The 71,305-nt window shown below is 38.0% G+C and overlaps 7 protein-coding genes across 8 annotated transcripts in view; 4 read left to right on the top strand and 3 right to left on the bottom strand.

Moving 5' to 3' along the window:
- The window catches only part of LOC148912869 (uncharacterized), a 2,154-nt gene extending 492 nt beyond the window's left edge, over positions 1-1,662 (top strand). The window contains exons 1-5 of the mRNA XM_089026328.1: positions 1-106; positions 468-541; positions 645-736; positions 1,087-1,196; positions 1,282-1,662. The exon at positions 1-106 is cut by the window's left edge and continues 492 nt beyond it. Of these exons, the coding sequence (XP_088882454.1) occupies positions 1-106; positions 468-541; positions 645-736; positions 1,087-1,196; positions 1,282-1,662 (763 nt within the window). The remainder of the gene's footprint in view (positions 107-467; positions 542-644; positions 737-1,086; positions 1,197-1,281) is intronic.
- Positions 1,663-9,442: 7,780 nt separating this feature from the next.
- Positions 9,443-11,321, bottom strand: LOC116291011 (uncharacterized). Its single transcript, XM_031698134.2, has one exon. It carries the CDS (start codon positions 11,122-11,124, stop codon positions 10,327-10,329), a length of 798 nt encoding a protein of 265 aa, XP_031553994.1. The 5' UTR covers positions 11,125-11,321; the 3' UTR covers positions 9,443-10,326.
- Positions 11,322-19,578: 8,257 nt separating this feature from the next.
- LOC148912868 (uncharacterized) lies at positions 19,579-21,492 on the top strand. Its single transcript, XM_089026663.1, has one exon. The coding sequence runs from the start codon at positions 20,127-20,129 to the stop codon at positions 21,288-21,290; it is 1,164 nt and encodes a 387-aa protein (XP_088882789.1). The 5' UTR covers positions 19,579-20,126; the 3' UTR covers positions 21,291-21,492.
- Positions 21,493-38,261: 16,769 nt separating this feature from the next.
- On the top strand, positions 38,262-39,397 carry LOC116297650 (uncharacterized). Its single transcript, XM_089026327.1, has 2 exons — positions 38,262-38,952; positions 39,217-39,397. Exons 1-2 carry the CDS (start codon positions 38,429-38,431, stop codon positions 39,395-39,397), a joined length of 705 nt encoding a protein of 234 aa, XP_088882453.1. The 5' UTR covers positions 38,262-38,428.
- Positions 39,398-44,632: 5,235 nt separating this feature from the next.
- LOC148912867 (cytolysin tenebrosin-B-like) lies at positions 44,633-49,707 on the top strand. Its single transcript, XM_089026695.1, has 3 exons — positions 44,633-44,759; positions 48,095-48,206; positions 49,006-49,707. The coding sequence occupies exons 2-3, from the start codon at positions 48,113-48,115 to the stop codon at positions 49,554-49,556; spliced, it is 645 nt and encodes a 214-aa protein (XP_088882821.1). The 5' UTR covers positions 44,633-44,759; positions 48,095-48,112; the 3' UTR covers positions 49,557-49,707.
- A 2,511-nt stretch (positions 49,708-52,218) lies between these two features.
- On the bottom strand, positions 52,219-68,874 carry LOC116288221 (uncharacterized). The gene is made up of 12 exons (XM_089026636.1): positions 68,772-68,874; positions 66,602-66,712; positions 64,721-64,932; positions 64,166-64,283; positions 63,190-63,372; positions 62,285-62,559; positions 60,386-60,637; positions 59,567-59,768; positions 58,727-58,906; positions 57,777-57,962; positions 56,325-56,855; positions 52,219-55,208 (listed from the first exon to the last, which is right to left on the bottom strand). The coding sequence occupies exons 2-12, from the start codon at positions 66,678-66,680 to the stop codon at positions 55,087-55,089; spliced, it is 2,340 nt and encodes a 779-aa protein (XP_088882762.1). The 5' UTR covers positions 66,681-66,712; positions 68,772-68,874; the 3' UTR covers positions 52,219-55,086.
- An 867-nt stretch (positions 68,875-69,741) lies between these two features.
- On the bottom strand, positions 69,742-71,038 carry LOC116288220 (uncharacterized). Of its 2 annotated transcripts, none has more exons than XM_031694987.2 (3): positions 70,888-71,038; positions 70,309-70,450; positions 69,742-70,099 (listed from the first exon to the last, which is right to left on the bottom strand). In XM_031694987.2, the coding sequence occupies exons 1-3, from the start codon at positions 70,948-70,950 to the stop codon at positions 69,879-69,881; spliced, it is 426 nt and encodes a 141-aa protein (XP_031550847.1). In that variant the 5' UTR covers positions 70,951-71,038; the 3' UTR covers positions 69,742-69,878. The 2 variants fall into 2 exon arrangements, with proteins under 2 accessions (XP_031550847.1, XP_031550846.1); XM_031694986.2 differs by having other exon boundaries at positions 70,309-70,453; positions 70,888-71,028.
- Between the last annotated feature and the right edge of the window lie 267 nt (positions 71,039-71,305).

Genomic DNA, 71,305 nt, shown 5'->3' with positions numbered 1-71,305 from the left:
TAAAGAACTGCAAGCACAAAACCGCCAAATACTAGCCGCCTTAAAAGAAAGCCAGCAGAACAAGGACAACAGCAAGACCAAGATTACTGTCTCAAAGGCTGTTGCAGTAAGTAAAGTGGCAATATTTAAAAAAGCAAGCTATTTTTATTGATAATTTTACTGGGAATTCTTGGCGCGAAGAGTAGTTGGTATAATTATGCAGCGGTATAATTTATGCAATGCTAAAATTGGCGGGAAACCCGCCATGGTAGTGGTTAATGCTACCAAACTTTACTATTGATTTCCAATAACAAGACACTGAATGATAATGATAATTTCCTTTTTTGTAAAGGAATTGATTTGATTTCGATTTTTTTCCCAATATTATACAATCACAGCCATACAAATAATGAAAACATTATTACTATGTCTAAGAATAACTTAAGGTACATCTTATGATTTTAATGAATTATATTATGTTATTACAGTCTGAAGTACGCTTGGTAGCAAAGAAATTACGGGACAGGGAAGAAAACCCTCTTATATGGGATTTTACTAAAGCGTAAGTATGAAAATTTAATAAAAATGATCTTGTCTGAATCATCCATAGTTTCTTTCCATATTAAGTTTCCACTTACCACTCAAATATGGCATTTCCTAATTAGTTTCAGAGATGACGTCAACGAACATATTAATAACGCAATAAGGGATAGAGTTCTGAATGTTCATAAGGATGTCTCTGCCGTCGAGTTAGAAGGTATTTATGTATTTTATATTACGAAGTGCGAAAGGCCTTATGCACCTATCAAAGTTAACCCGGGGGGGAGGGGTGAGGACAAAGGGTGGTGGTGGTCGGGGGGGGGGGGGGGGAGGGGGTAACGAAATCCTTTTAGAAATATTCAAATGCCGAAGGGAGGGGAAGCAGTTTGAAATAAAATAACATGGAAAAAAAAAAAGAAAAAAGAAAAAAGAAAAGAAAAAAAACGAAACAAAACAAAACAAAGCAAAAACAAATGGATGCTAAAGGAGTAATTGTCGGCCAAATGCCAAAATTTCTAACAAATTTTGTCTCAAGTTTTAATATATGGGTACTTGATATAATTTCAGCTGCCCTTAAAAGTCACTTTCTGACGAGAAGAAAGAGAAACAAAAGAGAGCGTTCAGGGGCCCTTGGAAGGCATCAAAAGATGCAGCGGAAAACACAAAGAAAACAAAATGTGAGTAAACTGAATTTGCAACGATTATGACTTTGTTTAATAAGAAACTTTGACTGACGGTGGTTTTTTTTCTTTTTTCTTTTAGCTCCTAAAATCCAGATCCAAGGCAGCGGACTTGTCAACCTCGCTATCACCAGGGGACAAAGAGAAAGTCAAGGCAATTATGAAACTGGAGTATATGTCATCAGAGGAGTCGATGTCAGAGGCGGATGACCAGGCTGATGACGATACAGCGGACAGTGGCTCTAATAACGAAGGGGGCCCTACTAAGCAGAGTAAAGTTTTAATAAAACACCCTCTGCCATGGAGAAGCCCCCTAGCTAATCAGTTCATGGAAAGCATGGACCGAAAGGCAAGAAGGAGGCTGTCAGAGCGCAGTCTCACCATGCTTTTGAAGCGGAAAATCGGGGAGCCGTCAAGACGCCCAAGGCCATCTGGAGGTCCCGAATGGGCATTGAGAGCCTAAAGGTTTTTATCAAATCAAGGGCACTGGGACACCGAACGTGGTTGGGGTTTCTACGAGTTTTATGAATTAAATCTTGTGTCACTGTTCCTCCGTTCCTTTGGCCTGATTTCTAGGGTTTTCGTTCTTCTTTCGATTACTTGAACGTTATACTCGTTTACTTGAAGAAATCCAAAGGTCAAACGGTATAGCAGCGGCTATTTAAGCCTATTGACCTTTGGATTTCTTCAAGTAAACAAGTATAATGTTCAAATAATCGAAAGAAGAACGAAAACCCTAGAAATCAGGCCAAAGGAACGGAGGAACAGTGACACAAGATTTAATTCATAAAACTCGTAGAAACCCAACCACGTTCGGTGTCCTTAATTAAGTTTTTGCAGTTATAAATGAAGTGTACTACTACAGAATATCTAAAAAGAATCGTACATAAGCCACAGATCGATTGACAACTAAATATATTATGATCTCCTTTCACAAATTCTGTCACAAGATGAAACAAACACCTGTAATTAATTTACAGAACTAGCATTTTCAATTAGTTGTAGTTAACAAATTGTTCATAGTTAATCAGTCGTCAAGAAAAGGAAATTCACAATAAAAATGTTTCAGTATGATTTATGTCTTTTTTCCTGCTTCTTAGTATAGGTTAGCTATGTTTAAAGTATGAGGTGGTTGTCACGACATATATCGTTTCTATTTTTTTTGGCCTGCCATAAGTGACAATAGCTGAAGACTGATAATATAGTTAAATTTAGCAAATATGATGAGCATAATTCAACTGAGCAAATATGGCTAAGACGCGCTGGTACATCTGAGGCATTAAGGGGGCATTAATCACATATACGGTCAGAGCATATCGCATGGTATATGTAAGGCATAAATCACATATACGGCCTGGAAAAATACAGGGTATATGTAAGGCATTAATCACATATACGGCCTGGAAAAATACAGGGTATATGTAAGGCATTAATCACATATACGACCTGGGCAAAGACAGGGTATACGTAAGGCATTAATCACATATACGGCCTGGGCAAACACAGGTTATATGTAAGGCATAAATCACATATACGGCCTGGGAAAACACAGGGTATATGTAAGGCATAAATCACATATACGGCCTGGGCAAACACAGGTTATATGTAAGGCATAAATCACATATACGGCCTGGGCAAAGACAGGGTATATGTAAGGCATAAATCACATATACGGCCTGGGAAAATACAGGGTATATGTAAGGCATTAATCACATATACGGCCTGGGCAAAGACAGGGTAAATGTAAGACATTAATCACATATACGGCCTGGGAAAATACAGGGTATATGTAAGGCATGAATCACATATACGGCCTGGGGAAACACAGGGTATACGTAAGACATAAAACACATATACGGGCTGGGCAAATACGTGCACATATCAAATGAGCATTCACATTTACTACCGGGTAAATGTATGGATGATATGATATCTGCTATATATTTGCCGTTTGGAATTTTACTGGGCCATACGGACTTTGCCATCTGTGCCCATGGGATAAATGTGTAGGTACATATCATATACAGTCATTGGGCAAATATTGTTTACTATTAGTCAAATATGATATTTGCCCATATATTTGTCTATATGTTTGCCTACATGACAAATCCATTTTTTCGTCGAGTGGGGGGGGGGGGGGGGGGGGGGGGCAAACAAGCGGTTGACTGGGGGGCAACTAGCGGATGCTAAGTCAAAACATATCAAAATAAGTCCTCAAACTATTGTATTTGACTATTTTCACGACATCAAACCAGAAAACAAGAGATCAAAACAACCTCCAGGATTCTACAAGCCATCAAAAAAAGAGCTATTACCGGAAGTGACGTCTATTGATAGCAACCTATCAGTATAGAGTATAGAGCGTTTTCACGTGACGTCACAGCGGCCATTATAGGGTACCAAAACAATACATTTTCTATCCTCCGGGAATTGAACTCTATTTTTATGCAAATACTGAGCAGAAGGTTTTTTATTGTTTATGGCTGCCTTCTCACGTGAGTGAAAACGCTCTTTTAGATACTGATCCCCCGCAGCCGAACTGACAAAATCGTAAAACGATGTAAAAAAATAATAATTAGGAAAAAATAAGATAATAAAAGAATAAAAATTTTTTTTTTAAATTTAAAAAATAGGACTGTAAAACACTGATATGCTTCCGTGAGCGAATTGATATGAATATTCAATCAAACAAATAAATCAATAAGCTGCTGAATTGCACTAATAGTTAATAATAAGAGCATGACATCAAAGTTATTCAACCAAGTGTGTCCTACTTAGGGCTTTAAATAATTCATTAGCGTTACTTATATTGGACTACAAAAAAAAAAAAAAAAAAAAAAAAAAAAAAAAAAAAAAAAAAAAAAAAAAATCAAAAAAAAAAAAAAAAAAAAAAAAAAAAAAAAAAAAAAAAAAAAAAAAAAAAAACCTCCACTAAAAATTGATTTAAGATAATAATAATCGACTATATTAAAAGAGGGTGACATGGAGTTTCCCAATTTAGTGAGTAGGGACAATCATTCTAAGTGGTCTTTCGCGCCCCACTGGCAAAGATCTCATCATTTGCGAATATTTTTATTACGAAGGCAGCACCTTCTCTTAAGTTATCTTAAGACCATGAAACAAATTGTAAATTTAAAACTGAATTTAAAAACTTCAAATTCAAGCTGCCAAAAATAAATTGATACAGTAATTTGACGATAATTGAGTTTTTTAGGCTAATAAGTATAAATAATAATACGCTGCTCGCATTAGTTCAGCTAGATTTCATCAGGTATTTTTAAGTTAGGAAGAAGCACTTCAAATCCAGTAAAGTTTGAAAGAAATAAGCTCAAAACTCACAAAGATATACAATTGTGAACCCGTGAATTTTGTAAGACAAGCTATACTGTAGGCTGTAGATGATCAAAGGCGAGGTCTCAGTTTGAGGCCTCACATTGATATATTATGAGCTAAGACTATACTTCTTAAAAATATCCAGAAATTGTTTTGCGCTTTAAAAAATTAGTTTCAAATTAAAAAGAAAAGTATCTTGAAAGAAAAGATTGTAGATTTTATGAAAAAAAAAAAAGAAAAAAAAAACAGAAGTGACGTACTTTATATGTCAACGATGCGCAGTAGGTACGGCTAACTCACAGATCAAACCCTGAAACAAGCTCTTGGCTTATGTAAGTCAGGGCATGGCTAGCTCACAGATAGAACCCTGAAACAAGCTCTGGGCTGATCTAAGTCAGGGCATGGTTAACTCACAGATTGAACCCTGAAACAAGCTCTGGGCTTATGTAAGTCAGGGCATGACTAACTCACAGATCAAACCCTGAAACAACTTCTGGGCTGATCTAAGTAGGGGCATGGTTAGCTCACAGATTGAACCCTGAAACAACCTCTAGGGTGATGTAAGTCAAGGCACGGCTTATCCACAAATCTTATGGAACGATCTTATTCATAAAATCAATTCAATTTTATATTTTAAAGGATAAAATATCTAGCAAACTATTCAACTTCAAAAGAATGAAATAAGAAGCAAACTTACTGGAAATATCTTCACAAGCTTCTAATGTTTAGAACTCGAAGACCAAAGCTCAATAACGCACCCTTACAAAGGAATGGATTTTTAAACACTCGAACTTTTTGTTATTCAAATAATTTAAAAGCCGAACGAATTATGATTTTTTAAATGTACCGTGTTATTGTATTTGTTAAAAGACCATAAAAAATGGGTTTTTAATTTGTTTCTGCGCATGCGTAGTTTGAAGATCATAAAGGGTGGACACAGATGACTTAGGATATTTTATTTGAATGCATGAGTGTGTTTTTTATTTCACGCACGCAAAGTTAGCACACAAAGCCTAGTAAAATAAATAAACACAGGTAAATAGACTCCTTGCATGTGACTTCATCAAAGCATCTCAATTTGGACAGCAAAACTAAAAAATTCAATCTTCTGAGAATTGCTTACTTTCAATCACGTGACTTTTTTGGAGCTGTGACTGGAAGGCAAACAAGCGGTGTTGACTGAGGGGCAACTAGCGGGTATTTAGTCAAAACATGTCAAAATAAGTCCTCAAACTATTGTATTTGACTATTGCTACGACATGAAACCAGAAACCAAGAGTACGAAACAACCTCCAAGATTCTACAAGGCATTAAAACGCAGCTATTACCGGAAGTGACGTCTATTGATAACAGCTTTAGTGATGTACTCCTCCTAATTGAGTAACATTCCAACGAGCTGCGTGGGGTTTATACACGTAATTACAAGTTAATTGCAAAAAGAAAAAGAAAAAATTTTGACGTCTCAAAATTGCTACAAATTGGGGCCAGTACTAAGGGTTCTGAATGCCCTGAAGTCAAGATCAGACTGCAATTTCTAATCGATTTCCCCCCCCATAAGTTTGTTGCTAAGTAAACTATATAATACATTGCAAACCATACATTCGTGAAATAGGACTAACTGATAGAGTGCAAACAATTAATCCGTGAAACACTAATCACTAAATAGACAGTACAAAATAGTGCTAAATAAACAATAGAAAACAATGGAATTTGCATGAAATTGTGCTATTTAGTATTACTAAAGTTTCACGGTTATATTGCTTGCACTCTACAAAATAGCACCAATGAAACAACTTCATATAATCTTAAAAATAGCGGCTGCGTTATGCCAGCAATTAATAATAATAGATTTTAAAATAGTTTTTTCTAATAGATTAACTTTTAGAGTTTTTTAGTGTAGAGTGACCACAGTAAATCCGTGAAACACTATTTACTAAATAGTACAAAATAGTGCTAGTTAAACAATAAAAACCCATGGAATTTGCATGAAGTTGTGCTATTTAGTATTACTAAAGTTTCACAGATTTACTGTGGTCGCTCTATTGATAGTTTCATAGTAGTTTTAGTATTTAGAATTCATTTATCTATTTTTATTGTGTATTTTTGAATGGTAATTAATCAATTGAATAAAGGGTTATTATTATTATGAAAACAGAAGAAATAGATGTTTTTAGTGCTATTTAGTTTTTGTGCAATTTCACGGATATATGTTTTGCACTCTACTCCAGTTTTGAATTCTCTGTTGTTTTTGGTTAGACCCAATTTTTTACGGAATTATTTTGAAGATTTATGTATTCAGTGATGTAGGTCCTTGAAATTTCAAAGTGTTAATATTGCATTGTTTTGTTTTTTAAAATTTATATCAGGGAAAAATATTCCCAATATCACTTATATGTGAACAGTGTAATAGTATGGTTGCAGTATTTTTGTATGTGGTCTTCTCTTCTTCTCTTTTCAGAAATATAAACATTTGAAATATCAATGTGCAAATGAGATGACGTAAATTCAAGAACGCGTTACATTTTGAAGTATGATTTACGACAAGTGTTCTGAGGTGACATAACCTAAAAGCGTACGAAACCATATATTTCAGTTATAAGGATGATTTGTAAATGAAAAACAGCAGTACTTTCCACAACAACATTTTTGTATAATGAATTAGTCTTGAATTTACGCCATCTTATCATCTTGCATTTTGACGATATTCAAGTGTTGAAATACACTTTCAGGAATGAATTGACGCTGAAGTGTCCTTTCATTATTCCTTAAAATAGTGTTAGATTTGCTGCTTTTTAGACCTGATTGTATTGTTCAAATTGTGCAATATCGTCTTTACTGTTGGTATTTGTGAATATTTGGATACTGAAATGAGGGTAAGCCTGAGTAAATGACTCTGTAATCAAGCGGTATTTGACTAAATCGACTAAAGGGTCTATTAGTTTTCTAAAATTAGTATTATCTCAAGCGTTAAGTGAGCTATAAAAATAGTTTTTCTTACGGATCTCGCGAAGACTACGTTTCAATTTTAGTCGTTGTTACGTCTTATATTTTCGAATTGAAAAACTGAGGATTGTTTAGATTTGTAATATTTGCTAGAAAGCGTACGTTGAAACTAGTGAGGGACAGAAAATATAGCAAACACGCAATGAAAGCCTATCATGCATAGATAATTCAATTATTGGTGTTTTGCTTTTCACTCTTAATTTTCACATGCAATAAATAACAAATAGCCAACCAGTACAATAGTAGAGTGCAAACAATTAATCCGTGAAACACTAATTACTAAATAGTACAAAATAGCGCTAGTTAAACAATAGAAAACAATGGAATTTGCGTGAAATTGTGCTATTTAGTATTACTAAAGTTTCACGGTTAGAGCGAAGGCATTTAACCCGTGAAATAAAAAATACTAGTCAACGTGTAATAGTCAAAAAGACACAAAAGAAAACAATGGAATTGGGGTCTACTAATGTGTGTTAGTCTAATTTCACGGGTTTAATGACTTCACTCTATATTGTTTGAACACTATGTTCATCCCAATAAAATTTGGCGCCAGTAATTAGCTATTCAATTAATTTGTATTTAATAGAGTGCATAGAGCACATGCAGTAAAACCATGAAATAAAAAGTTATTACTGACAATTATCATATGACCCGTACGGCCCTGCTCGCGCGCTCTAATAAAACCATTGGAAAAAGTCACGTGATGGGGGCCGGACGGGTTGACGTAAGCGGGCCGGAAAAACCCGTCCGGCCCTGCTCGAATCCGCGCGCTTTCTTTTTCTTATTTATTTTTATTTTCGTGAGGGTCATATGATAAAATGCTTATTGACTGAGTTAGGTCGGGCCGTACGGGAAAATATTTGGCTCTCGGTCATTTGTACGGACCTCGCTGCGCTCGGTCCGTACGACATGACCTCGAGCCAAATATTTTCCCGTACGGCCCGACCTAACTCAGTCAATAAGTACATAGTAGCACGTATTTAGTGACTAAATAGTCGCTATCGCTCAACCAGAACATTCGCTACGCAAAAGATCGACAAATACACAAGAGACCATTTGTGTCTTTTGAGTAAAGATGTTCTGGTTGAGTAATATGAACTATCAGTCACGAAAAGACGTGATTTTGAGGAGGAGCGAGGAGAGAGAGCGGGAGAGCGGGGGAGAGAGGGAGCGAGGGAGAGAGGGAGAGAGGGAGAGCGGGAAGAGAGGGAAAGAGGGAAGAGGGAAGAGGGAAAGAGGGAAGAGGGAGAGAGGAGAGAGGGAGAGGGAGGGGGAGAGAGGGAGGAGAGGAGGGGAGAGAGGGAGAGAGGGAGAGAGGGAGGAGGGAGAGAGGGAGAGAGCGGAGCGAGAGAGGGGGGAGAGAGGGAGAGAGGGAGAGAGGGAGAGAGAGAGGGAGAGGGAGAGGGAGAGGGAGAGAGGGAGAGAGAGGAGGGGCGAGAGGGAGAGAGGGAGAGAGGGAGAGAGGAGAGAGGGAGAGAGGGAGAGAGGGGAGAGAGGAGGAGGAGGGAGAGAGAGGAGAGAGGGGGGGCGGGAGAGAGGCGGGAGAGGAGAGAGGGAGTCGGGAGGGAGAGGGAGAGAGGAGATAGGGAGTAAGGATTGCGCGCGGGATCGGGACGATGGGCGTTCGGGCTGCGTGAGAGCGATCTTACTCTCGGTTCTTCTTCGTCGCTTTTCTTGTGCTCTCTGTATCTCTTCTTGCGATCTCTAGTTTATCTTATCTTTTCCTTCTCTCTTTCTCTCTTTCGCTCTTTCTCTCTTTCTCTCTTTCTCTCTCTTTCTTTCTTTCTTTCTCTCTTTGGTTCTTTCTTCTGGCTTCCTTCTAAGCCCCCCCCCCCTCCAAAAAAAGCATCAATTTTTAAAAGTTTTTATTCATTGAATACAATGCAGCGGTGCAAATCAACAAGACCTTTAGAATATAGCTTTAATTTCTAGACAGGAAATGTAGGTTTTTAAAAACCTAACATGTTAAAAAACGCGTTTGCATGAGACTGGCTATTGGGCTTGAAATTTCTCCTAGTTCAGTATTTATTAAAGATGAAATAAAATAAATAACTCTATTCAAGTGTCAATGTATTTAGTTTAGGCAACTAATTGGGGACACTGAAATTAAGAAATAATCAAAGATACATAAAAAGAAACATATTGTCATCCTAATTTGCAAATCTCGCAGTTCTACCAGTTATATAATTAAATGATAGCTTTGAGATCTGGGGAAGACATTTACCCATTCTTAGGCTTATATGCTTATGCTTAGTGACACTATAGTGTACCAGACCTAACTTACAAAAGCGTATGTTCATGACTCTAGCTAATCAGTTCATTATTTTGTCCTTGTCCTTCAGTGTTTATCGTCGTTTCAATCTGTGAATCTTGCAGTTCTACCGGTCTAAATAGCTCAGTGGCGGATCCAGGGGGGGGGGGGGGGGGGTCGAAGGGGTCCACGGAACCCCCCTTGAAGGTTTGATCTTTTAGGTAATAGAAATATGTTTTATATAAATTTTGCTTAAAAGTATCCACAAAGATATTGTTGAACACGAAATGATAGATATTTGCTGTTATAATGTTTAATTTACCTTTAAGTTCCATTACTAGATGGTAAATTAGGTGATTAGAGCCAATTGTTTTGTCAAACATCAACTAAACAAAAGAGAATTATACACAGTTTAAGAAATGGAACCCCCCTTTGAAAAATCCTGGATCCGTCACTGTAGCGGCTGTGAGGTCCCCTTGTTTATCTGCGTCGTTCTAATATGTGATTCTTATAGCTCGCCGTTATTTTTAAGATTGTCGCTCAAGCATGGCTCCCTTTGTCATTACCAATTTCTCCAACTGTGGTCTTTCCACTTGCTGAAACTTCATATGAAGGAGGAGGATAAGTTGTCTGTTGGTTCGCCTCTTGGTCAGTTGTTCCATTACCGCTCTGTTGTGGTGGTGGATGGTTAACTCCTCTTTGTGATAATGGAACTGAAGGAAACTCACGGTAGTTGATCACTCCACCAAAGTGCCTTCTTCTGAGAATTACTACGATGACGACAACTATGATAATAGTCGCAATCAAACCAAGTGAACCAAGTACTATAGGGGTGATTAAAGCAGAATCCAAGCAATTGGATCCCTTTACAACACACTTGCTATTACAACATGACTCTGAGTTAGAGCAATCTGAATTGATGAAGCAGGATTGACCGAGGCAATTGTAACCACTGAAACATTTGTCGTTGCAACACGATTCTGATGCAGAACATTGTGAGTCGCTAAAGCACGATCTTCCCGGACAATTGGATCCCTTGATAACACACTTGTGGCCACAACAAAATCCTGATAACGAGCAATCGGTGTCACTGGAACAGAATTGGCCGAGACAATCAGATCCCTTGGTACATTTGCCTGTACAACACGATTCAGATGATGAGCAATGTGAGTCGATGGAACACGATCGGCCAAGACAATTGGGGGCATCAACACATGTGTTTTTACAACAAGACTGTGACCATGAGCAGCTGCCCAAGGCTCTAACGCAAAAGGAGTCAAGGGAATTGGAACCACGAATGTAGCAAAGAACAGCAAAGAACAGCAGTTTCAGCGCCATTACGAGTAGCTATTTTTCCGCTATCACAGCCAGTTACAAAATGACACTTACTCAGTAGACAGTAATATTATAATTCGCCTTTACGGAACTTGTAGTATGCTTATTTCCTTACCAACGTCATCACATGACAATGTTATTAAGTAGCTCTTAGAGTTTCATATCTAGAGCCAATGGCATAAAGGGGTTGGTTCAGATACACAACAAATCGTAAAAGATATGGGAAAAGCTGCATATGGAACATCAATCGTTCGAAATGGTAGGCTCCTACGCAGACGCTTTCATGGTCGTCACGCAACGCGGCTTCTTGAGTTCTCGGGAGTTCTCTTCAACCGCCATAAATTAATTCAAAAACAGAACAAATTTTCATTTTTGTGGCATTTTCGCGAATGATTTCAGACCAAGCTACACATCCACTCAGTTCTATTACCATCATTAATCACTAATGCATTAATATTGATCGTGACATTGTTGTCAAAAAGAAGCTTTTGTGGAGAAAGATGAATAACAGGATGCAGTAAAAATCTACCGCCACTTTCCGCATTTCAGTTTCACACCCTTTCTCAGCTCCCTTGTCTTGACCAGTGAGTGTTCACCATGTTTTTACATTGGATTTAAAAATTTGAGTAATTTTAAAGTATAGCTGAAAAGCAAATCACTCAACTCGACCAAAAAAAGTAAAAAAGATAGTAGACCTAAAATATATCACAATAAAGAATTCATGAAAGAATCTGAAAGGATTTCTTTCTTTCTTTCTAAGTTATAAGCCTCCCTCCCCTATCCCTTCACAACATACTTGCTATTACAACATGACTCTGAATTAGAGCAATCTGAATTGATGTCACATGGCTGACCGAGACAATTGGAACCACTGAAAGAATGGTCGCTATAACACACCATTTTCTCAGACAATTGGATCCATTGATACACTTGCCATTACAACATGACTTGGAGTTAGAGCAATCTAAATACTTATCAGACTCTCTACCTCATAATAAATCTTTCCCTTAGTCCTTATTGCACTAATGGCGATATTAGTTTTCTGTTGATAAACTGTTTGGCACGATATAGAAACATTTGTCTCTTAAAGTTTCCTATTTGCCATTTTGAAAAATGCAAATCGAGGAAAGTGATTGAGCCAATAAGAATACAGGGCTTAAAACATAATGATTGACGTTAGTATCTTGATGACGTATTAAGCTCCTCCCATAGTGATTCGGAAGTTCTTGCCATGTACCTCTTTTTAAAGGGAGTATATTATGAATAATTTCCAACTGAAACATCGAGAGTTTATCTTTTTTCTTTGTTCCCCTTTTTTTGGTCGAGTTTAAAGACTTTCTTTTTTGCAATACTTCGAAATTCCTCGAATGTATAAATTCAATGTATTGTCAATGTAAATATTAGGGACTTTAAGATTTGCAAAATCTGCGACGGCGACGTCAACCGGAAGTGTAAATAACTTCACTTTTGGGTTTCGCGTCTTCAAAGTCTGTCTTCCCTGTGGATGAGTTGACTTTAACGACAATGTTTGAAATGAAATCTCCGATGAACAGAACCCAAGAGAGAAATTATTTACACTTTCGGTTGGCGTCGCCGTCGTAGATTTTGCAAATCTTAAAGTCCCTATCGACTGCTCGAGCCAGACGGGCAAGGGAACAGAGAAAGGGTGTGAAATGAAGAATGCGGAAAATGGCGCCGGTAGATTTTAGCTACATCCTGTTATTCATATTCCTCCATGTCACAAGCTTTCTTGAACTGAACAGTGCCATTTCTCTACCTTAACTTTATTTCTCAAGGAAACCTCTTTTATATTTTAGTCTTTTAGTTTCCAGAGCCTTCCTTGCTATATTGCATTTTTTTTCCCGGTCCGGTATCCTAAAAAACCGCGCGTTCTGATTGGCTGAGCGGGCAGTATTTTGTAAGTATCTGCCCGCGCTCGCGGTCCGGTATCCTTTGCCGCTAAACAAAAAAACAAAACGATTACAAAAACAAATAAAAAAATAGTACGGAATAAAAATAAATACAGTGGAACCCCGCTCTAAGGACACCCGCTTAATAAGGACACCTCGTTACTAAGGACACGTTTCAAAGTCCCAACGAAAACTCCATACTTTTTCTGTTAAAATAACCCGCTTTATTAGGAAACCCGTTAATAAGTACAAAGGACACATTTCTAGGACCTGAATGACACTTGCCATACATAAACAACCCCGCATTAAGGACACTTGAAATTTGAAGACGTCTTTACTGTATTTGTTTATTGATATAATGAGCTGAATACGGATCATATTGTCAGTGATCACTGATCATTGCAGTATAGTTTGCTATTACATCATAATGAAATAGACAACGCTCGATTTTAGCAGGATTTTAAGCGATGTTCAATTAATTTGGTTCAATCCCAGTATTTTGAACTCTGTTCAGGAAAACACTCACAGATTTCTTTAAATGAAATTATACAGCACAGTACAGTATAGTACAAAAATGATGTCGTGCTTGTAAAGTAATGTACTTTTGGTTTCAGTTTACGCTGTTGTATTGAACATTGTAGCTGCAAGTGTGCAGTACAGTAAAAAGAAAACAGTCAACAAACAAATCTCACAGACGTCTTTAAATTAAATTGTACAATACAATGCAGTAAATGCAAATGAAGTTCTTATACAGTAATGCATTTTTTGTTCCAGGCTGTTATATCGACTATTGTAGTTCAAGGTTTACAGTACAGTAAAAATAAATGGTTAAAAATGTGTTTTCAGCTGTTTTTCTGACACCTCGGTTAATAGGGACACCCCGTTAATAAGGACAGTTTTGTCCGTCCCAACGGTGTCCTTATTAACGGGGTTCCACTGTAAGGTATTTATTTACCGTCCTCGGATAGGGAAAGACTGTGCCATCGGTCTTGAAAACGTATACAGTCAATTCAAAAAACGTTGTCGTCGACTAACACTCAAGCCTACGTGACTGGACCGAAAGGTATGGCGCGCCGTTTGTTTCAAAATTATTTAGTCCTTCCACATAACAAAAAACATCTTGATATACTTCTACTGCTTTGGTAGACAGTTTCGTGACCACAAATGCTTATCTTTTTTATTCTTTTCTGACGTCTTTCCTGTTCTTGACAGCTGTCATCAGATTCTTTAAAAAACAACTCACTGCCGTGATATACACTTTTGCCGTGATATACACTTTTGCCGTGATATACACTTTTGCCGTGAGATACACTTTTGCCGTGAGATACACTTTTGCCGTGATATACACTTTTGCCGTGATATACACTTTTGCCGTGATATACACTTTTGCCGTGATATACACTTTTGCCGTGAGATACACTTTTGCCGTGAGATACACTTTTGCCGTGATATACACTTTTGCCGTGATATACACTTTTGCCGTGATATACACTTTTGCCGTGATATGCACTTTTGCCGTGATATACACTTTTGCCGTGATATGCACTTTTGCCGTGAGATACACTTTTGCCGTGATATACACTTTTGCCGCGATATGCACTTTTGCCGCGATATGCACTTTTGCCGCGATATGCACTTTTGCCGCGATATGCACTTTTGCCGCGATATGCACTTTTGCCGAGATATACACTTTTGCCGTGATATACACTTTTGCCGTGATATGCACTTTTGCCGTGATATACACTTTTGCCGTGAGATACACTTTTGCCGTGATATCCACTTTTGCCGTGATATACACTTTTGCCGTGATATACACTTTTGCCGTGAGATACACTTTTGCCGTGATATACACTTTTGCCGTGATATACACTTTTGCCGCGATATACACTTTTGCCGTGATATACACTTTTGCCGTGAGATACGTTTTTGCCGCGATATACACTTTTGCCGTGATATACACTTTTGCCGTGATATACACTTTTGCCGTGATATACACTTTTGCCGTGATATGCACTTTTGCCGCGATATACACTTTTGCCGTGATATACACTTTTGCTGTGATATGCACTTTTGCCGTGAGATACACTTTTGCCGTGATATACACTTTTGCCGTGATATACACTTTTGCCGTGATATACACTTTTGCCGTGATATACACTTTTGCCGCGATATACACTTTTGCCGTGAGATACACTTTTGCCGTGAGATACACTTTTGCCGTGATATGCACTTTTGCCGTGATATACACTTTTGCCGTGATATACACTTTTGCCGTGATATACACTTTTGCCGTGAGATACACTTTTGCCGTGAGATACACTTTTGCCGTGATATACACTTTTGCCGTGATATACACTTTTGCCGTGATATGCACTTTTGCCGTGATATTCACTTTTGCCGTGATATGCACTTTTGCCGTGATATCCACTTTTGCCGCGATATGCACTTTTGCCGCGATATGCACTTTTGCCGCGATATGCACTTTTGCCGCGATATGCACTTTTGCCGCGATATGCACTTTTGCCGCGATATGCACTTTTGCCGCGATATGCACTTTTGCCGCGATATACACTTTTGCCGTGAGATACACTTTTGCCGTGATATGCACTTTTGCCGTGATATACACTTTTGCCGTGAGATACACTTTTGCCGTGATATGCACTTTTGCCGTGAGATACTCTTTTGCCGTGAGATACTCTTTTGCCGTGATATACACTTTTGCCGTGATATACACTTTTCCGTGATATACACTTTTGCCGTGATATACACTTTTGCCGTGATATACACTTTTGCCGTGAGATACGTTTTTGCCGCGATATACACTTTTGCCGTGATATACACTTTTGCCGTGATATACACTTTTGCCGTGATATACACTTTTGCCGTGATATACACTTTTGCCGCGATATACACTTTTGCCGTGATATACACTTTTGCTGTGATATGCACTTTTGCCGTGAGATACACTTTTGCCGTGATATACACTTTTGCCGTGATATACACTTTTGCCGTGATATACACTTTTGCCGTGATATGCACTTTTGCCGTGATATACACTTTTGCCGTGAGATACACTTTTGCCGTGATATGCACTTTTGCCGTGAGATACACTTTTGCCGCGATATACACTTTTGCCGTGAGATACACTTTTGCCGTGATATACACTTTTGCCGTGATATGCACTTTTGCCGTGATATGCACTTTTGCCGTGATATACACTTTTGCCGTGATATGCACTTTTGCCGTGATATACACTTTTGCCGTGATATGCACTTTTGCTGTGATTTGCACTTTTGCCGTGATATGCACTTTTGCCGTGATATACACTTTTGCCGTGATATACACTTTTAGTGTTCCTCAAGTGTGCTACAAACAATAGAGCTGACACAGTCCTTTCGAGTTTCTTGGAGGGTACTAAAAGATATGGGATACCTTCCCGTTTTCGCACAGATTACGGAGGAGAAAACGTGGAGGTTGGTAGATATATGGAATCAGTAAGGAGACCCGGGAGAGGGTCGCACATTGCCGGATCCTCAGTTTACAACCAGCGCATAGAACGACTACACAGAGATACCACTCGCTGTTGCCTGTCGACGTTTTATTCAATTTTTTTTTTTTTGGAAGACGAAGGCCTATTAGATCGTGAAAATGACACCGACTTGTTTTGTCTTCATTATGTGTATGCTCCGCGCATTAACAGGGCCCTTGAGGAATTCAGATTAGGTTGGAATCATCACGCCCTCAGCACTGAAAAGAATGAAACTCCTTACCAGCGCTGGGTTTCTGGGGTTATAGGAGGTGTCTTTTCTGGCTATACTGCAGTGGAAGACATTCTTAATCCCGAGTTAACAACCTATGGATCAGATTTTAACATTTCCCAAATAAGTGACCCTGAAAGTGACGAAAACACAGTAGTGGTAGAGGAGCCTGTAAACCCTTTCATAGAAGAACAAAAGAATGTTCTTTCGCAGCTGGTCAACCCACTTTCAAACAGTGTGGATTTCGGAGTAGACATTTATCGAAAAACTGTCGATTTTGTAGCTCAAAGTTTGAGAAACAAATAGAATGTTATTTCTCTAAGAACTTTGGCAAAATGCCGCTCACTGGGATGCAGTACCCAAACTTTATTAATGCTTCATACAAGCATACGTGCCGTAGTACTTAGATCATGAACTTCTGATTTCCACGCAGTCACCGCACAATTTACTTTCAAGTGATATCATAAATTTCGTTAGGAAGTGTGTACGTAATACCACCTGTGCCTTACTTTAAAAAATTAGCAAAGTGATAATTAGCTAGTCAGCACGGCAGGCAGAGAAAAGGAATGCAGGCACGTTCACCTATCGTGTAATAGGCCATTATTTTTTGTTCCCTTGTCTTCTTATTGTCTTCTTGGATTCCGACGGGCCACGATCTTGGTCTAATTACATTTGTAAATAATAGTATTGTGAGCTGAAGTAATGTTTTTGTAAATATTTATTAAAGTTTAAAGGCCGTGGAGGATCGCTTTATCACTTAGGCCGGGGTTGCACCAGGCTAAGGGCTGCTTACCTACTTTTGCATGAACGTATAATTTGCGATTTCATCTTTTGACAGTTCTAATTTTTAGCGACTTCGCTTAAAGTTAAAAATGAATTCCCTAATTTGACGTACATCAGTACTTAAGAGGTATCCAGAATTCTTAATCCGACTTCGGATTATGATTATGCAGGCGCCGAACGTTTCAACATTGCTAATTTCCTCAAGTATGCACTTTGACCTCACAGTAAAAAACCGTGCAATTATAAAAAACCGTGCAAGTATAAAAAAAAAAAACCGTGCAAGTGCAAAAAACCGTGCAAGTACAAAAAACCGTACAGGTATAAAAAACCGTACAGGTATAAAAAACCGTACAGGTATAAAAAACCGTACAGGTATAAAAAACCGTGCAGGTATAAAAAACCGTGCAAGTACAAAAAACCGTACAGGTATAAAAAACCGTGCAGGTATAAAAAACCGTGCAAGTACAAAAAACCGTACAGGTATAAAAAACCGTACAGGTATAAAAAACCGTGCAGGTATAAAACCCCGAGGAATTATGAAATTGAGTTGAATTATAAATAGCGTGCAAATATGGTAATAGCGTGCAGTGCTGCTGTTTACATAAGAACACAGATATGATCCATTATTGTTCACTCTTCAAAGGTCAAGTGATGCACTCTAAAGCCAAAGTGAATGACACTTTTTAAGCCTAAAATAAAATACTAAAACAATAGGTCTGTTTGCTTTACACTGTCCTAATTAGGGTGTTTTCCGCAAAAATCTCTTCATTAATTTGCCAATCAAGTATCAAAACTTGACCATATAAATGTTGGTTGGCTACTCTCCATCACTGTATGCCACGTGCATTCAATTCATGATCTACATTGCTCAAATAGGAACATTGCCACTTTTAAGACAATTTCTTCTGCATTATGAATTCGGACGCAGCAAATATTGTAGAACAGCTTAAAAAGATCGTCCAGGCGCTTCTTCGACCTCGAGTTTGCAGCAGTCTAGTCCCTCAGCTTCTAGCATCGTCGGATCGTTGAGGAACGATGATTTGCTTGCTCGAAATGCCGGACGCTTATTTGGTAGTTCTGATAATTCTGGTGTGCCGGCTTCAGGCGCAAATGCACGACCTCCTTTACCTTCGTTTCACCAGCGTTCATCTGGCCGGTATATGCCATATAATAGAAGGAAAAAAGGAGACAATTCAAAATCATACCACATGAAGTTAGTGGTCGTCGATTTCATTTATGAGGTAAAGGAATTCGGACAAACCAACGATTTTAAGGGCGATTCCTCGATTGAACCTCCATTTCGCGTACAAGAACGCGAACAAGATGGTGTAATACGCCCAAGGATATTGAATATTGTCAAGTCGAAGTACAAAGATTACGATGTAAGCTATTTTTATGTAATGAGAAGTGGACGGAGAAACAATTTAACTCTGAGTGCAAGCCAGGAAATTGACGGAAAATTAGTATATACTATAAAATCCAAATCGACCAACACCCTATATGTGATGTTGTCAAAGCCAGCGTCCGATGTGATAGAGGAGGAGGAGGAGGAGGAGGAGGAGGATGAAAGACAAGAAGAACAAGAAGAATGAATTGTAAGGATAAATGCATAATTATGATTTTCTTTCTTGATTTCTTGACTTTGACAAAACAGAGAAGTTATCTTTCTTTCGTCGTACTCGACTCAAAGCTTTTTTTCATGCTGATAATTCTTCGACAAATACTTCTGATCGTGATATTTTCAACTCCTCAACGCGCGTAAATCTAATTGGATCCCCCCTGAGGGCCAATTTGCTTCTTTAGATTTATTCATTAACAAATGTCGTCACGATCTTTCTACTCTCAACTTTAAACGTAAACTTAATTTTTCCAACCTTTCCACTGATGAATGGACGGCACTTCGTAATCTTCGCTCTCGTACTGATATCACCATCAAGCCCGCTGATAAAGGTGGTGCTGTTGTCGTTTGGCGCACCGATGTGTACAAAGAGGAAGCTTTACGCCAACTCTCGGACACCAATTTTTACCTTGAAATCAACAAAGACCTCACACCTACCTACCAGCAAACTGTCAAAGACACTATTAACTCTTTTATTTCTGACGGCAGTCTTCCAGCTACTGCCAACAATCTTATCATTAACACTCCCCGCACCTCTCATGTTTACTTTTTACCTAAAATTCACAAACCTAATAATCCTGGCCGTCCTATTGTATCAGCTTGTAGTTGTCCCACCGAACTTATTTCTAGCTTTCTTGACTCTCTTATGTCACCTATCGTTCAGACTCTACCCACCTACATTAAAGACACTAATCACGCCCTCAGGATTTTTAATGACTTTCATTTTCAAAATTCTCAATCCAAGTTTTTATTTACCATGGATGTTAAATCTTTATATACCGTCATTCCTAATGATGAAGGTCTCAATGCTCTCAAACATTTTTTTGATCTTCGCACCGTTTTAGAACCTAGCACTCCTACTTTATTGCGTTTAGCTGAACTTGTTCTCACCCTTAATTGTTTTTCCTTTGGCGACCGCTTTTTAACGGTGTAGCTATGGGCACCAAAATGGGACCTAGCTATGCTAATTTATTTGTTGGCTACATCGAGCAACAGATTTTTGATCTCTATCCAGGCATTAAACCTGAGCTTTTTGGTCGCTACATTGACGATTGTATTGGTGCTACTTCTTGTTCAAAACAAGACCTAGATTCTTTTATTCTCTATGTCAATTCTTTTCACCCAGCTCTTGAATTCACTTGGGACATTAGTGAAACTTCTGTCACATTTCTTGACATTTCTGTGAGTATTTCTGCTAATCATCTCAATACCACTATTCATTATAAGCCCACAGACTCTCATTCATATTTACTTTATTCCTCCTCACACCCTAAACACACTCTCAATTCTATTCCTTTTTCGCAATTCTTACGTTTGCGCCGTCTTTGCAGTGACGACACTGATTTTTCTCACAAATGTCAAGAAATGCGTTCCTTTTTTCTTAATCGTGGTTACCCTATTACCATCATCGACCGTGCTATGCTTAAAGCTTCTTCCATAGATCGTAACACTGCTCTCACCCCTAAATCACGCAATTCTAACCTTAACCTCATTCCATTCACTATCACTTACCATCCTATTAACAACTCTATCAAACCTGTCATTAATCGTAACTTCAATTTACTCAACTCTGATCCCACCACGTCCAACATTTTCAAAGAACGCCCTCTCTTTTCGTTCAAAAGGAACCGTAATTTACGCTCTTTCTTAGTTAAAGGTGTACTTCCTTCTAATAAAGAACCCGGTACTTTTCGCTGTTCTCGCAAACGTTGCTACACTTGCCCCTTTGTTGCTTCACATACTTCTATTAAAGGTCCCAAATCCACCTTTAATATTACAGATCATTTTGATTGTACTTCTTCTAACGTCATCTACTGCATTCAGTGTTCACGCTGTAACATGCTCTATGTTGGAGAAACTGGCCGCCGATTAGGTGATCGTTTTAGAGACCACCTTTACGTCATTCGCAAGAAAGATTTATCTAAACCAGTTGCTCGGCACTTTAACTCTGCTAATCACTCTGAGCTTAATGCTATTGTTTTTGGTCTGTGTTTAACCCACTGCAGCAACAATCATCGTAAAACAAAAGAAATGCGCTTAATTCATTCACTTGGCACCGTTAATCCCCACGGGATGAACGAACGCTTCGCTTATAATTAAGTTATTTCCCACCTATTGTTGTTTTCGATCCTTTTGTTTTCCTTTGTTAAATGGCTTGCTTTTTTCTTATTGGTTTGTTTTCTCTCTCCTCTACTATATAAACATCTCTCTTACTCTTACTTTCTATTGACTCCGACGAAGGACTAACGTCCGAAACGTCAGTTACTATTTTCACTACGGTGTATAACTTATCATTCTACGATAACTGTTTTATTAGAAACACCGACGCAGTCCACGCTAGTGTTTACTAGCCATCATCTTATATTGCAAAGAGAGATCAAGCTTGGTTTTTATTTTTACTATTATTTTCATTAATTCTTTTTTCCCCTTATTATTGTTTTTGTTGTTGTTATTTGTGTGCGGTTTTATTTTTCGTTTTTCGGCTTATTTTGGGGGTTGTTGTTGTTATTTATTATTTGGTCATCCATTCCGTCAGTCGTTGAAAATAATCGTTTGATTGGTTCTTTCGGCGGCAATCATGTAACCTACCATGTAAGCCTTTTTTTCTTTGATCCATGCTCGTGTTCCAGGCTGAAGGGGAAGCAAGTCGAGAAGCATTCCCAAACAGTAGTACTCCATTTCAAAAGCGCCAGCAAAGATCCCGCTCGAGACAACTCAGCGATCCTGGCTTTCACGTAAGTACGATATGTAACACATCTGATTTCAGAAAGGCTATGTAGTAAACTTAACCACTTATTATCGGCCTGCAGAAAAAGGATCCAAAATAAAATTTAAGCTTTTTACTCAGGCAATATTCCATTACATACTCATTGTCAGTTCTTATCTACAGTTTGGAAACGTTCATGTATCAGATAAAGACCACCCAACCGAGACCAGTGGATCTGAAAAGGCACACCCACAAGTACGTTTACGCCAACATGTGTCTCACTGACTGGGCGTGTATATCTAGATGGTATAATTATACATTTTTTTTTTGATTTTTGATTGATCGATTGATTGATTTTTATTTTATTTTTGTTGCGCTCCATACAGCTTTTCTGCGGTTACCCACAAAGTTGCAAGTTATCACATTCTCCGCATTCAAATACAGGTAAATTTGAGATTGCTGTGCATTCTGAGCTATATCAAAATTATAATGGAAAATACTTTCACGACTTGCTTCCAACGCAGGATTTGTAAACCCAAACGGGAAAAAATGTAGTTTGTCCTCTGTCCTCGCCATGCTCCAATGGTTACGTCCATTCATGACAGTTGTTAACAATGAAAGTACCAGCACCACCAGTGAAATAAACAAGGTAAATTAAGCTAAAGATAAATAGTTGAATCAACATTCTTTTTATTTTTTTAATTCATCCATCCATCGATCCATCCATCCACCCACCCACCCATCCATCCATCCATCCATCCATCCATCCATCCATCCATCCATCCATCCATCCATCCACCCACCCACCCACCCACCCACCCATCCATCCATCCATCCATTCATCCATCCATCCACCAACCCACCCACCCACCCATCCATCCATCCATCCATCCATCCATCCATCCATCCATCCATCCATCCATCCATCCATCCATCCATTATTATTATTATTATTATTGTTTTTATGGACAGTGCTACGCTATTCGTGGAACAAGAGATGCACGCGTCGCTTCTGTTCAGGAATCCTTATTAACATCGCTCGGCCTCCAAGGGAATGAAAACCTCGACCCTAACGAAGTGCTGGAGAAGGTTCTGGAAAATGCGTTAAAGCACTCTCGGGTAATTCAAAAAGTTGTCAGCTAGAACTAATGTGTATACTAAACCTTTTAGAACTTAATCAACTATTACGATTTTTTGTAGGATACTGATTGCAAAGCGTTTTGTGGAAAAACAGTAATTGTGACCTCGCTAGATAGCTCGGAGTCAGGAGAAATTATATTTGACCTTAAGGAGGACGAAACTTTAACCTGTATCCTTAAAAACAAAAAAACAAAAAACATGAATCTGGTATTTTAAAATGATCACCGTAAAAGTATTTTAAAAATTTAGTCTTAACTCGCTATAGCCAAATTCATGATTAATGTAGCCGCTAGCACGAGAGCGAGGGATCGTATTTCTATTCGAGACCTCGTGAACGAAAGGCTGAAGGAGTCTGATCCGGTGGAGTTCGAAGACTGGGACGATGCGTGGAAGTCAAAATACTCTGAAGCATCCCAAGGTAAGACGATGGACAAAAGTGATGAATAATTACGAATAATAGTTACGAATAATGTCCAATACCAAGTAGTATATTTCTAACGCAAATGTGTTATGTCTCATTGTTGCGGATACAAAGTCCCTGATGTACATGCTCGGCAAAAACAAAATAATAGTATAGCTCTTAATCACATAAATCTCCAAAAACACAATGTTGCACCTTTGGAACGAACCTTAAAAGTGGCATCCAACGACGTATAATTGTTCGGTGCTCTATCTATTTCTTTATTTTTTTTATTCTACAGACGGCAGCAATCAGGCCCCAGTGCAAAGACTTACCATAAATGGTCAGAATCGCCTGATGTTCTCATCATAGCTTTGCAGAGAAATAGTGAAGATCAAGGGGTTAAGGTGGGGTTAAAATCAGTTAATTACTGTTTATAATAGTTGTGTTATTTGTTCTTAAAAAAGCTTTTTTTATCTCATTATTTATTTTCTCGCGGCATACAAAATATAGTGTACTAGATTGCAAAAGTAATTAACTGCAAATACCTCGTATGACGGTAGTGATCGGGAAAGGTTGGAGAAAACATTCATCTATCATTATTTTTTACTGTTTTTTTTTTCTTCTAATACACTGTCAGCCTTCAAACCTCATTCAGCTTAACTTATTGGTTACTGAATATTTAGTTATTTCACTTTTTTCGTTACAGAACAATAAAGTGGTAGACATCCCTAAAACCATCCCTGAAGCCGATCTTTTGCGTCCAGAGAATGAAACCTTACATGGCATAGAGGATTACCAAATAAGCTATTTCTTGTTTGGCATTATCATTCATTCTGAACAAAGAGACCACGTATATTCGATTGTGAAGAACATCCAAACGGAAAACAAATGGTATATATGACAAGAAATGAAGTCTGTTCAATACTCTACTCATGCATGATCAGTCGTTACCTGTAAATCATGAAACAAATCGGTGTGCTAAGTATCTGTGTTTCATAACATGGTTTAGGACTGTCTACGATGGACTGGTGGTGAAAAGCTTTGAAATGACCGATAGCCTTTTGGAAAGCCTTTCTGGAGGTGGAAGAAACGACTCTTTTGGTATCCTTTTCAGATATTTCTGTACGAATTAGCGTTTTTTTTAATTTGGCCATGACCAATGGCCATGTTTGAACCAATATAAATCTTGGAAACGCTATTGTTAATAAAGAAAATATAAAGATTTTAAAGTTCAATTAATACTATCTGGCGGTTTTCGATATATGCATGCACTCACTCAGTCCAAAAACAGGGATGTTAGTTAAAGAAATTGATTTTAAAAACCAATAGAAGGAGAAACTCTTTTAAACTTCCAGGCTAACAAATATGAAAACAACAGAACTCACTGGGCGAAATGCCTTATAAAGTTTGACTTCTGATGACCTTTTTTCTTTAATATGACGCTAGTAACCCTGGTATACATAAAAAGCTGGGATGTAATTCAGGAGCCAACCAGTCCCGATGCTAACGGACGAAAGAATATACTGGAAAGGTAAATATGAATACCAAAATATTTTGCTATTATTAGTTAGCATATACCAACTTGTGAACTTCCTAAGAACGCGCGTCCTCATTGGTTAATTGGAGGTGAATATTGTACGATATTCACCTCTGAATCTCGGAATATTGAGTCGGCAACAAAATGGCACTTGCTGGCAATCGTTTTGCTACGATTTCCGATGAGGAAATTGAAAAAATGAGAGTAAATGCCATTCCTATTAGTGCTGAAAAGGCAACGAAGTATGGCCTAAACGTTTTTCAAGGTCCTTTTAAAAATTATGTAAAATAAGAAAACAAAGGTGATAAGATTTTCGTTTCTTCGTTCGTTTTTATTGAATTATTGCATATAAAAAATAAGTTACTCTGTACACAAGTTGGAATATGCTAAAACAATTATTCGCCTCAGGCTCAGTGGATATGGTAAATACTTACCTCGCCTTGAAATATTCACCGATATTCACTTCGCCTTCGGCAAATAATTGTTAATTATTGTTGATATTGTCTACCCACTTTCTTCGGCAGCCAAATGCTGGAGTAGAACGTTTTTTTCTAACAATTTAATTGAATTTTTTCCAAAACCATCGGTGGATTAGTGTTGGGTCAGATAACGACTGTGTAATTATCGAAGAAAGAGGTAAACACATTACGATCCTCCGTTTCAGCTGAATCTAATAGTGATATATTGATAGAGACTTTTGCAAATGCATTGCTATTGTAGTACGTCACGAGGAAATCCTCCACAACATGGAAAAAGCCATGTCAGAGTTCGTTGGTCTGACCAACCTGAAAGAACAGTTCATGCGGTTCACCAAGACCCAGCTGCAGAATGACAGAAGGCGCATGCTGGGCCACAACGTTGTAGAAAACACGCCCTTACATTTGGTATTTGCTGGAAACCCAGGCACAGGCAAAACCACTTTCGCAAGACGTAAAAATCGAGAAATATCCCGCAAAAGAACAGGCTAATACAGGGGGATCCAGAAATTCGCAAGGGGGGTGTCCAAAATGACGGCAACAATAATCCTAATTTTAGTGACTTATTTTGTACCTACATTTTTGGGGGTGTCCGGTGCGCCTATGCACACCACCTGGATCCCCCCTCAAACATTTCTTTACTAGATTAACTATACATCTTGGTTTTACCTAATTAAAAATTAAAGGGGAAAAAAAAGAAGAAGAAAAAAAAAAAAAAAAAAAAAAAAAAAAAAAAGAAAGAAAGAAAGAAAGAAAGAAAAAACGAACGAACGACGAACAAATAAGCAGATAACACAATCCTGCCGGGCCTACACAGGGGTAACACGATCTCCCTCGGCCCTCACTCGGACCCGAACGCTAGTAATTCGAACCCTAAGACGTGACTACAGGACACTAGAGATTTATGTAACATCGATCAACGACAACACGCTACTACCACACACACTAAAATTCCCACTCTCATGCGACAATTTTTACTCAAAGAAACTTCCTCCTTTTGTATCATCAACTACAATAAAGGAAATTTTTTTAGGATATTTCGTAATGGCAATCTAATCTTTATTTGTTTACTTACTTGTACACGTCCAGTCAACGTGAGCGTGACCTAAAATGACCTACTGGTCGATATTGATATTTTTGAACTTTAACTTTCTGACCGTTGAGGTAGAAAAGTTACATTTCATTTCGTAAACAGAACCCTGGGTTCAAGATATGCTTTTCTCTAATTGGACTCTAATATTCTAAAGAGAGTTAGTAACTTTCTTTGCAATTGAAGCGAAAATGTTACTCATGCCGAAAATACTACTAATGCCGAGGGAGATCGTGTTACCCCTGTGTAGGCTCGGCAGTGGCTCGTACACTAGCGTTGGTGCTGCATCTGTCATCGCTGTGTAAACACACTGCCACCCCACCTTTCAAAATAATAGGATTAAGCGAGTAGACGAGAGAACAATGGCAAGCAGGCTAGTAGCCTACCCCGGCACAGGGAACCCGGCTATATATTTTTTTCTTCTTTTAGAAAATTAACTTTGCTCTTTGTGGGTTTCCTGTGTCGTGATCAGTTTCCTTTTACATAAGCTGTAATCAGATCTGCGCTATGATCAGATCGGCGCTGTAAACTGATAGCCCATTAAATTCAAATCAATAACCGTTGGTAACGCACTCTCTAGTAAACTCTTTTGAGTGTTTACTAGAAAGTGCGTTACACACCACAGGCAACCCATAAGAAACAAAACACCAACGGGCTGTCAGTTTACAGCGCCGATCTGATTACAGCACGCAGATCTGATTACAGCTTATGTAAAAGGAAACTGATCACAACAAACAAAAAACCTATAGAAATCGAACCACATTCGGTGTCCTAGCGCCCTTGGTCCAGTCGCGTAGGCTTGAGCCGGTCGACGACAACGTTTTTTGAATTGAATGTATATTAAGTATCCGCCTCAATCAACCAATTGTTCCCTAAACCGGCGACACGGTCGAAGAACACAGAACCTTCGATTAAACTCCAAACGATATCCTACTGCTTCTACAAGATACGAGCCGGTTTACAATAGAGAGTCAGAGATAAGGTTTGTGATAGTATGCGGCGTCTTTCATTTTTATGCTATTTGACGGCTGAACAGCTCAGCTTTTAAAAAGTATTTTCTTGAAGTTGCTATCTAGTGCTGTTTGGAGTTCGCTGAACTCGGTATTCAGTTGAAATTCATTTTACTTGAATCTTTCGGGCCGGGCACGAAGTATTGAACTGGGGTGAGGTACCAACTAGTGTTGTTTGAAGATAGCTGAACTCGGTATTCATTTAAAGAGATACTGAACAGCGTTTGCATGAGGCTACTTATTTTTAACGTTGTTAAGATAATAAGTTTGTGCTTGCAATAAAGCATTAACTCATGCGTCGTTTCTTTCTGTCTAGTCACGTATCCTTCAGTTCTTCGATTGCACGTTAAGTCATCGCAGCCTCTCGGAGGGGCGTTGATGCCATTTACACCTTTTGCTGTTCATTAACGGCAAAGGAATATTCATCGAAGCGAGGAAGCATTGTCATTAGAGCGAACAGGCATACAATAAGGCGAACGGACTCTCAAGAGTGCGATGGAACTTTCATTAAGAAATTTAGCATTGAATTTGACAATCATTAATATGTTTGCGTGGATTCATTAACGTTTTCAAACTTTCATTAGCGTTTTGGTGCAGACAATAAACCACAACACACATTCAATACAGTGTTTTGGACATTTATTTACGCAATACAATATAAGTACACCTTTTGCCGTTCATTAACAGAAAATGTACATTCATTTGTGCCAATAGTTGTATCAATAACGTGTAATGTACTTTCATCAACACCACAAGTAACATCATTAGCGCGGATCAACTTTCAATAACGATAATTGAATATGCGTGTACATTCATAGGCATCAATGGACAATCAATAACGCGTTTGGACATTCATATGCGCGGAATGTATTTTCTTGTGCGCGAAATTCAACTTCAATAACACCAAATGACAAACAATTGCATTTATGGACAATCATTTACCCAAAAGTGAAAATTCATTAGTGCTATTAGCATAATCATTGACAATCTATAACGCGTTTGGACAATCATGAGGGTCAACGTTATATTCTATAGCGTGGTTCGACAAACATTTGCAAGATTCGAATGAACAATAAGAGAAATAAAACAATCATTAGCGATTTTTTTAAAAACTATTTTAGCCTTCGATTTCTTCGCCATTTATGCATCGTTGCCACATTTCTCTGGAACCCTTCCCTTCCACAAACATTTGCATGATTCGAATGAACAATAAGAGAAATAAAACAATCATTAGCGATTTTTTTATCACTTTAAAACATATAAAAAACTCAGGAAACTGCCTCCATAATAGCGGCTGCGTAGGAGAATAGCAATTAGCTCACTTAAAGCAGCAATTAAAGCCGACATCAGCCGTCCAGAGATCCAACAACATACGAACTATTGGGTCTCTACAGAAAGCAGTTGCTAATGGAAGGGTTCCAGAGAAATGTGGCAACCATCACTATCGCTAAATGTGATCTGTGGTTCAGATATATGCAAACGTATTTGCCACGATGTATAAATGGCAAAGAAATTGAAGGCTAAAATAGTTTTTTTTTAAATCGCTAATGATTGTTTTATTTTTCTTATTGTTTATTCGAATCATGCAAATGTTTGTCAAACCACGCTATAGAATATAACGTTGACCCTCATGATTGTCCAAACGTGTTATAGATTGTCAATGATTATGCTAATAGCACTAATGAATTTTCACTTTTGGGTAAATGATTGTCCATAAATGCAACTGTCTGTCAATTGGTGTTATTGAAGTTGAATTTCGCGCACAAGAAAATACATTCCGCGCATATGAATGTACTAACGCGCTATTGATTGTCCATTGATGCCTATGAATGTACACGCATATTCAATTATCGTTATTGAAAGTTGATCCGCGCTAATGATGTTACTTGTGGTGTTGAAGAAAGTACATTACACGTTATTGATACCACTATTGGCACAAATGAATGTACATTTTCTGTTAATGAACGGCAAAAGGTGTATATTGTGCTTTTACGATTGTAGGTTTTCAAAGACAAGAAAGTGAACTTATCCTTGAATGTGTTCTCTATTTAAACATCTTGGACGATATGTTTGCATGTGGTTGTACCATTGTATGCATTTCTGTGGATCTTCATAGGCCCTCACAAGACGCTATCTGACTTTATTTGGAATTTGGTTTCTTTGTTGAGCCAATGCAATATCCAAAAAAAAAAGGGATTAAAAAACTCAGAACTGATTTGATATTTATATCTAACGGCGCTTTGCTTGTACGAAGTCATATTCACGGCTTGTAAAAAATGGAAAGACAGTTAAAATCCTACAATTCCTAGTGGATATACTTATATTGTATTGCGTAAATAAATGTCCAAAACACTGTATTGAATGTGTGTTGTGGCTTATTGTCTGCACCAAAACGCTAATGAAAGTTTGAAAACGTTAATGAACCCACGCAAATATATTAATGATTGTCAAATTCAATGCTAAATTTCTTAATGAAAGTTCCATCGCACTCTTGAGAGTCCGTTCGCCTTATTGTATGCCTGTTCGCTCTAATGACAATGCTTCTTCGCTTCAATGAATATTCCTTTGCCGTTAATGAACAGCAAAAGGTGTAAAAGAAAAAAGATTTCATATTTCTTTTTATTTCTTGTCTTTTAACTCTCTTGGGGTTACTTGCAACCCATCAATAGACCGTTTTAGCTCGGACTAAAAGAAATATTCCACAAATCCAACGTTTTACACTCAAATTAGCTTGAAAATAGATATAAATAATAATAATAATAATAATAATAATAATAATAATAATAATAATAATAACGATTTATTGAAGCATATCTACAGAGTAGCTCTACATCTTCAACAAATAAAATAATAAATGAATATATAGTGAAGTAATTAAATAGAAAGAAAGACTTAGGTAAAGCTAATATACATATATATACATATTGAATAAAAGAATATATACTATATTCTATGTAATGTTTAATAAACGAGCAGGAGTGTTTTATCGGGTATAAAACACGAGGCGCAGCCGAGTGGTTTTAGACCCGATAAACCACGATCTGCGAGATTATTGAACGGCTTAGAAAACTTATGATGTTTGTTCTCATTGTGTACCGATTTTTGTACGAAATGAACCAAGTTTGATAGAGAAAATCCAAGTTAAAGTTTATGCAAATGAAGACGAATCTTTATCAGATATAAAATCACCTTCATGGTCATGATTTCTATTGTGTTTTCTTCATGAATTATTAATGAGTTTTCTAAATATACTTAAAACACTCATTAATAATTCATAAGCTTATGGTCCAATTGGAGCCACCATACACGTCACGTGCATGAATCTTTATACCCGATAAAGTCCTCTTCATTAGTATTCAAGTGATTTTATATAAAGATACATGTGTCTTTATATAAAGACACATGTGATCTTTATATAAAGACCAGTCGAATACTATGAGGATGACTTTATCAGGGATGAAGTATGCATCCAAGTTTAGATGAAGACATAGAGCTCCATCAAGGTCATACTCAACCCTAATGATCTTTGACTAACGTGCCTGTCTTTGCCTTGGCACGCAATATCCAACGTGTGGGAGCTTCTATTGAATCTGGTTGCGCATGCCCGTGACGTCAAATCTCTATCGAAGTATAAAAATCCATGTTCGTGACGTGTATGGTGGCTCCAGTTGAACCAAAATCTTATAAATTGTTCATGAGTGTTTTAAGCAGTTCAAAAAACTCGTAGATCGTGTTTTATCAGGCATAAAAGCACTCGGCTACGCCTCGTGCTTTTATACCTGATAAAACACTCCTTCTCGTTTTTTAAACAGTACAAAACACATACACACATACACACATACACACATACACACATACACACATACACACATACACACATACACACATACACACATACACACATACACACATACACACATACACAACACACATACACACATACACACATACACACATACACACATACACACATACACACATACACACATACACACATACACACATACACACATACACACATACACACATACACACATACACACATACACACATACACACACATAATTATTATAGAATATTAACAGAATATATTATATATACATACGTATGTACACATATACATACATATACATACATATACATACATCCACAGATAACATTTTTATTACCATAATAAATATAAATTTACTAGTTCAAAGCGTCCGTTTTCCACCTCTTTAATTAATATCATTCATTTTTATCATTTTCTTAGTTAAGCTGTAAAGAATGGACTTTGTAGAAATTAATAGTCTTCACGCGCGAACCGAAGTTGGTTTTAGCCCACACGAAATTGGGAAACTCCAAGAACTCATCATTACCATTCAACTACAGACTTCCAGGAAGGCTGGTAACACTGATTGCGTTAAGGATGTCATCAATTTAAAAACAGTGACTAAAGAAGTACTCTTCCACGTGGAAAATAAGAAGTATAATCTGATTGAAACTGTTGCCGCAGACGTTGCACGTATTTGTGTTGTACGACATGGCGTTCAGTGGGTCAAAGTCAACGTTAAGAAGCCAAACGCGTTGCGCTTCTCTGATTATTCATCAGTGACTATCGAACGCTGTCTCAATGATTTTGAATGGAATGTCGTCCATGTATCTGTTGGTTCAAATATCAATCCACTTCAGAATATACCAAAGGCATTGGACTTGTTGAAGGAGAAGGCAGAGATAACGGAAGTGTCTAAGGCGTTTTGGACAACACCTATGGGCTTGAAGGAGCAAGATTCTTTTGTGAACATGGCTATTGTGTTGAGAACCAAACTTGATCCTGAAGGGTAAGATAGATTCTCAAACTCGTTAATAATTCATAAGCTTAGCAACCAATGGATGGGCCCTTTTCGGATCACGTGGATGGGTTTTTAAAACCCAATGAAAAACCATTTTCATCACTAGTGTTTGAAATATTTTCATCTACATATTTGTCGTGGGTGTCTCAAAACAGCTAGAAGAGTTTCTCATCCACTTTCTACACATTTCTCTATCTCTCTCCTCTCCATTGCTTACTTTTTGTACTTCTATCTACTTACGTAATTACATTTTTCATAATGAACGAAACAGGAGAAATGGTATTAGATATAGAATCGAATGTTTTGTAAAGATTTGTATGGGAAAATGCACTGAATGGCAAAAGCTTACCAGCCAACATCTTTCTCATACAAATCCTTGTAAAATATATTATCAAACTCATGAATAATGCATGAGGAAAACAAAACAGAAATCACGACCGGGAAGAGTGTTGTAAATCTGATACAAAACTGTGTTCATTTGCATAAACTTTAAGTTGGATTTTCTTGGCCAAATTCACTTTAATTTTGAAAATTTTAGTCAAACACAAAGGAACTAGCCTAGACGTTTGATAAGTCATATACAGTATTCGTGTCCGTGTTGTAACAGATATACAATCACTCGGCTACGCCTCGTGGTCGTATATCTGATACAACACGGCCACTCATACTGTATATATTACTAATTTTATATTTAACGCCATTTCTTCAATAGTCAATATTTCGAGCTGAAACCTGACCATCTCATTAACTTTGAGGTGCTCTTTTCATTTCTGGAGTTCATTTTGACTCATTTATTCGTTTTAAGGGGGTTGAGGTCACGTGACCTGTTAGTGCAAGTCGCCTATTGTGCGAAAACTTGAATAGAGCACATTAAAACTGGAAAGAATATGAAACAACTTGGCAAACTTTTACCAAGAATCTCCAGAAAATGCGCTTTGTTCTTCAAGCACATGCATATACCTTATTAGTCTGACCTCGTATCCTCTTTTATTTATATTCAATTTAATATCATTTTTTGATTTTCGACAGGTTGAAGATATTTTTGACCGACATTGAACAACGGTTAGGAAGACTCCGCGATGCGAGCAACAAAAACGCTCCCAGGACTATAGACCTTGATATTTCCTTCTGGAATGATTCTCTACTTCAGTACAAGATGCTGAGAGATTCTAAGATCCAAGCCTGGTCTATCCCAGACCCTGATACCTTGAAGCATGCCCACGTGATCATACCACTTGCTGACGTCACGCCAGATTTTATCCACCCATTACGGAAACAGCCTCTTAGGATGATAGCTGCAGACGTCTGTGGAACGAAAGATTTCCCTTCTTTCTTCTCAGTTGTCAACTTAAATGAATCTGTAAAGAATAAAGATGTTAGGAGTCCCAGCTTTGTTAAACAAAATGGATCTGTAGATCAAGCTTCAGTCATCAATGGTGACGTTCAAATATCGCTTAAAACTGAAGCCCCCGTGGCTCTTATCACTGGTGCAGCAAAAAGACTCGGCGCCACCATAGCTAGACAACTACATGCAGCAGGCTACAACATCATGATCCACTACAACACTTCAAAAGTTCAAGCAACTGCTCTTTTGGATGAACTGAACGGGTATAGACCCCTTGCATTAAATTCCTAGAGGAATTGTTCTGGGGGACAAAACAATAGGGCGTCTTTTCTTATGAAAAAAAATCCATTGTTTTGTCCCCCAGAACAATTCCTCTAGCGACTCAGTGCAACGGTTAATATACTACAGCTCTTTACATTATAGGCGTAGTATTTTTCCATATCAGACCTTGTGTCATTCCCTAGAGTAACATTTCTTTGTTTAATGGTTGCGCATGAGAAGACACATGAACAGCTCAAACAAAGAATCTAATTCTCAAGACCATGTGTTATTCCCTAGAGTATCATTTCTTTGTTTAACGGTTGCACATGAGAAGACACATGAATATGGATACAACTCAAACAAAGAATCTTATTCTCAAGACCACGTGTCATTCCCTAGAGTATCATTTCTTTGTTTAACAGTTGCACATGAGAAGACACATGAATATGGATACAACTCAAACAAAGAATCTTATTCTCAAGACCACGTGTCATTCCCTAGAGTATCATTTCTTTGTTTAACAGTTGCACATGAGAAGACACATGAATATGGATACAACTCAAACAAAGAATCTTATTCTCAAGAGAATGACACGTTGTCTGAAATGGCAAAACGTTATGATCAAGGTGAAGAGATTTTTTAAATTTTTTCTTCCATAGCACTTTTGCTGAAATTTTATTTAAATTATTGTTCGTTTCCAAATCTTTATATTTTGTAGTCTTCGCGTTAATTCGGCAAGATTAGTCCAAGCTGACTTTACTTCAGACTTACAACTTACTGTAGAAAAAGTTGTTCAGGAATGTATACAGATTTGGGATCGATTAGATGTCTTGGTGAACAACGCTTCTCAGTTCTATCCAACTGAAGTCGGAACCGTCAACGAGAAAGAGTGGAATACCATCATCGAGACAAACCTTGGTGCACCTTTCTTCCTGTCTCAGGTGAGATATACTGCAAGTGTTTACAATAACAAAGCGTAATCTCGCGATATGACTGAATAACAGCCAAACCACAGGTACGCTCTATTTTCCTCGGCAAACTAAACTCTGTAGCTCACCTTGAAGACCTGCTCTGCGCACACTGTTCTTATCTCATAAACTGTAAATGTATCAATAGATAATATCATTATACTAATCTCTATTATCTCCATTTTCTAGTTGTTTTTTTTTTTTTTTTTTTTTTTTTCTGTTGTTGTTGTTTTTGTTTATTGTTACATTGTATAGTTGCTTGTATATTTTCTAAAATTTATAGTTTTTACTTTTCGCTTTCGAGAGCCAAAAGCTAGATAGCTGAGAGCTTAAACAATGTTATCCTCGTGAAATAAATATTAATAAACAAAACAAACCACAGACACACAGAATGACGAAGCGCTCGTGCCATGCATCACATGATCGTCAATGCTCGCGCATGCATGAAGCCAACGTGAGCTTAAAACTTTCAAGCTGTTTCCTTGTTTTTAGATGGTTTTTAGATTGAATCGTAAAAACGAATCGCTTATATACTTTCCATTTACTGTCCTTTTATTGATCATAGAGGACGTTTTGAAATGTTAAATGATTTCATTTTAGTTTTGAACATTTTAAGACGTCATCTATAATCAACAAGACGAAGAAAAGCAAAGGAAAGTCTATGACCGATTTGTTAACTCCATGACCATTCTATTTTTCTATTTTTTAAAATAATTTTTAGTATGTCATTGTTTATTTTTCTTCTTGTTTTTAATTTTCATTTACAACTTTTATTGACCGTACTTTCATCCATGATCAATGACCTGTACTTAAGTTCACGCTAATAGTCATCATGTGTGATGAGTCTACGTTTCTCCCTCCAAAACAAAAGGAAAATAGAGCGTTTTCGAATTCATTCACGTGAGAAGGCAGCCATAAACAATAGAAACTTTCTGCACAGTATTTGCATAAAAATAGAGTTCAATTCCCGGAGGATAGAAAATGTATTGTTTTGGTACCCCATAATGGCCGCTGTGACGTCACCTGAAAACGCTCTATAGGCTCTACTAGCAGGGAACGCTCGGCCGTTCACAGCGCGAGAAACTCTATATTCAAGTCCAAAATTAGACTAAACTCCGATATTCACTTTGCCTTCAATAATTAAATATTTGATTTGATAATTAAATATCCTAGGCAGCTTATCCAAACTTGAAGACTTCACATGGATGTATCATTAACATATTAGACGTCCACGGCAACCGACCGCTTTCAAGCCATTCAGCCTACTGCATTACCAAGGCTGGTCTTCAAATGTGTACCTTAGCGCTGGCCAAGGATTTTGCTCCTCATGTGAGAGTCAATGGTATATCTCCGGGGGCGATACTATGGAAAGAAAGCGAAGAAGGGGCCTCTGCTTCAGAAGCCACTGAAGCGAAGCATAGTGAGATTCTCAAGGCGATCCCTATGGGTAGGAGAGGGAAACCAAGTGATATTGCGTCAGTGGTTGAGTTCCTTGCTGGTGGTGCTGGGTATGTCACAGGGCAGGTGATCAGTGTTGATGGAGGGAGAACGCTGAACCAGTGACTATCTTGAAGCCTTCAATATTAAGGAGGAGGGGGAGGGGGAGGGGGAGGGGAAGGAGGGATGGAAATCTTCAAATTTCATCGAACCCTCAAAGAACCTGTGAGAAAAACCCGGAGAAAAACCCTAGAAGCAAAGGAGAGCCCAACGAACTCTATACTCACATGTGATGCCGGAAAACTTAGATCAGCCCAGAGGTTGTTTCAGGGTTCGATCTGTGAGTTAGCCATGCCTGACTTAGTTCAGCCCAGAGGTTGTTTCAGGGTTTGTTCTGTGAGTTAGCCATACCCTGACTTAGATCAGCCCAGAGGTTGTTTCAGGGTTCAATCTGTGAGTTAGCCATGCCCTGACTTAGATCAGCCCAGAGGTTGTTTCAGGGTTCGATCTGTGAGTTAGCCATGTCCTGACTTAGATCAGCCCAGAGGTTGTTTCAGGGTTCAATCTCTGAGTTAGTCGTGTCCTGACTTAGATCAGCCCAGAGGTTGTTTCAGGGTTTGTTCTGTGAGTTAGCCATGCCCTGCCTTAGATTTGCTAAGAGGTTGTCTTAGGCCTCGATAAATAAGATTGATTTTTGATATTTTGCCTCTTTGATTAATGTTTGATTTCTGTATTCACTAAAAATAAATCTCAAAATAAATAAAAATAAACCATTAGAATTCTCATTAGTCTTTATCAAGGCCCGGGAGGGGGACGGATTAGATGTGGTTCAACGTGTTTTGCCAACTCTATCAGTATTTTACGCCTCCCTCTGGAAGAAGGTAAACTGTCAGCCACGTTGAAATGTCTTCTCGCAATTGCTTTGCTTCGAGCACATTCGCTTTTCGTTTATCTTTTTCGACATATGGACTTTATAGATGCCATATGCGATTTATCGTATTTATCAGTATCAGTATCAGTGTCATTCCGCTATTTCCAACTATAAGTTGATCAGCAGGGACTATATAGTCTACACAGAGCCAAAGTTCTGATGTAGTAGTCCTTTTAGAACTTTTCTGTCTTGTGTAGATTTCTTAGCTTGGTGTTTATCAACATTAAGAAGTTGACTAATTTTGATCCATGGATCTCTAACATATTTAGCAGATGGAATTGCAAACAGCAACTGTTTCGTTAAATTTGAATTTGGTCTTCTACAAACATGTGCAATGTACTTCAAGTAGCGTATGTATATAAAATCACGAAGTGCCAGGGTTCCCACTATTCTCTCCAGGTCTAAGTTCCTATATTTAAAGGCAAACGTTTCTTCTCCGTCACTATTCATTTTCCTTTCCCAGCCATTCCGTACCATTCTTCTTAGTAGACCAAACCAACAGGATTCAAGCTTTTTCAGTTCATCTTCATTTGGTAGTTCAGCCTCAGTACAGTAAGTAAGTCTGGATCTGATACAGGATTCCAAGAGTTTTCTGCGTGTATTCATAGATACTTTATGATCTGTAAGGACGTTCTTGAGCTCGTGGAATTTTCCTGTTGCACTTATAGGTTTCAAGCATTCCCAAGAGAGTTAAAAGACAAAAGTATAGCCGCAGAAATTCTTTAAACGGCCTCTTTGTTTGCTTTGAAGGCAATAATTATTCCGTGTTTGGATTTTTTCGGTAGCAATGCCAAAAAAAATGAATGTAAATTGATTTCCTTTCATTCTCTCCTCTTTTATAATTTCCTTCAATAAAAAAGTTTTTAAAGGCCTGCATTTCATATGATATAAAACACACTAAATCCAATACTAACTGAAGAAAAAGCCTTTATTTGACTGACCCAGGCAAAGCATCATTTAAAAAAAAAAAAAGCAACAAAATGGTAGTATTTCTACACCATCTCCACACCTTCGAATTCTTCGAATTGGTCTTCGGCCCAAACTCTAACTTCAAGTACCTCGAAAACTCCAGTACACAAGTACACAGAATTAGAAGACCTAATGATACTTCAAGCAATAGAACAGAGAGGGAGAAACTGGAAAAGCGTCCTGAAATTTTTGTGCGAGCATGTAGACGTTCTGGGAAAGACAGGAGAATTTTATAAGAACGTGGATGTCAATGATAAACGAATGCAAGAACGTATTCGCAAAAGAGCGGCGAAACTCTTGGACGGTGAAAAAAGGTATTACATCGTTCATGTGTGCATGAAGCTATTACATATATACAAATTGATACTAACGAATTTCCTCCGACATATTAGCCAAAGAATGCAATTGAAGACAAGCATTGAGAATGAATACTACAGTGCAGGTGACATGGATGATGACAAACAGCTTCATTTGGCGGTGGGGAACGAGAACATAGATGATGAACTTTGCGAAGTGGCAGAGAGTATAAAGCAAAGAGACAGGAAATACGTTTTAAACAACCAGGCTGCCGGTAGTGGAAGCCATGTAGCTCAACCGAAAGATGTGCTGAATGTAATTAAGAGAACAGCCGAAAAAGAAAAAAGCGAAGAACAAAGGTTTGGAATTAAAACTTAGGCCCAGCCTTCACAATTTCCTGTTAAAAAATCATATTAAAACATTTATACAAAGCACACGTGATGCTTAAATGTAGATGCTCGAACACCGCACCGTGCGTTTCTCATGGTCATTACATTTACACGCTCGCTCAAAACTAAGGCACAGTACCAGTAACCATTGTTTGTTTTAAACACTAAAACATGATATTAAATGCATGTTTTTATGTGAATTACTTGTTAACAGAGAGCTTGTTTATATTGCAGGAAAAGAAAGAAAGCCAAGAAGTCATCTCCAACAGCCACAGTCACGAGCAAGATGGAAGCGCTTCTAGATAAGCTTCCACAATTCCTTGATACGGCAAACAAGGCTGCTGAAGCCCATAGCGACGCCATAGAAAAATGGAAAAAGAAAAACGGGTTGATATCTGATGATAGTGATGAATAAAGATATTTAAAACTAAATCGAAGTATTTATGTATATATATATATATATATATATATATATATTTTTTTTTTGATTTTCTAAGCATACAGACCACGAGCTGTTTGCAGGCAAATATGGTTTCCTTTTTAAGGGACAAGGTATATGAAATCTCTGTTGATTGTGCGACGCTCTTCAGTTAATGGATAGCCCATATATGAAGAAAGTAGAATAAAGTTAAAGATGAAATTGCTGCGAATAAATACTGAACTTTTTGAGTTTAAGCATGCTTACTTTTGGAGATTATATGCTAATCCTTCTATATAAATAACCCCCGTCCCCAATCCCTATTGCTCTTTAGAAAGACAAACGCGATATGGAAAAAAAACCTGTGAAGTTCCCTAAGAGTGCTATCATCTATTTGACTGTAAATACATGCAACAATTTTATTTTATTTTTGCACGCAATCAAACTCGAGAAATATTATTTACACATATTCTTGTAAATTACAGTTATTCCAGGACATTCTAACCCCTCTAATTGGAATCAGTAATATTTTTAGCTATGGTTTTGTTCTCATTCACTTAACTCGAACAATGAATTCCAATTCAGCCGGAATTCCGCTAAATCGGAAAACCCTACTCTAACCCTTGCAAACCAGTGAAGTGTGGAATGAAACTCGGTTAGAAAAAGCATTACGCCCAAACTTACCAGCTTTATTACCCCCTAGTTTTTAACGATATTTTCATGTATTATTAACTAAACAGATTGAAAGCCGTATTTTCCTTTAGGCTGAATTAAATTAGTTTCGAAGTTCAGGCTATTTTGCTACTAACCTACGCCATTGAAGCACGGAATACTGCCGACTGAGTAGCTGTATGAAAACTAATAAATGTTTGAATTACAAACAATGATGATCTTAAAAATCTTCTTTTTGGCGCTCAATTATATGCTATAATCAGACAAAGTCGTGGATTCAAGCTTCAGTGAATACGTACAATTCACAAGTTAAAATCGAAGTTAAAAGGCAGTTTATTTGATTATGTTTAGAGGCTGAACCGAGAGACAAGAAAAAGAAGAGCTACAGAGAAGTGGCTAGTGATGTAAAGGAAGCGCATAAAGAATTGTGCAGTAAGGCAGCGTGGATACACTCGAACGTGTAAACAATTTGCTCACTAACGTGGAAAACAAATCAAGAAGGTACACTGAAACTAAAATGAAGAATTTGTTTCAATTGATCATCAGTTTTGTAATGTTTCGTTTATCATTTAGATTATGTAAGGTATACTATTAGATTTAGTAAAGAAATAAACACATATGATTACTTGCGTGCGTGATTATATCCGTTCAATACAGGCCCGTAGCTAGGATTTTTGTTGGGGGGGTGCTAATTTACCAACCATATACTTTATTCTTTTAAAGTCCCATAGGACGCATAGCTATAGATAAATTATTAAAGTAAAATTGATTTTTTTTACTTAGTTGTACGTGAAAATATCATACCAGCCAAAATCTCACTTGCTTAAAAAGCGGACCTTTAGCTCGCGTGGGGGGGTGCGAACGCACCCCCTGCACCCCCCCCCCCCCCCCTCGCTACGGGCATGCAATAGAACGCTTTCACATTACCCACGTTTTAAATGCAAATGAGCTTAATACCCCATTATTCACACCTAAACGTGTTTAGTTAAACTATGTTTTCATTAGGAAAAAAATTGAGAAACTAGAAACCTACAATATAATGAAACTTCCTAAAATAATGTCAGAACAAGACAAAGGATAGTTGACATGCATTATTTCACCAAAGATTGTGCAGTGTTCGTAGATAGTTTTCCAAACCTGTTTAGTTAAACCACTTTAAAACATGTTTAAGCCTTGGTGTGAATGGGGTATAAGATTAAATTAATATGCTAATGTGACAAACTCGTGGATACACATTCCGGGAAATAAGTTCAATTCACAAGTTAAAATCGAAGTTAAAAGACAGTTTATTTGATTATATTTAGAGGCTGAACCGAGACAAGAAGAGGAAGAGCTACAGAAAGTGGCTAGTGATGTGAAGGAAGTGCCTAAAGAATAGGCCTTTTACAACAACAGCTCACGTGACCCTACCCCCTGTAAAAAGAGACGTTGTGTCAAAATGAACACCAGAAATCGAAAGAGCACCTCGATATTAGTAAGAAGACAAAGTTTTAGCTTATAATGTTGACTATAGTAGAAATGACATTAAATATAAAATTAAATATTTTATAAGGATTTGTATGGGAAAATGTGCTGGCGGGCATAGCTTGTCATGTAGCACATTTCCCCATACGAATCCTCATAAAATATTCGATTTTGTATCTAATGCCATTTCTCCTATGTTACATGTCATAAGCTGAAACTTTGCCTTCTTACTAATTTCGAGGTGCTCTTTCCATTTCTGTTGTTCATTTTGACACAACGTCTCTTTTTACGGGGGGGTAGGATCACGTGACCTGTTGTTGCAAGAGGCCTATTGTGCAGTAAAGCAGCATGGATACACTCAAACGTGTTAACAATTTGCTGACTAACGTCAAAGAGCAAATTGAGAAGGGACATTGAAATTAAAGTGAAGAATTTGTTTCAAGTAATCATCAGTCAGTTTAGGTTATTTGAATAGACCCTTTTTCTTTAATTTTCCAAATCCGTGCGCCCTGAAAGAAAAGGTGATCATTTTTTCCCTGTGGGATGCTGTATAAGTCTTTTGTTGGCACACGACGAGGCCTTAGGGTAAAAGCGGGTGTTGCTAACAATACAATATTACGGTGGCCCACAAGGGTCAAACCTTCCGTAGAAAAATAGAGATATTCCCTAGAAATTATGGGGTTACTTTTTCAGAAATAGAGTTGCTTTCTATGAAAACCAAGCTCTTCCATAGAAATCAAGCTCTTCTGTAGAAATCCGAATCTCTTTCCTACAAATTAGCGACACTATTCCGTAGAAATCAAACTCTTCCTTAGAAATTTGTGTGACTCTTCCGCAGAAATCAAACTCTTCCTTAGAAATCAGTGTGACTCTTTCGTAGAAATCAAATTTTTTCTACGAATTAGCCTGACTCTTCAGTAGAAAATGAATGCCTTCCGTAGAAAGCTCAATGGCATGCGCGAGCATGTGGCCCAAAGGACCTGGAAGTGAACATTCTTGAGTAAGAAAAGGTTGAATTCTCTTCAATAGATATAAACGACTGCTAATTTGTGAACAGATATTATCAATGTGATTATCCCAGGATAGAAAGGAATTAACTGAGATACCAGGCTAAAACGTTGATAACGACCAAACAAAATATATTGAAATGAAATGAATTTTATTTGAAATATGTCGATAATGATATGTATTATGGGCATGTTTTATTACTCACTCTTATTCTTTTCTTAATTTTATTTTTTGAGTCACATTTTTATATTGTAAAGCGTCTTTGAACATACGGATATCGACGCTATATAATTTATTCCTTATTATTATTATTATTCATTTATTAAACGAGCGACAGACCAGACGGACGACATTATTTCAAAATTCTTATTTATTTTTTATTTTTTTCGCAAAAACCAACTTCTAAATTCCAATTGGAACTACAGTGGATGAAGAGCCACTCTGTGGAAAAGCCACTGCTAAATCCTATTTATTTTATTATTTTTATTTTATTTATTAAATTCTTCATTTCAATTTGCCTGTCCCTTTTTAATTTGGCTCTTGTTAACACTTTCGAGTGTATCCATAACATTTCTTTATGATCTTCACCAGCCACTAGCTTCTCTGTAGCTCTTTCATTTCTGCTTCTCGTTTCAGCCTACAGATAAATAAACTGTCTTTTAACTTCGAATTTAAATTGCGAATTGAACATATTCACCGAAGCACATGTTGTTTTACCCTCAAGGTCATTATCATGTAAAACGTCGGTTATGTTAGATTAATGCCATCGAAATATCGTAGAAAAGTTATGAGCTGAAAACTGTCTATCATTTTTTTTATTCTTTAACATGACTTTAGTTTATTTATCTATTTATTTATTTATTTATTAGTTTCGCCATATATTAAACTGGAAATATAATAAGTGAAAAAAAATACTGTGATATATATGACAGGGTGATCGCAACAGCGTTAAGCCAATTACTGCGGGCCCAAAGTAATGTCTTAAATGAAACTTAGTGCATAAAGATAATTGAAGTAGATATATTGAGACATTTGAATCAAATAACTAACAACAGGAGGTAGCAAGAGTGAGGCTTCTGCAAGAGTTACATTTTAAACAAACTGTTTTAAAAGTACGTGGGTCGTAACAGTTGTAACTGTCCAGTGACGTTACGTAGTAACTTAACATGGCGCGTTTAAATGTGTTGAGTTTGTCCATGTTTAGGTTTAGGTCATCAGCGAGAGCGTTCCATATTCTAGTTGTCCTGATGAGATAGGATTTCTGGTACGTAGAAGTCTTGCACTGACGTACTGCGTACTTGACAACATTACTGTTTGATGATCTTGTTGGTCGTGTACGTCGAGGAACAGGTAGTAGATTAGGCTTCACGTGTATCAGGTTGTGCGTTAGTTTAAAGAAAAAATCATGTCAAGGTATTCATGCCAGTAAGTTATTGGTAGTAAAGACAGAGTTTTCAATCTCAAACTGTAAGAGACGGTGGATGAGAATGGCAGTTTGAGAATGTATCTTGTGGCACGTCGTTGCGTTCTCTCAACTCTTGATATTAGTTCAATAGACTGTGGTGCCCATATATATTTGTGATGCGTATCCAAAGTGAGCACGAACGAGAGTAAGATACAGCGTTCGTCTCACGGAAATACTTTGGATGTATCGAGTATTTCTTCTGACGAAGCCCAGCAGTTTGTTAGCTTTAGTGGTCTAGAAGAAAAAAACACGTCCAGTATTGCAACTAGACTCAAGTAGTAAATATGCTTTACTAGTTAAGTCTATTGGTGAATTACCACAGGGGTCCCAGAAAAAAATATCCGCCCCTTGGTATTAAAATACGATATAAACGTGGGGTGGAGGGGGAGAGGGAGAGGGGGTTCAAACCAAATGAAATGAGTCTTTAGGTAATATCATAGCTAGTTCAAAAAAATCAAAAAGATGCATTAGCGACTCACATTCAGAGTGGCTTCATAAGTAAGCTTTTAATCACGAATATTCTAGTTCTAGTTTGGTCGCATAATAAGCCATTTCCCGACATGCATAGCGGCCCTAGAGTCTTAAGGGTTTCTCCCAATGAAAAATCGCCACATTTTTTGAACCCAGCCAACCACATAATGACAAATAGTGATGATGGGTATTTATTCCCAGGAAGTTTGGATTCTTACTAGTCTTGTTAGGACACTCCAAGAGAAGGAACAAGTCAAGTAGAGACCGTGCTTCTTAAAGGTAAAGCAAGCTTTGATGATATTCTATTGAGTATGATACTTCAGATAGGATAGAACAATTTCTAAGCTTTCCCCGTCTACAGCGTCATCAGTGATTGGGCGGGTAGAAAAGCAAACAAAATGGTCTTAATAGAATACACTTCCTCTATATATTACAAGCATGCTGCTGAAGGACATCTTCATTGTATTAAATTTATTTATTTATTTTTATTATTTTTTTAATATCTTTATTGGCCTTCAAAATCACAATAAACAGAAAAAATAACATACATACTATAGAAAAAATAATAATAATACAAAAGAGAAGGACTTTTTTTGGTGGGGGGGACTTTTTATTTTATTTTATACAATCAAGAAATACTGCTTGCCAATGAACGAATGCATGCATGTGCATTGCATCTGTGTGTGTTGACCGTATTCTGTTCCAATTTGTTTCATTTCGATTTTATGTTTGAATCAAGAAAGCAGGGATATTCAATTGAAGAGTAGATGTGACCACAATTGAAGGTTCCTGAGCCATAAAATCAGTTCCTAGTTATGATTAAATCTAATTAATTCTAATTTTCACTCAAATACTTGTAATATGTTATTTGTTATTTGTTATCACTATTTACCACTGCACTGACTGTAGGTACTTCATTGGCGCAGCTTAACGGGGTTTTATTGAGAGCGATGAGAAGGCGCCTTTAGTAGCTGTCTATGTATGACTAACTTTAAGGTGGCTCGATGCAAATAAACAGCGCTTCTCATGCGAATTTTTAAACTCTACAGACTCAATTCTCAATTCTTATGCGATTGTTCTTTCGAAACTTTCGAAGTGCACGCGTAATACTAAAGTGCTTATGAGCCTTTACACAATATTTTCAGAATTGATTCTTTAAATAGTGAATATTTCATTGTGAAAATATTTCGCCCTTTGAATGTCGGATTTTTGAGATACGAAGGTTTATAATTCCAATATGTTAATGACTATGACGTAACATAAGGGATTTGAGTTATTTCGTGACAATTTTTAACATTGAACGCTGGACATTTTTTGAAAACAAATTTGTAAGAACCTTTACGTGAGTCACGAGTAAAAGGGTAATGCTTTTAAAATACTGTATTCCAGAACGAGTGCAGTGCTGTATATTAAATGATCCCTTATGTTACGTCATAGTCATTAACATATTGGGAATATAAATCCTCGTATCTTAAAGACCCGACGTTCAAATGACGAAGTATTTTCACAATCAACTATCCACTATCTAAAGAATCAATTCTGAAAATATTGTGCGAAGGCTCATAAGCACTTTAATGGAGATGATAGAAAAAAAGGTTGGAATTTTACGCGAATCATGAACAAATTTGCGAACAACAAAACACCATTTATATATTGATATATTGATATATTGATATATTGATATATTGATATATTGATATATTGATATATTGATATATTGATATATTGATATATTGATATATTGATATATTGATATATTGATATATTGATATATTGATATATTGATATATTGATATATTGATATATTGATATATTGATATATTGATATATTGATATATTGATATATTGATATATTGATATATTGATATATTGATATATTGATATATTGATATATTGATATATTGATATATTGATATATTGATATATTGATATATTGATATATTGATATATTGATATATTGATATATTGATATATTGATATATTGATATATTGATATATTGATATATTGATATATTGATATATTGATATATTGATATATTGATATATTGATATATTGATATATTGATATATTGATATATTGATATATTGATATATTGATAAAAAATAAAACAAAGCCTTAATCCAAGCTTGGGGCTGTGAGTGGAACACTTTGCAGAGGCAGTGGGGAAGTGTTGACGTCAGAACTAGGCTTGGCTGATCTGATTCTATACCTTTTAAAAAGTACAATATTTCGTAAATCAAATGGCATAGCATGCAAATGCTTGGAGACCAACAACCAAACACGAATACTTAAAAAGCTGCAATCCACATAAAGACACCAATTATTGTTTTGGCCAGCCATGCATGGCCCAATTGGCTTATTCATGCAAATTTACTGATAAAAAATCATCTATTCTGGGTAAAAGATTAAGAAATCAAACATGAATTTAAAAAAGGGCAGCTCTAGAGCAAACCCCTTCAGCCTTAACTGCACTCGAATGCCTCAAAGTAGGTTTGGAATTCTAAAATCAAACCGAATTCCTGACACCCTAGGCTCTTTCGGGCAAGTCCTGGACCAAGAGTGAAGAGTAAGTTCTGGGGGAGATGGGCATCCCATCATAGTGACCTTCTTAAAAAAACTAGACTTATGTATTAGTTTTGATCCTAATTTTCGTTTTGGGTTAACACTGAAAACCTTTTTTAAACAGTCAGAAACTGATGTACTATGATAAAATGCCTGTTTGAAGCGGTATTTTCAATCATACAAAGATGTTTTGTTGCATTTGTGTTAGAATGTTGTTTTGTCAGGCTTTTTTATAGAAAATATATGGGAAATAAGCAAATGAAGGCCTAAACCTCATTTTCGAATAAAATATTTGCTTTGGGTTAACACTTTGATTCCACTTTCATCGGTCATCTCCACTTCCAATCAAGTTAAACTTTCTGAATAACAAGATTTTAGCCTTGTACAACAGCCGTTCTTCAAGAAAATAAATTTTGACGCTCACTGCTTGAATACGAAAAGAATTCTCTCTTAATAGATATATTATTATTGTAGGATGTTATCAAAGCTCTTTTTTTCATTCTTAATATTATTCTAAATTATAGATCTGGTTACTGACATAAAAACAATTCTAAAACAATTCAGAAATTAAAAACAAAAAACAACGAAACTGTGACAGATGACCTAAGATTGATAAACGTGTAATTATCGATCTGCTAACATCTTGGTGAGCTAGCGAGCGAGCGAGCTACAGATTTTTCATATTCAGAGCCCTCACACAATAGTAACCCGTTTCTGCGCTTCGCGTATCCACGAGTTAAAAACAAAAACGAAAAAGAAAACCAAACAAAAATAAAATAATTGTTCTTATTGTTCTTTGTGTTGTTGTTCTTCTTCTTCTCCTCCTCCTCCTCCTGCTTCTTCTTCTTCTTCTTCTTCTTCTTCTTCTTCTTCTTCTTCTTCTTCTTCTTCTACTACTACTACTGCTACTACTTTTCCCCTTCTTGCTTTCTTCTTCTCAGTAAAAAAATAAAAAATAAACTTGTTGTAAACACTATCTCAAAAGGGCAATTTACTTATCTAATCTATCTCTACGTACAGCCATTTAATTTTCTCTTATTGTTTATGTCAGCTTTAACTCAGTGCAATCATGAGCCGTCTGATCATCGTGTTCATTGTCGTTACAATGATATGCGCAGCCACTGCCCTGTCGACGAAGAGGAGAATCAATAAAGAAGAAAAAGGTACGTCCAGAATATCTTGAGTAATCGTCTATAAAGCGTAGGCTTACAGAAAGCACAGGTTGTGTGTGTTGTTAATACATCACTCTCACTGCTGTGCATGGTTGTGGGATTGATCACTGGATCCGTCAACATATGAGATAGTTTGTTTAATTTGTTCTCTGCTGTGCCTCCATATTCATGTGCCTTCTCGTGTTAAGAAATGATACTCTAGGGAGTGATATGCGGTCTGAAATAGGAAAGCCTAAAGTAAAGAAGTGTAGTATATACCCGTTCGGTTCATCCAATATAGCAGTTGCTTGAACTAAAATGTGAAAACAAAACCCCACGGTAAAGTCAAAAAGAGGTTTCCGTTAGATCTTAGCGTTTTTGCCTATATTGAATTATTTAACCCAAGTTAATTGAACTAAAGCAATGTTTATGGGAAAAACAACTAAATCAGTTACCGAAAATGGTACTCGTAGTTATGTGGATTTGAAAAAATGCGCGAAGAAATTCATTAAAGATTGACCTATGCCATCTATGCTATGACCTAGGGAAACACGGGTTGTGTAGCGGTGAGAGCGTTCACCTCTCACAAGACCCGCGACCCGGGTTCGATTGCCGGACTCGGTGTCGTATATGAGTAGGGTTGTTGGTTATTTCCTGTGTGCTTTGAGGGTTTTTCTCCGGTTTTCACCTTTTTCCCGCTAAAATCTTTTAAATTCCAATTGGAACCTAGCGGAAGAAGAGCCACTCTGTGGAACGACTGCGAATTCCCAATCTATTCATTTACGCATAAATATTATTGACACTATAACAGATGAAAAAAGAAACGCAGCCGTGGCTGGAGCCGTCATTGAAGGTGCAACCCTGACCTTCGAAGTCCTGCAATCCGTGCTCAAAGCACTCGGTGATGTCAGTCGAAAGATTGCCGTCGGTATCGACAACGAGTCGGGCAGGAAGTGGACCGCAATTAACACATACTTCCGTTCTGGTACCTCTGATATCGTCCTTCCCTATGAAGTTCCACATGGTAAGGCACTGCTCTACAACGGTCAGAAAAATCGTGGTCCAGTTGCGACTGGCGTGGTTGGAGTACTTGCTTATGCCATGAGCGATGGAAACACCCTGGCCGTTTTGTTCAGCATTCCCTTTGACTATAACCTGTACAGCAACTGGTGGAATGTCAAGGTCTATAAAGGACATAGACGAGCAGACCAGAGGATGTACGAGGAACTCTACTACAATTTGTCTCCATTTCGAGGGGACAATGGCTGGCACTCCAGGGACCTTGGATATGGGTTGACGAGCCGTGGATTCATGAACAGCTCTGGACAAGCCACACTGGAAATTCGCGTGACCAAAGCTTGAGGTCTTGTTGAAAATAAATCAATTGAAATGCTACCTCAAGAATACTGATGTAAAACTAGATAGATTGAATAGATTCTAATCTTACCCTGTAAGAACAAGAAAACTAGGTCTTCCCATAACATAAAGACAAATAAAATGAAGCACCAAAAGATATTGTACTTTTATTTGTTGTTAAGTAATCGTAGAAAAGTGCACGCCATATACTTGTATCTACCCATAATCCTTGTCGACCTCAGCTTAATAGCTTTTCAGGTGACTAAGGCCCAGATCAAACGTCGGACTAACGTCGCACCGAACCTATTTAACATAGATTCGGTGGAAGGTCGACTAAGGGCCTACGTGGCGGCAAAAGTCGAACCAATGTTGATCTTAATTTACTCACCCATTGTTATTATAATTTTAATTGGACATGAAAATGCACGGGGAACACACGGACATTTGTTTGTCTTTTCCGGATTAATGCATATCCTTGTGATGGCGAAATATAGCGCTCGACCACAATTAAAGCTTGTTTTTCGTTCTTTTTTCCCTCTCTCGCAGCATTCACAATACGCAACGCTTTTGCCCGCCGTCCAGCCCGGCTCATCTTCGTTGCTCTCGTATACACCAAATTTATTGCAGGTCGGTATCTCACAAACCAGGCAAACAAATTTCGTTTGGTCAAAACAAAATCTACGAGACCCAAGAGTCTCGTCTCGTGGCAAGGATTTTCTAAACGCGGACATGTTCAGTTTGAGTAGTTTTGAATTTATTTTCGTATCCAGAGCTCCTCGGTCTCGCTCATCACTCATCTTCGTATGGCGCATGCTCACCAGGGGGGAAAGAGTGTTTGGGAGGTGGGGGAGTGCTTGTTTTCACGGCTTTGGTGTAATTCATGCGACTTGATGATTTATTTACTATTTTACATAATTTATGAATTCATTTCGACACGTGTTTAAAACGGCGTTTGCCGCAAAGTCGCTCCAGAGTTGTAATGTATGCTGGACTCGAACCTATTCAATAGGGTCGTTCTCAATTGCAGGAAACGTCGTACTAGGCATGCATGAACCTATTTCAAATGTAATAAGTTCGACTAAATTAAGCTCATGGTTAGTTCGACGTTTGCCCTGGGCCTAACTTTATTGAAATAGGTATATTTACAAAGCGAATACCTCTACCCGTCTTCGTTTGGTTCATGTCTGAGTGAATTCTTAGCTATTTTACAGCTGAATAGTTTAACAACTAAATACTTTAAAGTACATGGATTGCAACGTGCACTCCATCATGCCAACCAAGCAAAAATCATTATAAAATAAAACCCTGTGGACAGGGTAGACTGGGGGAACGGAATGGGGAGTGGAGGGGCTGGTTTCCGCTTCCGAAAATACCAGTTGATAAAGCATTGGAAAACGCCACATGCATTGGAAAACGAGATCGAAAGATGTGATGTGATTACTGTGTGTTGATCTACTTTGACGGTTTTGTTCAACGACTTTCACAGAAAAGAATGATTTTCATTAAGTCCTCGGCCCACTTAAGGACGTGCATGGCCATTGCTCGCGCACATCCTTTCTACGCATGAATGAGTGAGCGCGCTGTCATCGTGATGAAGTCATTCCAATGTTTTTGATAAGCAAAATGTCATAAAAACGTCTTCAAATCTCTCATAGCTCTAAAACGAAGTCGGGCACACCCTTTTTTATTTCGTTTTGGTTTTTTAAAGTACTCGCTAATACCTAGGTAAGAGAAAAAAATTTTAAAATCTGACGCTGGGATCAAATCGAAATTACATAACTCGTGTATAATTGGAATCAGGCATTGCACGTAACGCGAAGGCTTCAAGTACAAAATTATAGCACAATAACATTTTATATTTCGAATTTTTAACAAAAATTTCAAATGCTAACTAGTTGTTTGGTTATTTTCTAGTCTTCTGTGAAAATAAAATATGACTTATTTTTGACAGCTTTTCGATTTTACCTTTTTCGCATGTTTTATATTATGGTTGGACAGATTTCCTTTCAACCCTAGAGATTTCCAATCTCGCTTTTACCGAGTGGAGTTTTGCAATAGCAAGCATTTAAATTTGGCATTCGCATATTGTTCCAACTATACCAATAAATCCATTGCGGGTTTTCATGTGACGTCATCAGAACATCTAAATCTAAACTTTACATGGTATACAGACATTTCTCGAGTATGTTTTGGAAATCAGTGTTATAAGTTCCAAAAAAAGTTTCGAGTCGTTTCGATGTTTGGTTCTCGAGTTATGAAGATCGAGTTCGTGTCACGCAATACCGTCACGTCTATCTAAATAGCGATGAAAATATTAAAATAATTTAACATAGTTGGAAGATTTTCCCTTAGTCACGTTTAAAATATCTATTTAAGGTATACTTTAGCGAAATATACTCAAAAATATTGAATATACCATTAACTTAAGCCTTTGAAGTTTCGACTGCCATATTGGTGGAAGACCAAGGTGGCCGCTCCATGCATTTCTACCAAAAATTGCGTCGTGTTTACAAAATAGCTGGTAACGTTTGTAACGCACTCTAGCAAACAGTCAAAACTACTTACTAGAAAGTGCGTTACACACCACAGGCATCCCATGAGAAGCAAGACAGATAGCAGCCACAGCTTTGGTTTTTTGACCCTTTTAGGGATACTTGTAATCCATCAATACAAAACACTACCAATGTTTATTAATTGACTACAATTGTTGTTTAAACAATAAGATACAATGGAGTGCAGACCGTATATCCGTGAGAAACTTGGTAAGAAATTGCACAAATTTGCACAAATTAGTAAGCTCAGTAGACCTCAGTAGACCGTCGACCTACAAAAAGCCCCGTTTACACTGGCGATTTTTGCGGCGATTTTTTTGACAATTTTCAAATTGTCTTTGACAATTTTCATCCTTCAAAAGAGACATTCGTCTAGGAAAATATTGGTATCCTGAAAAAAACTTTACGAGTAAATTCTTTACCATTATTTATTATGGACAATATCGCAAAAAAATCGCAGCAAAAATCGCTAGCGTAAACGGGGCTTAACTTTGCTCTAAGTTGTACAGTTTTGTTAGGCAACATTTCATGTATTTATAGTAAGCACTCTACCATATAGAGTGCAAACAATTAATCCGTGAAACACTATTTACTAAATAGTACAAAATAGTGCTAATTAAACAACAGAAAACAATGGAATTTGCATGAAATTGTGCTATTTAGTATTACTCAAGTTTCACTGTTATATTGTTTGCACTCTAACTGTGAAAAAGTTAACAAAATTATATGAATTAGTGCAAAGTTTTGAAGGACAACGGTCTACCGAGGTCTACTGAACTTACTAATTTGTGCAAATTTGTGCAATTTCTTACAATTTTATTTACGGAAATATGGTTGGCACTCTACTAACTAACATTGACTTAAATACAAATCCCTTTAAAAATAAGGTCTGTTAGGCGACTCAGTTTTTGATATTTAGTGAAAATGTTCTCTAATTTGACACCCTGAGTAAAACCGTAAAACCAAAATGAAAAACTTTATTTCTATGAGATGAAAAATGTTCACGCATGCGCACATTGCACCAGATTTGCTCGGGATACCAGTGACGTCATAGACGCCACGTTGGTTGGTTTGAACAAAGGTTTGGTCTTTTTACATCTACATTAGTGCTTGGGAGAGAAGACATGAATATGGATGACTTTCAAACAAAGTATCTTATTCTCGAGGGAATGACACCTATGGCTGCCAGAAAAATCTGGCGCGATCGACTTCACCAGGGGGAGGGGTGGGGAGGATGCTGATTTCATTCAGTGGATCCTTTTCAAAAAAAAAACTAGGATGCTAGGCTAACATGGAAACACAAAAGAAATTAAACTTTTTCTCGATGGAATTTGTGGCATTTCTTTTGTATTTCCATGTTATCCTCGCATTCAAGACACTTTGGAGGAACCATTGAGCGTAAAGAACATGATTGGCTTCACAAGATCTTACAAGAAGGGAGGGGAGTGTGGTTTCCATGGAACTAATGAAGCCTCTCCCTGGTCTTCCTACTGAGATATGAGTACTGCAATGGACCCCTGGCATGTGTCGTCAAAGTAGCCCAATTTAAAGGACAAAATAAAAGAATTTCAATCTCCTGAGAATTGGAACCATATTGTTATGTCCTCCAAATAGCACACTTCTGAGATATGCTTTGCTGGTCACGTACAAAGGTTACAGTACGAGGCTACATGCTAAATTGAATTAATTCTTTTCTCCTATCACGGATCACCGAGCATCATGCACGAAATCTCACGTTCAATCCTTTGTGCGTGACAAGCGAAGCATATCTCGGAAGTGGGCTATTGAGCTGCATTCCCAAAGTGCTGCAAGCGACATAGACCCCATGTGCTAATTGTAAGCTATTAATATAATGTTGGCTTCGTTGGTTCCTTCTGAATGGCTCAGACTAGAATGGTTTGCTTTCATGGATCTTTTCTTAGTATAATAAACAAGGTGCATGCTGGTCTAGCTTGGATTTAAAAACACCATACAGCTTTCTCATAATGGCTGAAAAGGGCACGAAAACGAGGCCACCCAGTCATTAGTCCACAATACGAGATATAAAAGTACATTAAATGAGTTTATAAGAGAAAAGTATAGAAATTTAACTTTTGTTTTGACCTGTATTCGCGCTATCCACCTTTATTCTGAAAGAGCAGCCTTGCTCAGCCTTGCAAGATGACTGGGTGACCTCGTTTTTGTGCGCTCGTCAGCCATTATGAGAAGGGTGTTTATAAGGCATGATGGAAAAAGATGTTTGTACCCAAGCTAGACCACAATGCACCTTGTTCCTCATCCCCCGAATAATTATTAGTCACAATAGAGGTTTTGCACCACCACGTGACGGCGGCCATGTTGGATAGCAGGAACAATACAATCGTCTTACATGAAAAAGAAATAAGTTCCCGAGAGCAAAGAGATTTTATTGATCTGCCATCTAACATGGCCGCCGACAAGCGGTGTTGCAAAACCTCTATAAACAGGGTCTACAAAGTTCACACTGTATAGACTCAATCGCAAAATCCTTAACGTGTTCAAAGCATAGAACATGGCAGCTGAGACCAAAATGATACATGGGTACTTTAATTAGATGTATCTAGTAATCTAAATTGGGCACCCTGTGCTATTGGGAGCTTCGCTTTTAGGCAGTGCCTAAATTTACGATTAAGTCAAGATAACGAAAAAAAAAAAAAAAAAAAAAAAAAGGAAAGAAAAAAACTCAAAACCTTGATATGATGCACAACGCAATTATTTGTATCACTATTTATTCTTTCTACGATTTTTAAAACTAGTAGAATGCTTATAAATTGTTTCACTGACAGAAAGCAAGGAGGCTTTGAACACATGTTTTATATCGACTGTGTACTTCAAATGAATAACTATGTCATTTCACAGAATAACTTTCGGTCTCAGCTTTTATGTTCTGTTTTGAACCCGACGTTGACTTTGTAATTTAATGTATCAACATACTTTAAAGGAAACTAGTTCGATTAATGTTTTCACTACGGTTCTGATGTACTTATTTCTTGCGTGTTTTGCTCGTTGATTTGAGAAGCCAGGACCTCATCTAAGGTGGCTTTGGCGTGGAGGATTCGTTGGTGCTCGATAAGCACGCCTGGCTCGGCTAAAAGGGGGAGAAAGGAGCATTTTAACCATTTAGGAATTCGACTAAAACAAGTTAAGAAAAGGATAACCCCTTTGATGAAAATAAATAAGAATCATAATTGCCCTATTTCACTATGACGTCACTGCTTGTTTATGTGGGGGATAGAATAGCCAAATCCAATAGAAAATTCAACAAAATTTGCTCCTAGCGAAACAGTTTAATCTAAAATGGCCTGGTTTTCAGATATAATATGTGTAGATATGTACTCAAAAATATTATGAGCCTTTGCTGGCTATTCTACTTTTCTTCGTGGATTGATACGGGTTTTAGAACGATTTTCGGTGAATTTGCGTTGATTTGACCCCCTCCGACGACCATGATCCTTTGCGTTTAAACAATAGATTGTTTTGATGTGACGTCATAGTGAAATAGGGCAATTTTGATGATAGCAATCATGATGATCTGATGCCGGTCTCGTATGTGAGTACCAGGTAGTCTGGCCTCCTATTTCATGATATCTCACGGTAATCAAAATGGCGGCTGGTGACCAATCAAGGCAACGCCGATCTCGCTTACTTTTATTACATTTATGCTTTGCTTTTATTAGTTTTAGTTCCCGATAGAGCAAGAGGAAGCTTTTCTGGTACATGTAACGTAGAATTATTCAAAGTAAAGTAATATATCAGGACGTATTTCAAAAAGGTGAACTCGAAATACGACTCCATTTTGAAGCCATCATGAAACTTTTAGCGATGAAACAAAAATGCTTCTGATTGGTTAATAGTAAACGGAAGTGACTGCGCGAGATCACCTGTTACAGTTGCTTATTGGTTCTCTCCTGTGATTCGATAAAGTTTTCTGATTTTTCCATACGCCGCAAAAATTTACTTCTAAATTCCACTTGAAATCCAGTGGAAGAAGAGCCACTTTATGGTACAATATATCGATATAGTGATGGTGATTATGACGTTGTTGTATTGTTGTCGTTGTTGTTGTTGGGGGGGGGGTTTCTGTGTTGGAGGTGGTGGTGGTGTTTGTTTTTGGCTGTTGATGGTAGATGATAATGATGGTGAGGGATAATACTAATCGCAGTACTATTTTAACTGTTATTACCTATCGTAATATATTAATTACCTCCTTCCATATTTTCAGCGTTTTCTCGATCAGCATTTTCTTGTGCGATCTCCTCGCTTCCCTCCTTCACCATCTGCACATGTACGACCTCCGTCACGCCTTCCTCGCCAGGCAGCCCAGTATGAACTACCTGGTATCTCTGTGTCTCTCCACCTGCCTGAGTCACGATGGCCCCGCCTTCTAACGACGTCACAACGACTGTGTTTGGAGATGAGACGATGTCAATCTCATGACCATTGCCATCGACCATGTGAGTGGCTGGGATCTGTTCACCTTCTGACAACGCGATCGAATGCTGTAAGCCACGCGCGTCATGCACTTCAATACCCGACTCTGTTGCTATGGCAACCGGAATGGTTATCTGTGTGCCTTCAGTGATTTGCTGCATATCGGCCAGTGTGCCATCCATTGCTTGGATAGCAGCTACTGATTGTTCGTCTGTCACTACTTGGGCATAGGCGTGGTGACCTGGCATCTCTGTGTACTGTATCCGCTGACGCTTGCTTGCGGGCGAACCGTCTTCATCAAAATCTAATCAAAAGAGAAAACAATGAGGACCTGTTAGGGGTTCAGGAATGTAGATTTTTAGGGGTTTTTGGAAAAGGGATACAGATTATTGGTCACTAGAATAAAGAATTACGGATTATTTGTGATACATTATTTGTATTTCAAGGAGCAGGCGTAGCTCAGTTGGTTAGCGCGTGGCCTTCAGAGCTAGAGGTCCATAGTTCGATCCTCAGGAACTCCACGTCTGTTTCGACTTCTCTCTGTTCTGTGTAGCTTTAATTAGCTTTAAATGGTACCCGTACAAAGGAGCACTGATAGTAAGAGGGGGGTAGAGGGCGCACCTTCGAGAGCATTAAACATGAGCCCTATGCTTGGGAGACTTGGGCAACCACTCCCCGCGTTATTGAAGTAAAATAAATAACCTTTACCTTTTTTTTACATTTTAAAATTACGGATTATTAGAGTGCCTACCTTATGTCCGTGAAAAAGTTAACAGAATTGTACAAATTAGAGCAAAGTTTTGTAGGTCTACAATCTACTGAGGAATACTGAACGTACTAATTTATTCAAATTTATGCAATTTCTTACAAAGTTTTTAACGGATATATGGTATACGACACGAGTGAAAAACGTCTGCGCATGCTCTGAATCCGTGTGCAAATTAGTCAAAACATATGTAAGAAATTTGACTTTCAAACATGCCTGATAAATTGGATTTCACAAAATACCAAAACTTAGTGTCCATGCTTGAAACTTAAGGCTAATTCTTTCATATTGTGTTTCTTAATACAGTATCTTGGTTTGACAAAAGTATACTCTCGAACTTTTTAGTATACTTGGAGAAAACAAACATTTATTTTCTCACTCAAACTCTTCAAAATTCTTAGAAAACGTGCTGAAATGCACGCATGCGCAAACGTTTTTCTTTAGTGTCATATCCCTTACCTTCCACTTCTCCGTGAGCAGTGCGCTTATGATTGGCTAGAGTAGATGTCTGTCTATAGGTCTTGTTGCATATATTACAGGTGTACGGTTTGTTATGGGTGTGTACCACGTGATGCTTGTACAGACTAGAGTACTCGGTGAAGCGTTTGTTACAGCCATGAACTTGACACAAGTAAGGGCGCTCACCTGAAAAGTAGCATTTCCAATTTAGACCAATAATCCAATTGACCATAGCGTGACTGTCACGAAACGTCAAGTCACGGTCGGGAAACACGGGTGGTGTGGGCTACTAATGCATGCGCCGCCTTTCACCAATTGATGGTTTTCAACAATCATTTCTCAAGAGAATTAAATAATAAAAGACACGACGGCCATGTTGGAGTATATAACAAAAGAATAGCGCTTGTTAAGTTCCTCCAACATGGCTGCCGTGAAAACCATCAATACGACCCGGGTTCGAGCCCTGCCGGTCTCGGTGTCATATGTGAGTAGAGTTGTTATTTGGTTCTCTCCTGTGCTTCGAGGGTTTTTCCTCCGGTTTCTACGATTTTTCCTATTTCCACTGAATTCTAATTCGATCAACTGAGTTGTGAAACCTGTTAGGCATTAAGCCGTTTTTTGCTCTAACCTTAATAGCTATGGCGTGACTGTCACGGTCATAAAACGTCACGTCACGGCCGTACAGTGACTTTTTTAACCAGTGACAGGAATATTTGCTCTGTTACCCAAATAGCCATAACGGCAAGTCGCACCGCACGTTTAACCCAGTGACAGGAATTATTGGTCTGTTTAGGCTTTGCACCATCACATGCCGACGCTTATAATACAACTTGGACTGCCTGTGGTTAGATGGCAGAACAAATAAAATCCCTTTGCTCTCGGAAATTCTTTCTCATGCAAAACTAACATGGCTGCCGTCACGTGATGATGCAAAACTTCTATTGACTTACCGGTGTGAATACGGGAATGATTCTTGAAGTTCGTAGCACTAGCAAATGCCCGTCCACATCCAGTAGCTTCGCAAATGTAAGGTCTTTCGCCGGTATGTGTACGCATATGAACCTTACGTATGTTCGAGGTGGTGAAAGCACGACCACAATCTTCGTACGGACACTTGAATGGACGCTCTCCTAAAGCAAACAAAACATAGAGATGCTCCAGTATAATACTGTTGAGAAGTACCGGTGTTGTGTGCTAATGTGCCTAGTAAACTGATTTTACTTTGTCCGTTAAACAAGTTGTGTACAAATTTGTGTACACCTATTTCAACAAAAAACAAAAAACAAAAAAAAAAAAAAAAATCACCAACGAAGGAAAGGAAAGAAAAGGAAAAGAAAGGAAAGGAAAGTTTGGGAAGCACCGGTGTTGTGTGCTACTAATGTGCCTACTATCGTCGCTAGGGTCATAAAGTGATTTTACTGGTCCGTGAAACAAAATTGTATACACCTATTTCAAAAATAAATAAAAAATTTCATTGCCAACGAAGGAAAGGAAAGAAAAGAAAAGAAAGAAAAGTTTGGGAGACGTTTAAATACTCCAGTTTTAAATTTCGGTGAAGTTTCATAGTGTTTGTATTGTTACGTAGGTTCAAGTCGTGCATTCTTTACTTTACCACTGGTATTTGTGCATAATTTGATGTTAAATAAGACGAGCACACGCGCGTTTTGGCGCGAAAATTCCCGCCAAATCCACGTAGCCCAACAAAAAAGGGGGAAAGGGTAGTTTACGAGTTTTAGTCAAATGTTTTACCCCCTCATCGTATTTCATGACTAAAGTTTGTCATATCTCACCAGTGTGGGTACGGATGTGTTTCTGCAAATCGCCTGATGTCTTGAATGCTTTGCCACATTCCTCGTGCAGGCACTTGTATGGCTTTTCACCAGTATGTGTTCGTGTGTGACTCTTCAGACCATAACCAGTTGCAAAGGCTTTGTTGCAGTCATTAAATGTGCATTTGAAAGGCTTTTCTCCGGTATGCGCTCGTTCATGGACCTGTCAATTAAATAAAAAGTCAGACTATTAATTAGCCATTCCGGAATGCAGCTTAATTTGGAGGACATAATGGATTTCCAATTCTCAGGAGATTGAAATTATTTTGTTTTGTCCTCCAAATTGAGCTGCTTTGATGTCATATGCAAGGGGTCTATTGAGCTGCTTTGACGCAGCGAGACGGAGGATTTAACACGCCTTACCGTCATTTGTATTGCTACGCGGCCACCCCAGACAAAAGTCGCGAGGTGCACTTTGCAACAGACTGCCGTCAATCAAACACGTTGACGTCATTTACACGCGTTTGGATCGGCCCGGATAGGCCCGGTGAGTGTGGCTCATAATACTTGTAAACAATCGACAAGTTTTGGCGCCTTTTGAATCACACACGCCTGTAAATGACGTCAACGTGTTCGATTGACGGCAGTCTATTGCAAAGTGCACGTCGCGATTTTTGTCTGGGGTGGCCGCGTAGCAATGCAAACGGCTATATATAAACATCGTGATACGAAAAATTAACGCGTAATTCAACATTTGTAACAATTTTAACAGGAAGCATTTCTCTGGAGGTAAATGCTTAATTCAACACGTGAATGATAAATCCCTGTCCTGTTATCTACCTTGAGGTGGTGTGCTGTAGTATAAACTCGTCCACAGTTCTCGTGGTCACATCTGTACGGCTTTTCTCCAGAGTGTGTCCTGACATGCTTCGTTAGGTCACTATGTGTTATAAATGATTTATTGCACCCCTCCTCTTCGCATCGGAATGTATCACCAGTATGGCTGCGACCATGAGCCTTGAGGCGATAGGTTGTTGAAAACTGCTTGCCACAACCATCAATACTACAGTGGTAGATCTTTTTAGGAGTTGCCTGAAAAATAGAAATTATTATATTTATAGTACACTCAACAAAATAACTCGACTCTGATTGGTCGAGAGGAGTACAATTATAGCGTTAATGGTACTCCGTAGGAGTATCGAATTAAGTCGCTATGGAAACACGGCCAAAAAAAATGTCAACAGCAAAAAAACCCCGCAAAAACTAATAAGAACTGATCTTTTTTATGCATTTCAGTTGCGCGATGGACTGAAAATCGGCCGCCAAATAGACAAAGATGAACGGCCGTTGCTTCGCATTTTTTACTGAAATTTTGTTGAGTGAACTGTAAACAAAAAATCGCACGATCTTCTCGTACAATTTGGAATTAATAGACACTCGTAATGTTTTGAAAGTTCTTTAATTACACTCGCCTCTATACTAATATATATTTTGTCTGTCCCGTGAGGGCAGGGACACCACAATAGCCTTTACCAACGTACTATGGACCCTGTAGTGCTAGCTTGCGCACTGAAGATGGTCGTCACCGGCATCTTCAGTGGATCTTTTACGTCCGCCTCATACAGGGTTATATAGTGAAGACAGACGGGGCCAACGGTTTTAAGTCCTTGTCCGAGAAGACTTGAAGGTCTAACCACTTGCATATGTAATTACAAAGACATAGGGAAAAAATCCCGGATTTCCAAATTGGGAATTTGTTGGAAGTTTCCTTGAACTCCCAACAAATTCCCATCCAATTCTCAGAGAGAACGAAATTGGGAACGTGGTACTGATTCCCAATGTTAGTTTGTTGGGAATTTTGTTTTTCTATTGGGTATTAGAAGGAAATTCCCAACAATTCCCAATTTGGGAATCCGTTTTTTTTTCCTGTGAGACAGATCCTTCTCCTTAGTTATTTTACTGCGGCTTTACATTTTCTGTGGACTCAGACATTCCATCGACTTGTTGTGAAATGGGTTCTACGCAGCCGTCAATCGGAAACATGAAAGGTACCGACTAATTAGTTTTGATAGACGGTAGCGAAAAACCCATTTCACTACAAGTCGTTGGAATGTCTGAGTCCACAGAAAATGAAAAACTGCAGTAAGACCCTTGGAGTGTTGGTCCAGCCGAGGCTTGAATCACGACCAGCCACACTAACAGACCGACGCTTTTACCAAAATCTTAGGCCCCGTCTACACGTATCCGGAAATTTATTTGCGGATACAAAAATGTTCGCGTCCACACGCAGCGTATTGGAATCGTTTTTGAATTGTTTTCACTGTCCACACGTATCCGGAAATTTCATGATCCGCCCTGATGCACGCTAGTGCCTAGTCCCTTTGACGGATAGTTTTTCTTATTGAGCATGCGCAAAATCGTGTTTACGTCATCGTATTCGAAAATTTGCGGATACGACCGTCCACTCGTATCCGTATTCGGAGCGTTTTCGAAAATTTCCACTCTGGAGACCGTTTTCGAATATTTCCGGATACGGATACAAAAATTTCCGTACACGTGTGGACGCAACCCGTATCCGCAAAAAAAAAATTGCGGATACAAAAATTTCCGGATACGTGTGGACGGGGCCTAAGTTAGACAGGACTACTATTCAATGTGGTCATCCGAGCAAAATAAATAAACAAACTAATAATTAATGAATAAAATAACACATAAAAAGACCTAGTTACCAATCCCTACCTGTGCTTCTTGGTCGAGTGAATCCTGGGAATCTGGGTCCTCATGCAGCACGTACAAAGTACCTGCATGGTCGCCATGCTCTGATTGGCTACCCTGATGCACCTGGGCATATTGTTCCAGGATTCCACTATGATCTACTGTCTCTCCTGTCGTCGTTACCATTGAAGAACTCGATTCAATGTTGCCCATGGTAACCGATGTAGGGGCTTCAAAGGTAGCGCCCTCGGAGGTTATAACGTAGCTTGTGCCATCGGATGTTTGGTGCACATAAGTTGCTATAAATTTAATCATTGTTTTGTTATTATTTTTATCAATAAATGGTTAGTGACGATGATTATCATGTTGGTATAGAGTGCTGAGGGTGGTAATAATAGATGATGATGATGATGATGCATGGTGATGATAATAATGGAGATGATTACAATGATGATGATGCAAGGTGGTGATGGTGATCATCATCATGATGATGCAAAGTGATGATGAAGTGATGATGATGAGGAGGAGGAGGAGGAGGAAGAGGAGACTGATGATGATGATGATGCAAGGTGGTAATGGTGATGATCATCATGATGATGATGTTGCAAGGAGGTGATGGTGATGAGGAGGAGGAGGAGGAGGGGGAGGAGGAGGAGACTGATGACGATGATGATTGTGGTGATAATGATGATTACAATGATGATGTTGCAAGGGGTGATGGTGATGATGATGATAAGGAGGAGGAGGAGGGGGAGGGGGAGTAGGAGACTGATGACGATGATGATTGCAGTGATAATGATGATTACAATGATGATGATGATGGTGGTAATGATGATGATGGTGGTGGTGATGGTGATGGTGATGATGATGATGATGATGATGATGATAATAATATAATATTAATATCATTACTGTACACATGTACCAACCTCCTTCAAATCCTGTTGCAGGAATAGCATGTACTCCGGCAGGAAGCTCTGTCAATGCTATAGCTTGTTGCTCAAGGTAGACAGCACCCCCTGCTGTACTGACAACCACTGACTGTACAAGATCTGATGCAGCCAGGCTGGACTGGACAGGCACAAAGCTGTCAGTGTTTTGCTGGTTGTGATCTGTGGAGACACATCAAGTTATTTATAATTTATAATAAATTTTTCAAAAGTTTAAATTTAATTTTGGGCCAGCTAGTCAACTCCCCACTCATAACACACTAATAACAATAATAATAATAATGATAATAATGATGATGATGATGATGATGATAATATCCCAATTTATCCTAATTAAAAAAAACCGATCAGCTGGACACGATAGAACAGCTGGTATAAACCACTGATCAGCAATATAAAATCAATGAAAATCTAAATAAAATCTATAGTAAAATCTATACTAAAATCTGTGATTAAAAACCTAAAAGTATAAATATAAGAAAGGAGAAAATTAGGTATAATGTATACATATATATACACAGAAACAAAAGTAATATAATGAAGAAATAGAAAATGCATGTGTATGCAGCCTGTTTGCAGTCATAAAGCCAGAGGGGGTTGGAAGAACACGAGAGAAGTGTTAGGAGATGTATATGGTATAGCAGAGCACACAGCACAGCAAACAAGTTAATCTTTGTTTCTTTTATGAAATACAAATTACAATAACCGTTATTTTAAAAAGGAATGATGCAACTAAAAGTGCTCATGCTCGCTGTGTGCTCTCATAAAGCACACCCTCCCCAATCAATTACAACGCGAGATTTATAAAAAGCTATTTCATAATTCATTATAATACATTCAACAAAATTATTTGACAACAGGAGTACAATTAAATCCCAAATTGTACTCTGTAGAGTCCCAGTAGAATTTAGACTTTAAAAAAAAAGTTTCAATCCTCTTTATTGCAGCTATTTACCTTCGCTAGATTGTTGTACAGTTTCCATGATTGAAGCTGTTGCACTCTCCTGTTCACACTGCTGACCAACAATGATCTCATGGTCTGGTTTGTTGTCAATATTAGATTGCTCAGTTACCTATATCAAAAACAAATGGAATTCTTTAGAATATACATTGCAAGATCTAGACGAGCCCTATAATACTTTCACTTTCAAAGTTAAGTTTTACAAAGTCTGATGTGTCTTATTGCTACTTTGTTTAGTTTTTTCCTTTGCTGAGCAAGTAACTAATCTTTTTTTTTTTGTTTTCAGCTATTCTACTCTGGAACAGGGTATATAAAATCGTGCTTACTCTGGGACAGGGTATATGAAATCACGCTCTCTCCTCTATGGAACAGGGTATCCATTTTCGCAATACCGGTATGGTTTTCAGCCATATCTTGCTCTGGAAAAGGGTATGAATTTCAGCGATTTTACTCTGGAACAGGGTCAGAGTTCAGAGGGCTCAGCGGCACATCCCTACCCTAAACGGACAAGAGTACCCCCTGGGATGCCGAAACTTCAAGGATTCTTACCTCTTCTACAACAGTCTCATCTTGAAGCACTTCACTTGGTACCATAGCAACTGCTTTGACAGATTCAGCTTCGGCATTTCCATTAGAGAACACATGTTGCTGAGCCAATAGTAAGCCAATAACCTCTTGTTCTGTTGGGTTGACTGGTTGATCTGCCTCATGATTCACAGATTCTCCACCACCTGACGCTTCGCAGGTTTCCTCAACTGTTTCTACACATAATAATAAAATAATTAAGAAAATGTTATAATTAATAATAATAATATTATTAGTAAATGTAATAGGACTCCATGCTGTCCAATTAAGAAATAATTGGACAAGAAAAATTCCGAGGACTGACAAAATTGGATGAGGCTGTAAGCCCAGTCTAATTTGGCAGTCAGAGGAATTTTTTGAGTCTAATTATTTCTTGATTGGGGAGCATGAAATCCCATTACCTATTAATTATATAGCTGCCTAATTAATCCCATATCAACAAGACCTGTCCAATTAGGAAAATAATTGGACAGTTACCTATATGGGATTAATGAGAAACTGTATAATTAATATCAATAATAATAATAAAATAATAAAATAATTAAGAAAATGCATAGACTATTAAGGTTTATTTAAATAAAGTATCATTATTATTATTATCATTATTTTTTAAAAAATTAAGAAAATGTTATAATTAGCTTTTAGTTTCATCGTTAATAACAGGATATAAGTCACAAAGGATAAGAATGACATAAAATAAAATAAATAAATACATGGGATTTAACAGTGGCATTTCTACAGAGTAGCTATTCATCCACTGTAATTCCAATTGGAATTATTTGGGAGTTGATTTTTGCGGAGGGAGGAAAACCGGGGAACCCAGAAAAACCTCAAAGCACAGGAGAGAATCAACAAACAACTCTACTCACATGCGACAAACATGCGAGAACCAACAAACAACTCTACTCACATACTACACAGGAGAGAACCAACAAACAACTCTACTCACATACTACACAGGAGAGAACCAACAGACAACTATACTCACATACTACACAGGAGAGAACCAACAAACAACTCTACTTACATACGACACAGGAGAGAACCAACAAACTCTACTCATATATGACACCAAGCTCAGTGGGACTCGAACCCGGGTCACATTAGTGAGAGGCGAGCGCTCTCACCACTACGCTACCCGTGCTTCCCTTAACATGGGGGAGAATAATACAATAATACACAAGATATGTCTTTTATACCATAAAAAAAGTTTGGAAGAGGTTGGGAATAATATTGAAAATTAGCAGGACTGAAGCTGTCTTCTTTGTTGTTGTTCTTTTGCATGTGTCAGTGCGTAGGTAAACAAACTTAGTACAGATCCAGGGGGAAATTTGTAGGGGTTTCCATTCCCCCCCCCCCCCCCCCCCTTCCAATTTTTAATTTGTATCTTAAACAGAATGATTGATTTAAAAAAGTATTTTAAGTATTGAGCTGCATTCCAAACCCGGGGGGTACTCCGCCAGAATTTGGGTAGGGGTGTTCCGCTGGGATTCTGAAAGGGGTACCCAGTGTTTATGACAAAAAAACTTAAATTTGTAGACCCTGTTTATGACAAAAGATATAATTAATTCCATTGAGTTCGTGTTTCAATTATCATGTCGGCTCGCATTTTGGTCAATACGAAAGTAGAAACCCTGAATATGACAGGAAACTCAGGAAGAACTTGGAACTTGAGTGAAATTACATACCCTGTTTATGACAAGAAGCTCGAGAAACCATACCCTGTTCAGCAGATCATCCCCATATAGTCCATACTGGAGGTCCCCCCCCCCCCCCCCTGGGATTCCAAAGTGCTGCAAGGGGTCTATCCTGACTTCCTTAATCAACTTACAGCTGTATTCATACCTTCAAGAGTATTTTCTTTTTCTTGTTCATCAAGTTCTTTCTCAGTGGGAGGCATCTGTTCTAAATGGACTGTTTCCATGGTGATTCACAGGTGAATGCTATCGCTTCAACCTAAATATATACCATAACATTTAATAAATAAAACAGCTTTTTATGTTCTCTGTTGAGTAATAAAGCATGCAGAAAGTGATGTAAGCACGAAAGAAGTATAAGAAGCTGTGTCACACCATGGCCGTTTCATTATATAGCTCTACTAAAATTATTTTGGCATTGAATTTATTTCAGCAAAAAGAAAGACAGTTGCAGGATCTAGCAGCACTTTGCATGCACAGATGGCATCAGCACCATGCTCCGTTTACTAATAAAGCACAGTTTTTGACCCATCAGAGAGCAAATAACTGTGATCGAATTGGAATTTAGGAGTTGATTTTTGCGGAGGGAGGAAAACTGGAGAACCCGGAAAACCCTTGAAGCACAGGAGAGAACCAACAAATAACTCTACTCATATACGACACCGAACCCGGCAGGACTCGAACTCGGGTCGCATTGGTGAGAGGTGAGCACTCTAACTGCTACACCACCTGTGCTTGCCTGTTAAAATAAATCCAATAAATTCATCAACTGTATAAGGTTTATCTGTCAGATAGAGCTATAAACACTTCGCATAATTGGGCTCAGTAGTAGGACTGTGTTGATTGTGGCATATTTTTTATAATAATAAAACCAATGGAAAATAACAGAAAAACATATATGAAATATGCATATACATTACAATGAAATATCTCTTGAGTTTTTTTTTCACTTATGTCATCATACATTGTCTTTCTGAATGCTGTGTTTTGATGCCGAGAGTTATCCGTTCCCCTAACTTAGATCAGCCGAGAGGTTGTTTCAGGGTTCTATCTGTGAGTTGGCAATGCCCTGACTTAGATCAGCCCAGAGGTTGTTTCAGGGTTCAATCTGTGAGTTAGCCATGCCCTGACGTAGATCAGCCCAGAGGTTGTTACAGGGTTCAATCTGTGAGTTGGCAATGCCCTGACTTAGTTCAACCCAGAGGTCGTTTCAGGGTTCTATCTGTGAGTTAGCTATGCCTTCACTCATTTAGCTTTGCTCTGACTTAGATCAAAACAGAGGCTGTTTCAGGGTATCAATAAATTTTTTAATCAGTTTGTAATGAAGAAATATTTTTTTTGGTAATTTTCAGTCAAAAATATTCATTTCAACACTAGTGCTGTTTGACTGTTATGCCAAGAAATGAGTAAAAATGCAATGTATTTTTAAAAAAAGTCTGAGCTAAAGCCAAAACAACTTACAAAGTAATACATTTTTAAGCAAACTAGAAAGCTGAAAGTAAATAATTATAAGTTTTATATTGTTTCAATGGCTTATAATATTGTCATTCAGAGGTAAACTAGACACAGTACATGCTAGACTTGGTAGATTTCAACCAAGTTTGTCAATTTCCATACTTGAAATCGACTAACGAAGCTTAAAACAACTTCTAACTCATAATAAATCTATCTACAGACTTAAAAAAAACTTAAACTCAGGATATATGGATGCCAATGTATAAAAGTCAAAGATTTTACCATAAAGTATAAGCTTAGTAAGCTTATTTTCTTAGAAACTGAAAATAATTTGGACTAAATACATAGTACATTCAATACATGGAATCCGTTGAAAGTTGATTTGATGATCACAAAACATATTTTTAAGGCTAGGTTGATGAAATAAAATGATAAAAGCGGTTTAAGAAGTAAGGAAGAAGCATTTCCAGGGCGTTTGATCGTGAAACCATGTGCTTTGTAATAATGGCGCGCAAATTACAATTCACAGTCTTTGCATTGTCTTTCAAAGCGACTCAAGACGAAATATTCAGGGAAAAAAGGTGTCTTAAAGGCTCTAAAATTGAATGATTTTAGCTATATTTGAAGCAAAGAGTCTTCGTTTGAGAGAGAACTTAGTTGTAGAGGAACAACGAGTGAGTTTTAGTAGGATTCCTTTGAGTCTGAAACAAGAAATCGTACAAAGAGCCACCATGGATTCTCGTCCGCCATTAGCCTCCAAAAACATAACAAGTAAAACCAAAGAAGAAGGTAAACAAGCCATGAAAAACTATAAACTAGGAATAGAAGTTTGAAATTCGCTAATCTAAACAGTCTAAATGTACCTGGAGATTCTGGGATTGAAATAATCGCAAAGCACGCCGGGTTGGTGTTTTCTGTGGTGAACGCTGGGAAGACAACGAGACGAACAAGAACTGGCAACGTAATACAAGCTGACAAGAGTACGGACCGGGCCATAACCAACACCTATCACGTGACCACCCGCGAGATATCACTCGATGGGTTAGGGACAGGAATAAATTACACTACTGATGTTTTATTCATGTTTTATTGGAAAGAATAAAGACAACGAGACAAACAAGAACTAGCAACGTATAACCATATAACCAACACCTATCACGTGACCACCCGAGGGATATCACTCGATGTGTTACGGGACAGCAATAAATTACAGTTACTAATGTTTTATTCATGTTTTATTGGAAAGAATAAAGACAACTTACACGAACAAGAACAAACAAGGCAAGAGTAGATCGCACCTATCACGTGACCACCCGCGGGATATCACTCGATATGTTGCGGGAATGGAATAAATTAACATTACTGATGCTTTATTCATGTTTTACTGCAAAAAGGATAAAGACAACGAGACGAACAAGAACAAACAAGACAAGATTACGGACCTGGTCATAACCTACACCTATCACGTGACCACCCGTGGGATAACACTCGATGTGTTACGGGACAGGAATAAATCACACTTCTATGTTTTATTCATGTTTTATTGAAAAGAATAAAGACAACGAGACGAACAAGAACAAACAAGGCAAGAGCACGGACCGGGTCATTAACAACACCTATCACGTGACCACCCGCGGAATATCACTCGATATGTTACGGGACAGTAATAAATTACGCTATTAATGTTTTATTCATTTTTTTTTTTTTTGGAAAGAATAAAGACAACGTTAACGGGACGAAAAAGAACCAACAAAAAGACGAGTAGATCGCACCCATCACGTGACCACCCACGAGATAACACTCGAAATGTTACGGGACGGCAATAAATTACACTTTCATGTTTTATTCGTGTTTTATTTTAATCATACGCTCTTGTTAGGTCCCCTGTTTAATCATTATTCATTTTATTTTATTTTATTTTTTCGTTTTCCAACGATATTCTCAAATAACTGGTTGTTTAGTCGGGATATCTACTTGCAACAAGCTGAGATATACAAATCCCCAACCCAGTTTCCATACTGTCCGCATTTACCATGGCAAGTGATTCTGCTGCTTCCAAAGTGAACCGGTTGAATGTAGGTTGGAGTGTGGCTGTACATGTTCAGAGCCCGCATGTGCCCTGACTTCTTAGTGAAGCCTTTTGGACATCCACCGCTGGCCAGAATACAGTAGCTGCCCGCGGGCCACTGTCCTGTTGACAAAAGATTGATAGTTGGTATTAGAAGTGCATGAACTCGCCTGTTCCGTGATATGAAATCTCGTGAATAAAAACGATATCAAGCTTTTATCATGTAATAATATATATGTCTCTCCTTTCGCAATATAATGCGAATAAATAGTGTTTGTTTGTTAAGTTTGTTGGTTCAAAGGCTGCTGTGATAGCCGGAGACTGGTACCTACCTAGAGACGCCTTCACCTTTTCAGTTTCCTGTTTAGCAGTTTGAAGTTCTTGACTCAAGTTTTGTAGGAGTGAAGCCTGGGACTGAAGGTAGTTGGCTAGGGCCGGAAGGCATTGTGGGATCGCCACCTTATTGACACAACTCTGCTGATACACACATAATAAAGAAGACATGTGAAAAACTGCGTGTTATAAACCTGCATCCAAATTATCCAAAACGTCTGCGTGCTATCGCAAATATACGCAAACCTCATGGAATTTCAAACTCGAAAAACCGGTACCCTCGAGATGCATGAGAAACTAGAACGCAACAAGCGACTCTACTCGGACATGTTATAGCATTGGCTATATACGATACAAAAAGACTTTCAAAGAACGAACGAACGAACGAAAGAACGAACGAACGAACAGGCAGGCAGGCAGGCAGGCAGGCAGGCAGGCAGGCAGGCAGGCAGGCAGGCAGGCAGGCAGGCAGGCAGGCAGGCAGGCAGGGAGGCATCAAGGAAGCAAGGAAGGAAGGAAGGAAACCAAAAATTAAAAGTTAAAATAAAAGGTAAGATAAATTGTGGCAAAAGACTTACCTGCGTTTGTGCGAAACCTCCGCCAAAGAAAACAATAAAAGGAAATAGTATTAAGACTTTCATGCTTCGTTTGAGTCTATTTTCCGTGTTCGCTCTGCTCTTGATAGAAGTCCACTCACAAAAGATAACGAATATGCTGATTGCGCTGCTTTTAGTTTTTTAAATTGCGACAGAACAGGAATTTTCCTGTCCTTCCGTGATTTCTTTGGTAAATATTGAAACTTTTTAAACTGCTATCGATTCAGACAAACATACAATAAAATGAGGCGCCCGTGTTAGGGTTTTAAAATCAAGGGTTTTTAGTGTTTTTAAAAGTAGAAAAATAATTCGTCACTAAATTTAACGATTACGGATTATTTTTGACCCCATTAGAATTTCGTAAAAAATTAATCGGGATATCAAGAAAAAACTTTAACCA

This window comes from Actinia tenebrosa, unplaced genomic scaffold, assembly GCF_029948245.1.
Source record: "Actinia tenebrosa isolate PJP-AT-01 unplaced genomic scaffold, QUT_ActTen_1.0 PGA_scaffold10__47_contigs__length_13832649, whole genome shotgun sequence".
NCBI classification, from domain to species: domain Eukaryota; kingdom Metazoa; phylum Cnidaria; class Anthozoa; order Actiniaria; family Actiniidae; genus Actinia; species Actinia tenebrosa.
Note: the sequence above shows the minus strand (reverse complement) of the source record. Positions and strands in the feature narration are given on the sequence as shown.

Excerpts from the sequence above, each read along its gene's own strand:
- LOC148912868 (XM_089026663.1), top strand. The coding sequence starts at position 20,127 with ATGGGCACCAAAATGGGACCTAGCTATGCTAATTTATTTGTTGGCTAC.
- LOC116288221 (XM_089026636.1), bottom strand. The coding sequence starts at position 66,680 with ATGGAAACAGTCCATTTAGAACAGATGCCTCCCACTGAGAAAGAACTT. Across the intron at positions 62,560-63,189 it reads TGCAACAGGATTTGAAGGAG|CAACTTATGTGCACCAAACA; the intron begins GTTGGTACATGT and ends TTAAATTTATAG. Across the intron at positions 57,963-58,726 it reads TCATTCCCGTATTCACACCG|GTGAGCGCCCTTACTTGTGT; the intron begins GTAAGTCAATAG and ends GCTACTTTTCAG.
- LOC116291011 (XM_031698134.2), bottom strand. The coding sequence starts at position 11,124 with ATGGCGCTGAAACTGCTGTTCTTTGCTGTTCTTTGCTACATTCGTGGT.
- LOC116297650 (XM_089026327.1), top strand. The coding sequence starts at position 38,429 with ATGATACTTCAAGCAATAGAACAGAGAGGGAGAAACTGGAAAAGCGTC. Across the intron at positions 38,953-39,216 it reads GAAAAAAGCGAAGAACAAAG|GAAAAGAAAGAAAGCCAAGA; the intron begins GTTTGGAATTAA and ends TTTATATTGCAG.
- LOC116288220 (XM_031694986.2), bottom strand. The coding sequence starts at position 70,950 with ATGAAAGTCTTAATACTATTTCCTTTTATTGTTTTCTTTGGCGGAGGT. Across the intron at positions 70,454-70,887 it reads GAGGTTTCGCACAAACGCAG|CAGAGTTGTGTCAATAAGGT; the intron begins GTAAGTCTTTTG and ends TGTGTGTATCAG. Across the intron at positions 70,100-70,308 it reads AAAGGTGAAGGCGTCTCTAG|GACAGTGGCCCGCGGGCAGC; the intron begins GTAGGTACCAGT and ends TTTTGTCAACAG.
- LOC148912867 (XM_089026695.1), top strand. The coding sequence starts at position 48,113 with ATGAGCCGTCTGATCATCGTGTTCATTGTCGTTACAATGATATGCGCA. Across the intron at positions 48,207-49,005 it reads AATCAATAAAGAAGAAAAAG|ATGAAAAAAGAAACGCAGCC; the intron begins GTACGTCCAGAA and ends ACACTATAACAG.